This window comes from Hyperolius riggenbachi, chromosome 5 (assembly GCF_040937935.1).
Source record: "Hyperolius riggenbachi isolate aHypRig1 chromosome 5, aHypRig1.pri, whole genome shotgun sequence".
Classification (NCBI taxonomy): Eukaryota; Metazoa; Chordata; class Amphibia; order Anura; family Hyperoliidae; genus Hyperolius; species Hyperolius riggenbachi.
The window spans coordinates 20,836,409-20,908,497 of NC_090650.1; the positions used below are offsets into that span (position 1 = coordinate 20,836,409).

At 47.9% G+C, this 72,089-nt stretch overlaps 1 protein-coding gene across 1 annotated transcript; it reads right to left on the reverse strand.

Annotated features, from left to right (window-relative positions):
- Window positions 1–32,097: 32,097 nt before the first annotated feature.
- Window positions 32,098–52,868, reverse strand: ARF1 (ADP ribosylation factor 1). Its single transcript, XM_068235169.1, has 5 exons — window positions 52,712–52,868; window positions 43,084–43,270; window positions 42,893–43,003; window positions 36,771–36,895; window positions 32,098–35,082 (listed from the first exon to the last, which is right to left on the reverse strand). The coding sequence occupies exons 2-5, from the start codon at window positions 43,229–43,231 to the stop codon at window positions 34,921–34,923; spliced, it is 546 nt and encodes a 181-aa protein (XP_068091270.1). The 5' UTR covers window positions 43,232–43,270; window positions 52,712–52,868; the 3' UTR covers window positions 32,098–34,920.
- Window positions 52,869–72,089: the final 19,221 nt, after the last annotated feature.

Consider the following 72,089-nt stretch of genomic DNA (forward strand, 5'->3'; position numbering starts at 1 on the left):
GCCTCCAGGAGAATATGTTATGGGGTGCTATGCAGGCGCTTGATCTTTTCTAGGGGTAGCTTCGAACAAATCAGGGGCCGTGGCTAGTTTTACATAACTATGTACTAGAAAAGTTTTGCTCTCGTCTGATGTTATTTAGTAAAAATATTGCAGTGGTTCCTCTTTCCTATTTTGTAACAGCCATGATCTAATCATTTCCCAAATACAGTATGAAGACATCTGGCTTCCTTTCATTTGGCTGAGATAAATCAGTAATTTGTATCAACTAATTATTTAACTGAATGCATGTATTATTCTGGGTGTTCTTATTATGTATTTATAATAGCACTGCCATCTTCTGCAGCACATTACAGAGTACATAGTCATGTCACGGACTGTCCTCACAGGACCTCACACTCTAATCCTTCCATAGTCATAGTCTAATGTCCTACCATATTATTATTATGTATTTATATAGCACTGACATCTTCTGCAGCACATTACAGAGTACATAGTCATGTCACTGACTGTCCTCAGAGGAGCTCACACTCTAATCCTACCATAGTCATAGTCTAATGTCCTACCATATTATTATTATGTATTTATATAGCACTGACATCTTCTGCAGCACATTACAGAGTACATAGTCATGTCACTGACTGTCCTCAGAGGAGCTCACAATCTAATCCTACCATAGTCATAGTCTAATGTCCTACCATATTATTATTATGTATTTATATAGCACTGACATCTTCTGCAGCACATTACAGAGTACATAGTCATGTCACTGATTGTCCTCAGAGGAGCTCACACTCTAATCCCTACCATAGTCATAGTCTAATGTCCTACCATATTATTATTATGTATTTATATAGCACTGACATCTCCTGCAGCACTTTACAGAGTACATAGTCATGTCACTGACTGTCCTCAGAGCAGCTCACACTCTATTCCCTACCGTAGTCATAGCCTAATGTCCTACCATATTAATATTATGTATTTATATAGCACTGACATCTTCTGCAGCACTGTACAGAGTACATAGTCATGTCACTGACTGTCCTCAGAGGATCTCACAATCTAATCCTACCATAGTCATAGTCTAATGTCCTACCATATTATTATTATGTATTTATATAGCACTGAGATCTTCTGCAGCACATTACAGAGTACATAGTCATGTCACTGACTGTCCTCAGAGGATGTCACAATCTAATCCCTACCATAGTCATAGTCTAATGTCCTACCATATTATTATTATGTATTTATATAGCACTGACATCTTCTGTAGCGCTGTACAGATTACATAGTCATGTCACTGACTGTCCTCAGAGGAGCTCACAATGCAAAGGTGCGTACACACGCCATACCGCTGCAAACGACGGCTCCGTCAGACCCTTCCACTGAGCGGATCGTTCAGAAACAGCTTTATCAGTCTGCCGACAGCGCGTACACACACACTACTGTCGGCTGAACGTCCGCCCAGCGGGAGGGTATGACACGGACCCGTCGTTTGCAGCGGTATGGCGTGTGTACGCTCCTTTATTCCACCAAAGTCATAGCCTAATGTCCTCCCATATATTATGTATTTATATAACACAGACCTCTTCTGCAGCACTGTACGGTGTATGTAATCATGTAACTGACTATCCACAATGGAGCTCACAATCTAATCCTACCATAGTCATAGTCTAATGTTTGGAACAAAGTGGTGCTAATTTTTTCAGTCCTTGCCAGTTTTCATCCATTTTATGGATAGGCTGTTGCACTAGAGCAGAAAAACAAAAGTTTGCTTTCTTAAAACAGAAAGAATTTGCGATAATTCAGGTTGGAGTGAGCTTGAGATGTCTCCCAGAGCAACACTGCTGAATATATGCAAATTAACCATTGTACCCTTAGAAGCTAAACACACCTCCAGAACCTCTGGAATGCAATGATGTGTCAGCTTGTTAATTTGTACAGAGCCATAATAATCCAACATGCATACAGACTGTTTCGGATTGTTTGATCCTCATCAGTGCATGGCATGGATTAATTTGGCTCTATGCAGTAGGGCTTGTAACACAGAGAGGTACAGACTAACCAGCAAGTTCATGGTGACCTAGAACTCATTGGGGTGTGTAAGGGACTACAATGGTCCTAAAAGCCCCCTTACTAAGATGTTAAGAAAAACAAAAGTTTCCTTTCTTAAAACAGAAAGAATTTGCGATAATTCAGGTTGGAGTGAGCTTGAGATGTCTCCCAGTGCATCACTGCTGAATATATGCAAATTAACCTTTGTTTCCCTTAGAAGCTAAACACACCTCCAGAACCGCTGGAATGCAATGATGTGTCAGCTTGTTAATTTGTACAGATCCATAATAATCCAGCAGGGGTGTCAGACAAAAGGCCCCACAGGCCATATGCAGCCCTCCTTGTCATTTTATGCAGCCCTCCATTTGACATTAGAGGGGACAGAGTCGGGCCGGCGAGCAGCATGAAATCGATCAGGAATTGGCCTGCTGTGTATGGGCAGCCGGCAGATCTCTAATCAGATTCGATCAGAGATAGATTTGTCTCTTGGTAATATCTGTCCCTCACCACTAGATGTATGGCTACCTCAATAGTTTAAAAAAAAAATCAGAATCAATTTTTATTTGGCCAAATAGAAGTTTGCACACAAAGGAATGTGACTTGGCAATTGCTTAGCAGACTGATCTGTGTATTATATCACATGGCAATGCCAAGATGAGTCACTGATCTCTGACTTCAGTAACATCCAATGCTAATTATTCCAGCTTGCAGGGAAATGATGCCACTTAGAATAAAGGCCAGTAACATTTCACCGGAAGAGCATTTACCCCACTTGCCGACCAGGGCTTTCTGCACTGATCAGTGCTGCGTGGGCTCTCCAGCCCGCAGCACCGATCAGGAGTGCAGCAGGGCGATCAGACTTCCCCCCTTTTTTCCCCACTAGGGGGATGTCCTGCTGGGGGGGTCTGATCGCCGCCGGCTGCAGTTGCTTAGCGGGGGGGGGGTCTCTTCAAAGCCCCCCTCCGCAGCGTTCTCCGCCATCTCTCCCGCTCCCTCCCTCTCCCTCCCCGTGAGCTGCGCAGGACGGATTTCCTGCGCATTGAAGGATAGGCTTCAGCCTATCATATGCCGGCGATCCCCGGCCAATCAGAGGCCGGGGATCGCCGATCTGCAGAAGCGCCGTATGATGTAAACAGCTGGGATTTCTTCCCCGCCTGTTTACATTTTGCCGGCGAGCCGCGATCGGCGGCTCTCCGGCTGTTCACGGAGACACCCTCCGTGAACTGACATGGAAAGGCCGCTCGATCGAGCGGCCGTTTCCATGGTAACCCGCAGACGACCAGTTTACGCCAATCGGCGTTAGCTGGTCGTCAAGAGGTTAAAGACAAACCGTAACCAAGAATTGAACTTCAACCCAATCAGTAGCTGATACCCCCTTTCCCATAAGAAATCTTTTCCTTTTCACAAACGGATCATCAGGGGGCTCTGTATGGCTGATATTGTGGTGAAACCCCTCCCACGGTGTGATGTCAGGACCATCTGACATCACACTGTGGCAGCCTTGTTGCATTGTGGGAAACAACAGCTGCTTACAGCTGTTTCCAACTGCCAGAAAAGCAAGCAGCTTCTCCTTCCACTAACATCACCTGCCAGCAGTAAAAATGTCAGCATGTGGTAAATGTCAGAATATAAATCAGGGAGAGAAAGATTTTACAATAGGCAAACATTGACTTAATAATTTATATATTACTATTGTAAAAATGAAGCACTTTTTATCACATTATTTTCAATGGAGTTCCCCTTTAAATCTAAGCTGCCTACAATATATTTATTAGCTTATCGCCCATCTCTGCCCAGGAAGACCTATGAAGTCAGTACGCTCATATATAAAGTTAAAGGATACCCGAGGTGACATGTGACATGATGAGATAGACATGTGTATGTACAGTGCCAGGCACACAAATACCTATGCTGTGTTCCTTTTTTTCTTTCTCTGCCTGAAAGAGTTAATATCAGGTATGTAAGTGGCTGACTCAGTCCTGACTCAGACAGGAAGTGACTACAGTGTGACCCTCACTGATAAGAAATTACAACTCTTAGGGCCCGTGTCCACTGTCGCGGAAACGGGCGCGAATCCGCAGTTTCCCCGCAGGCAAATCGCGCGGGAAAACTCTGCCATAGGGGATAACGGCGCTGCCGGCCGAATCGCTTGCAGTAGCGATTCAGCCGGAACCCCCTACAGAATTTGCGGCGGAGGCTGCGATTCCCATAGCCATGCATGGCACGGCTCATGGGATTCGCCTGCGAGACGCACGCCGCACTAGTGGAAACGAGCCCTAAGACACTTTCCTAGCAGAAAATGGCTTCTGGGAGTAGGAAAGAGATAAAAAGGGTCAATAGTTCATGGATTTTAGCTCTGGCATACTTCAATGAATGTGTCATTGAGCAACAACAATAAAACAGCTAAAACTTAAAAAGATTTAATCATAAAATAAAACTGGAATATCTTAAGTCTATTTTTAGGAGAAGGAAGATAGATACAATCATTTGTTTCATTCGTTTATTTTCGCTTCGGGTGTCCTTTAAGCGACAAGCTCTGCTGCCATAGTTTAATGCCGCTAAAGGCCCTTACCCACCTTGCGATTCTTCAGACGGTTTTCCCAATGAACGGTCATTTATGCGATCATAGATTTTAGCTCTGGCATACTTGATGAATGTGATAATGAATGTGTCATTGAGCAAAAACAATAAAACAGTTAAAACTTAAAAAAGTAGATTTTAACATAAAATAAAACTGTGGAATATTTTAAGTCATTTTCAGGAGAAGGAAGATAGATACAATTGTTTATTTCATTTGTTTATTTTCGCCTTGAGTGTCCTTTAAGCTACTCATATACACATTGATTTCTGCCATCGGTATACAGCCAATTTGACCACTCTGATCGAATCGGCTAGAAATAAGTGCAGCAGGATCAATTGACAACTAGCCAAATTCGATCAATTTAGTCAATCGGTCAGGATGGAATTTCTAGGTTGATCGGCTGCTGTCGGCAGATCGATGACCCACAGTGTTGCATTGGATTGGATGGTGCAGCAATGCATTTCGATGGATTTTCAATAGATTTAATACTGAAATGTATTGGAAATCTGTTCCTAGTGTTTGGCACATATCAGATTGATTTCTGTCAGATTCAACCTGACAGGCATCTGATGGTCAAATCTGCTGGAAATCTACAAGTGTATGGGTACCTTTAGGATTTCCTGAAAGTCCAGCCCTCTTGATCTTCTATAATGATTAGATGCAGTCCATAAGATGCAAATTACAGCTTGCATGCAAATCATATGCAGAATGGAACCGGATCAATAAAATGAACTACCTGCCAATTCTGATTAAAATCCAAACTGCATGGGGGGCGTGACCAAGATGGCGGAGTGAACAGACGTGCCTCCCGAGTCTCCACTGTAGAATTCTGCTATACTATCCTGGATAGCTCTAACTACTCTTTCCACACGATATTCTGTTTGAGTGGGACCCAGGGGACACTCCTGTATGTCACCGGGGAAGCAAAAACAGGAGTCCGGAGACCCCGTGGCTATAACAGCAACCCCACGTGAGCGCCCGGCGCCTGCTAACAAGAAACGCAGCAAGGCAGTGCAAACTATGGCGGCGGAAGTCGAGGATGATCATCCCTCCTTCCTCGAGGTCCTGGCCAAGCTAGATGAAAAGCTCTCCGCCAAGATCGACCAGGTCCACTCGGATAAGGGACTGATACGGCAGGACCTGGTCCAGATCCGGGGTTGCCTGACGGAGGTGGAGGAGAGGGTGGAGGCCACGGAAAGTGCCACAGCCTCGAACACGGCAGATGTCCAATCTCTCCTGAAAAGAGTCCGCACACTGGAGACCAGAGCGCAGGACTCGGAGAACAGGTGCCGTCGCAACAACCTCCGGATCGTGGGGCTGCCAGAGGGCGCCGAAGGGGAGGACACCACGACCTTTACTGAGGCCTTACTCAGGAAACTGCACCCAGAGGCGGATTTCTCCCGGCAGTTTGTGGTCGAGCGTGCCCATCGCATACCAGCTAAACGGCCCCCACCTGGCGCAAGGCCGAGGCCTTTCATCTTTCGCCTCCTCAATTTTCGGGATCGGGACCTGGTTTTGAGAGAAGCTCGCCAGGGTTGGAGACCTCGAATTTGAAAGTGTGACCCTCCTTATCTTTCCAGACTTCATTGCCGAGACTCAACGTCTTCGCAAGTCTTTTGAAGCTGTCCTGAAAACTTTACGGGATAAAATACGCCACAATCTTTCCGGCAAAGCTGCGGGTGGAACATAGAGGGACCATCCACGTCTTCTCTACCTTAAAAGAGGCCGCTGACTGGGTGGAGACCTTACCAGGATAAGTACTGTTTTCATTTACCTACCTGTTATATGTTAATCTGCCTGGTTGAGGACTATGGCTAGGCGGGCCTGCATTCTTCGTTTTGGCCTGAGCTGCTGCTTTAGGATGCGGCTAAGAGATCTACATCCATCGAACTACAATAGTTCGATGGAACATTTCTTCACAAGCCTTTGTGACTTTTTACTTTTCCTGACACCTCTCTTTCCTTTTTTCCAAACAACACCTGCTGGTAGGCTCTGCCTACGTTCACCTTGTGGTGGTGTATTGGCCACCCGTTACTACACTCACTAGGCCCTGTCTCTAAAATGGCGGACATACCTCCGTATCACCCTGGGCTAGCCGGGGCTCGGATCCTGTACCGCGAAAGCTTAGGCAGCAGGGGTATCCAAGTTTTCTACCTGACTCGGTTGATGTACTCTGCCCCCTGTACTGGACTGGTGTCCCACAATTTTTTCACTAAGCATAGGTTAATTGCTTTGGGCTATCTGTTCATATAAATGTGCAGATTGATTACTACAGTGTTTGAGACAGAAGATCAAGATTTTTGTCATGCAACTGGTTGTATGGAGTTATGGGTATAAAGTATTCTCATAATATTTCCTTAAGTTTTATGTATCTCAATGCCTGTCTTTGGTGATTCTGCTGTGTCCCCCCCCCCCCCCCCCTCCTACTGTTGTGAATATTCACTTGTATTCACCTTGCTGCAAACATTCAAGTAATTATGTACGAATGAACTGTACTGGAGGACTGTATATTCTTACTTCTTTGATGCTGTCATGATCTACAATTTTTATTTTCTGTGTTTTTGTGTTATTGTTTATATGTTCTTTAACACAATAAAAAAGAATTTGAAAAAAAAAAAAAGTATTCTCATTGTTGGGGGGGAATACAGGGTGGGTGTTTAAGGGGTTACTTTGGTGCATCGTGTTGTTCAATTTTACTCTGCCACGGGGGTCCACCCCTTTCATGAACCTATCTCTTCGATTATATACTAATGGCTGACACCCAGCGGCTTTCTATTTTCACGTGTAACGTGCGAGGCCTTAACAATGAAATTAAGCGTTCTCTTATCTTCAATTATCTGAAACAGCACAAACCTCATGTGTGCCTGCTTCAGGAGACGCATCAGTTAAAAAGCCTTGGGTAACAGCACATTATCATGCAACCTACTCCTCGTATTCTAGGGGGGTTTGCATATTAATTAACATAGAGTGACCAGATTTTTGTAGGTCCAACCTGGGACAGGGAGGGTGGGTGCAGGGGGGGGGGGGGAAAGTGGGGAGGACTGAAGAGTGCACAGCGATGAAGATCGGGGGGGGGGGGAGCTGCGTCGCGTGCAGCACGCCGCGGCGAAAAATGGGCGTGACCATGACATTGTATGGGCGGAGCTAACGTAATGATGTAACACCGAGGCATAAGAAAGCAGTGTTTACGCCATAATGTGGACAAACGAGACTTTGCATCATGGGTGTGCAGAAACTGTGTGATGCTAATAGTATACCGTAACCACAAAGCAGCAAACATAGCCATCTATGACCATTAAATAATAAATGCAGTAACAGTTACCCCGGACACCAGAAGCTAAATGCAATGGGCAACATGTCAGCACAAAATAAACGCAATGCGGGCAACATGTCAGTACAAAATAAATGCAATGCGGGCAACATGTCAGTACAAAATAAACGCAATGCGGGCAACATGTCAGTACAAAATAAACGCAATGCGGGCAAACATTTCAGTACAAAATAAACGCAATGCGGGCAACCATGTCAGTACAAAATAAACGCAATGCGGGCAACATGTCAGTACAAAATAAACGCAATGTGGTCAAACATTTCACCAGAAAATTACTGCAATGCGGACAAACATTTCACCAGAAAATTACTGCAATGCGGGCAAACATTTCACCAGAAAAATAACGCAATGCGGGCAAACATTTCCCCAGAAAAGAAACGCAATGCGGGCAAACATTTCCCCAGAAAAGAAACGCAATGCGGGCAAACATTTCCCCAGAAAAGAAACGCAATGCGGGCAAACATTTCCCCAGAAAAGAAATGCAATGCGGGCAAACATTTCCCCAGAAAAGAAACGCAATGCGGGCAAACATTTCCCCAGAAAAGAAACGCAATGCGGGCAAACATTTCCTCAGAAAAGAAACGCAATGCGGGCAAACATTTCCCCAGAAAAGAAACAATGCGGGCAAACATTTCACCAGAAAAGAAACAATGCGGGCAAACATTTCACCAGAAAAGAAACGCAATGCGGGCAAACATTTCCCCAGAAAATAAACGCAATGCGGGCAAACATTTCACCAGAAAATTACTGCAATGCGGGCAAACATTTCACCAGAAAATTACTGCAATGCGGGCAAACATTTCACCAGAAAAATAACGCAATGCGGGCAAACATTTCTCCAGAAAAGAAACGCAATGCGGGCAAACATTTCCCCAGAAAAGAAACGCAATGCGGGCAAACATTTCCCCAGAAAAGAAACGCAATGCGGGCAAACATTTCCCCAGAAAAGAAACGCAATGCGGGCAAACATTTCCCCAGAAAAGAAACGCAATGCGGGCAAACATTTCCCCAGAAAAGAAACGCAATGCGGGCAAACATTTCCCCAGAAAAGAAACAATGCGGGCAAACATTTCACCAGAAAAGAAACAATGCGGGCAAACATTTCACCAGAAAAGAAACGCAATGCGGGCAAACATTTCCCCAGAAAAGAAACGTAATGCGGGCAAACATTTCCCCAGAAAAGAAACAATGCGGGCAAACATTTCACCTGGAAAAGAAAGCATTTACTCACCTTGCAGAAGTCTCCGGCCTCTGGCGCGCTGCTCCCGGGACCACCTTCCTCCTGAAGTCTCCTGCGCTGACAGCCTGGCAGAGCAGGGCTACGGCAAGATGGCGCCCGAAGCCCTGTACTGGAGACAAATAGTCTCCAGTACAGGGCTTCGGCAGCCATCTTGCCGTAGCCCTGCTCGCCTGCCGGTGTCGGAACAGACACCGGAAGAGGAGGCTGGAGTGGGGCTGCGGACAATGAACTGGCACGGCGTCTATAGACGCCGCTGCCAGTTCATAAGGATAGAGTGGCCAGAGTCCCGAGGCCGGGACGTCCCGCTGCTGAAAGCGGGACGTTTCCCGGGACCTCATGCAGCCTGGGACAGCGGACCCCGAATCCGGGACGCGTCCCGGGCAATCCGGGACGTCTGGTCACTCTAATTAACAGAAGTCTGGCATTTGAGACCCTTTCACTTAAAATTAACCCCCATGGCAGATTCGTACTCCTTCATGCAAACTTACAAAGGATAGAATATGTGATCGTGAGTGTGTATCTCCCCCCTCCTGCTGACTCCACTATCCTACACAATCTCATGCCATTAATAGCCCAATACCCGTCCGCTAGAGTAATTATAGCCGGGGATCTTAACCTCACCATGTCAGCGACCGACAGAATACCAGCGACGGGCAGATACTCACCAGAACTGCGTAACTGGGCAGATGCCTTTGCCCTCACAGACGTGTGGAGGTGGAAGCACCTATCGGCGCAAGGATTCACGTGTCATTCTTCCTCGCAAAACACTATGTCCAGGTTAGATCACTTCTTCATCTCACAGGACGTTCTCCGGGTGGTTGGGGACATTGATCGCCTCCCTTGGGCCATCTCCGATCACGCACCTGTAATGTTATCTCTTACCACGGGGAGTGCGAGGTCTCTGGCCGCCTGGAGGGTGTCTGCGTATTGGATCCAGGACGAGGAGGTAGGGGGGGAGATACACACTGAACTGCTCAACTACTGGAACACCAACAAAGGTACCTCTTCTAAAGATATGGTTTGGGATGCCTCAAAAGCCTATATTAGAGGGATTTACAGGTCAACGATTAAAAAAACCAGGGAGGGGAGGAAACTCTCACTCACCCAGGCTGAGGAATCCGCAAAATCTGAGGAGATGGCCTTTGGCCGCAGCCCCTCATCGGCTTCATTTAAGCGGTGGAGGTCTGCTCAGGTGAAGGTGAATCTGCTGGAGGTGGACCTCACTAAAAAATTTCTCCTTAGACAATCTCATCGCATTTTTGAGCAAGGTAATAAGTGCGGTAGCCTGCTGGCTTGGTTGGCTAAGGAACAGACGACCAAAGTCAGTATCCCTCTTATCATTGATGATGCGGGTGTTACTCGTAGTCTGCCCCCGGAGATCAACGCGGTCTTCTGTAATTATTATGTTAATCTATACACCTCCAGAGCCCATTACACTCTGCCTGAGCTACTAGAGTACCTTGGTGGGATCCCCCTCCCACAGCTGGAAGCGGAACAAAGGGAGCTCTTAGATGCTGAAATTTCAGAGGAAGAGATAGCCATGGCCATAGCCAGTATGCAATCGGGTAAAACACCCGGCCTAGATGGTATTCTCACTGAATATTACAAACTGTACAAAGAGGACCTTACCTCTACTCTGGCTCATTTATATAACTCTATGCAACTGGAGCGTCGGCTTCCAGAATCTATGAGAACTGCCCTTATAGTGGTAATCCCTAAGAAGGAAAAGGACCCAAGATACTGTGCCTCCTATCGACCAATCTCCCTCCTGAACGTTGATATCAAAATACTGTCTAAAATTTTGGCTAGGAGGTTGTCCCAGGTCGTTGAAACCTTGATACACCCAGACCAGACTGGCTTTATGCCTGGCAGAGGTACGGACATCAACCTGAGGCGACTCTTTACCAATCTTGCTACCACCCATGATAACTCGGGTTCTAGAGTCATAGCAACACTCGACGCTGAAAAAGCATTTGACTCGGTTGAATGGCCGTACCTCTGGGAGGTCCTCCAGCTGTATGGGATTGGGGACAAATTTATCGGTTGGGGGTTAAACTAATGTATCACTCCCCAGTTGCCAGAATTAAAACCAATGATGAGGTTTCGGATCCTTTTCCCCTTCGTAGAGGCATCCGCCAGGGCTGCCCTCTCTCCCCCCTCCTGTTTGCTCTAGCGATTGAGCCAGCAGCTATACAAATTAGGTCCTCTGACGATGTTACAGGACTTCGGGTAGGGGGATTGGTCGAAAAGGTGGCACTTTATGCTGACGACATGGTCCTTTTCTTGGGTGATCCAGGGCCATCTCTAAATGCAGCACTCCATATCCTTAACTCTTTTGGCATGTTCTCAGGTATTCGCATAAATTGGAATAAGTCCCTAATATACCCAATTGATAAACATATCACCCCTTCAGCCTCCCATTCCCAATTAAAATGAGTTCACAGTTTTAAATATCTGGGTATCGTGGTGGACGACTCTTTAGACAGCTTTATTACCCTAAATTTACAACCAGTTATTGATCACTACTCCCGAAAGGTCCAGATTTGGAGGGTCCTTCCGCTTTCAGTTGTGGGACGGGTGAATCTCTTCAAGATGCTGTTTCTCCCCAGGTTCACATACGTACTCAGACAGTCTCCTGTCTGGATTCCACATTCGGTGTTCAAAAAGATTGACTCTATTACGTCCAGTTTTATTTGGGGCGAGGCTGCTCCACGCCTTTCGCTTACCACTCCACAGCTTCCTGTGGATGGGGGGGGGGGGGGGTCTGGCGCTCCCAGACTTACGTAAATACTTCTTGGCCTCTATGCTTGTGTCCATACGTTGGTGGTTTCCCAGGACGCGCGGAACACAGCAGTTGTACTGGAGGCCGCTATTGCCGGCTCATTTGAGTCACTGTTGAACCTCCCTTTTAGGGGGATTAACAGGTACTCTTTTATCACGACTCCTATGAGGACTACCATTAAGGCCTTGGAGACTAGCAGAGCTGGCATGGGAAAACCTAACACTCTCTCCCCCTAAACTCCACTTTGGAGTAACCCCAAACTCCCGCACTTCATATCCATACCGGATCCCCAGATATGGGCCTCCAGGGGCATTAAACAGGTAGCCCAACTTGCTCCCTCCGGCACGCTGCTGCTTTCATTTTCCCAACTTAAAGATAGCTTTGGGTTACCGAATAGTATGCTGTTTCGTTATTTCCAAGTCCGCCGCGCCTGGCAGTGTCAATTCCCTGGCCACTGGACCTGGGAATCAGACCGTATAGAAGCACCGCTTATAAAACAACAGCTGGAGAGACCCCTCTCTGAGATCTATTCCAGACTGATCCCTCAAACCATTCCTAGATTAGATAAGGCCAGGTTAAAGTGGGAGGCAGATGTGGGTCCTTTATCAGATAACGAATGGGGAGATGTCCTGTCAAACATGGAGGGGGTTACAATTTCAGCTACTGATAAGTTTATGCACCTTAAACTAATATATAGGACGTACCGCACACCGATACAGCTGTGTACCCTTTTTCCGGACAGGTCAGATATTTGCCCTAAATGTCAGAGGGAGGCGGGGACCTTCTTTCACATGATCTGGTCTTGTGATATCCTTCAAACTTTCTGGAATATGATAGCTAAAACACTTACCAAGGTTATGGGGGAGAGAATTGTATTGGACCCTAAAGCTGGCCATACACTGGCCCGATTCGCCGCCGTTGCGACAGCAGATTCGATCACTGGGATTGAATCTGCTGCCAATCGTTCGCGCTACACGCCGAATTTCGATCCTTTTCGTCCGATCCCGTCGATCGCTCCGTGCGGAAAATTAGCGTCGATCGCCCGCGGGTAGGGAGCACGTCGCTAGCGGCGTTCGAGTACCCGACGACCGACGCAATAGAGCCGCATACATTACCTGCTCCGCCGGCACGACTACCCCCGGTCACCGCTGCTCCGTGTCCGCGCTGGTCTCCGGCATGCTTCAGTTCCTCCTGCCTGGCAGGAAGTTTAAACAGTAGAGGGCGCTCTACTGTTTAACCACTTGATGACCCACCCTTTACCCCCCCTTAAGGACCAGCGTGGTTATTAGTGATCTGTGCTGGGTGGGCTCTACAGCCCCCAGCACAGATCAGGGTGCAGGCAGAGAGATCAGATTGCCCCCCTTTTTCCCCCCTATGGGGATGATGTGCAGGGGGGGTCTGATCTCTGCTGCCTGCGTGTGGCTGGCGGGGGGGGGCACCTCAAAGCCCCCCTCCGCGGCGAAATTCCCCCCTCCCTCTCCTACCTGTCCCCTACCCGGTGATCCGGGCTGCACAGGACGCTATCCGTCCTGTGCAGCCAGTGACAGGACGTCCCCTGTCACATGGCGGCGATCCCCGGCCGCTGATTGGCCGGGGATCACCGATCTGCCTTACGGCGCTGCTGCGCAGCAGCGCCGTACAAATGTAAACAAAGCGGATTATTTCCGCTTGTGTTTACATTTAGCCTGCGAGCCGCCATCGGCGGCCCGCAGGCTATTCATGGAGCCCCCCGCCGTGATTTGACAGGAAGCAGCCGCTCGCGCGAGCGGCTGCTTCCTGATTAATCAGCCTGCAGTACAGCTGCCACTTTGCCGACGCACGGTATAAGCGTGCGGTCGGCAAGTGGTTAAACTTCCTGCCGGGCAGGAAGAAGTAAAGCATGCCGGGGCCGGAGACCAGAGCGGAGACGGAGCAGCGGTGACCTGGGGACTGGAGTCGCACCGGCGGAGCAGGTAATGTATGCGGGCATGCGAGCGGGGGGAGCGGTGGCAGCACCACCACCACAGATTGTGAACGGTTTCAGGCTGAAATCGGTTCACAATCTGTTTGCGGTAAAGGTAGCCATACGATCCCTCTCTGATCAGATTCGATCAGAGAGGGATCTATCTGTTGGTCGAATCTGATGGCAAATCGACCAGTGTATGGCTGCCTTAAAGCTCTTCTGTTGGGTCTTTATGATGATGCTACTCTTTCTAGTCACCAGACCACCCTAGTCAAGATCCTATGTTTATATGCCCGCAGGGCGCTATTTTATAAATGGATGTCGGATCAACCCCCCTCGAAAAGCTCCTGGATTACAAGAATAAATAAAGTCATGACGTGGTACAAGCTAACGTACTCTAACAGGAAATGCCCACAGAAATTTGAAAGAATATGGTTGCAGTGGCCTGAATATATCACATCACACTCACCCTCTTCCGGTTCCTAATTATGTACACCTATCCACAATTACAGTGGCTCCTCACCGCTTGTCCTTCTGGGTTTATCCATCTGTTGGGTCTATGCCTTTTGTAATCTGTTGAGATGCATTGTTATGCTTTTCCATATACCTAGAATGGCCGCTCAATCTACTTCTATCTCTACAAGTGGAGGGGTGGCTCCTTGCGTTATCCCGCTTTTGAGCCTTTTTGACGACACGATGCACCCAGGGTGGTGGGGGGCAATCGCGGCTCGCAGGCTAAATGTAAACACAAGCGGAAATAATCCGCTTTGTTTACATTTTTACAACGCTGCTACAGTAGCAGTGTTGTAGTAGATCAGCGATCCCCGGCCAATCAGCGGCCGGGGATCGCTGTCACATGACAGCGGGGAGCCTGTTAGAGGCTGCACAGGACAGATCCGCTCCTGTGCAGCCTCTGATCTCTCGGGGAAGGGAGGGAGGAGAAGGAGGGGGGGGGGGGAATCCTGCGGTGGAGGGGGCTTTGAGGTGATCCCTCCCCCCCGCCACCCACAGCATGCAGGAGCGATCAGACCCCCCCAGCACATCATCCCCCTAGTGGGGAAAAAAGGGGGTGGTCTGGTCGCTCTGCCTGTCATTTGAATTGTGCTGGGGGCTGTAGAGCCCACCCAGCACAGATCTGAAAAAGCAGCGCTGGTCCTTAAGGGGGGGGTAAAGGCTAGGTCCTCAAGTGGTTAAAAAAAAATCCAAACTGCATACAATTTGAAACCAACCCAGAGAGTACCGTATATTCCAGCGTATAAGACGACTCCCAACTTTTCCAGTTAAAATATACATTTTCGGATATACTCGCTGTGTAAGACTACCCCTCTTGACTCTTGGACATTTGTATACTGTACTGTACTGTGTGTACTGGTGCTATACTGTATAAACATGCTGGTGTTGACTGTATGTGGTACCCAGTATACAACAACCAACCAATCACGGCAAGCGATTTACCTTACCGGCGATTGGAAGGTTGTTGTATATGTTACGGCCAGAACCCGAAGTGTGGCCACTTCTAGTTCTGGCCGGCCACTTCGGGTTCTGGCCGGCAGATGTGCGAAGTGGCCGCAGCGCAGCGGCCAATGTTAGGAATGGAATGTTTCCTTTGATTATTAATGTAGTTTTCCGGCCATCTCTGGCCAAATGTAGCAAAACAGTTAGTTCATTGAATTAAATGAAGCTGGCGGCAATGTAGAAGGATGAAGCCGCCCGGCTTCTGCTCCGCCTCCTCTCCTCCGCCCCTGCCTCTCTCTCTTCTCCCCGATACTGGCAGCGGGGGACATGTGTGTCCCCTCCAGAGTCGTTCGTCACGGCAGGCAATCCTGTCGTTCGTCCCTGCAGAGCGGGTGCCGGCAGAAGCAATGTCTGCAGCCTCCCCGCTCTGCTTCCCTGCCACCACGAACGACTCTCGGGGACACGCGTGTCCCCGCCGGCTGCCCGAAGAAGAGAGAGAGAGAGAGAGGCGGGGGCGGAGGAGAGGAGGCGGAGCCGCCAGCTTCATTTAATTAAATGAACTAACTGTTTTGCTACATTTGCGGCCAGAGACGGCCGGAAAACTACATTAATAATCAAAGGAAACATTCAATTTCTAACATTGGCCGCTGCGCTGCGGCCACTTCGCACATTGGCCGGCCAGAACCCGAAGTGGCCGGCCAAAACTAGAAGTGGCCACACTTCGGGTTCTGGCCGTAACATATATAAAGAAAAATATGTCATGTCAAGCACCTTTCATCATTTACCCCTGCGATTGAGGGACACTAGGACTTCATGCATGCTTGCTTTGCCCCATTAACTGCTGATACAACAAAGTGATATTTACCCCTGCGATTGAGGGACACTAGGACTGCATGCATGCTTGCTTTGCCCTACTAACTGCTGATACAACGAAGTGATATGTTTTGTCTGAATGACACAGATGTCTTACAAACACCATACTCCATCTGTTGTTGTTTCATCCGGTCATTTGCTTTGCATCAAGTGCTCTCCGGACTAACCAATTCTGTTGCTGGCCACTAGAATCCATGCTGTTGCAGACAACCTTCTGGTGCTTTTTCTGGGCCCCTTTTGATTTTTTTGAGGACTGCAGCCTCATTAAGTTCCTGAAAGCAATTGTCGTGGTTATTTGAGCTACCTGTTCTTATATATTTCTATTATGATGTTTTGTATGTTTCTACAGATGTTTTTCTAACTAATAAAAGTTTTTTTAATCTTTTCATGCACCCAAGAGCCAACTCTCTTTTTTCTGCTAGTAAACATATATAAAGCCTGCTGGAATGGGTCAGTTATCCGTGTCTCCAAGCCTATCAGAGCGTTATCGCAGACACGCCTCTTTCACCAGTCTGGCCTGCCCTTGTGTACTATTACCATAACTCCTTCTCTGCCTACCCTTCTTGCTACTTTCATACAGTCACCGCATACGGTGAGGATGCAGCTGCAGACGTTTTTGAGCTCCGCCCACCATATGCAGCAACAACAAATTCTCCAGTCCAGCTCGGAAGTTTCAGCACCCTATAAGACGACCCCCGACTTTTGAGAAGATTTTCCTGGGTTAAAAAGTAGTCTTATGCGCCAGAATATACAGTAATTAGAATATTATCAACCATATTCAGTGATCATTCACGAGATTGGGAACTTTGGTTCTCACGTGAATGAGACATTAGAATTTTGAGACATATTGAATACATTAGACCGCCCACAACAAACCTCCAGTGTGAAAACCCTAAGTAGCCTAAATAAAATGCTGTATATAACCATCTTGTAGGAGGGTAGAAACACAATAGGCAGAAACGCTAGCGTTAAAAGCATATAATGCAAGTCAATGGACCACATTTCAAAAACTTGTATTGCAGAATGCACACATGCGTTTTTTTAAACGCTGGTCTTACTGCATATTTTTCCAAAACACCCATAATGAAAGTCATTGGTGACGCAGAGGTATTGCATTTTAGTGCATTTAAGCTTTTTTTTTTTTAAAGTGAATGTTTACCATTTAAAAAATAAAAAAGTCAGATACTCACCTAAGGAGAGGGAAGGCTCGGTCCTAATGAGCCTTCCCTCTCCTCTCCCGGTGCCCGGTCCCGCGCAGGATCCCCCGTGGCAGTATTCGACCAGTTCGGTCAAATACTGCCACTTCCGCATGCCGAAGGGAGCTTTCAGAAGCCTTCGGGAGCACTCGGACTTCGGAAGACGGGCCGCTCCATACTACGCATGCGTGAGCGCCCTCTATGACGCACTCGCGCGTACGTAGTATGGAGCGGGCCGTCTTCGGGAACCCGAGTGCTCCCGAAGACCTCCGAAGTCCCTGCGGCGGCAGACGCGAAAGGGGGAGCCAGCGCAGCACCGAGGGCACCGGGAGAGGAGAGGGAAGGCTCATTAGGACCGAGCCGTCCCTCTCCTTAGGTGAGTATTCGACTTTTTTATTTTTAATGTGGTACCCATTGACTTTAAAGAGACTCTGAAGCGAGAATAAATCTCGCTTCAGAGCTCATAGTTAGCAGGGGCATGTGTGCCCCTGCTAAAACGCCGCTATCCCGCGGCTAAACGGGGGTCCCTTCACCCCCAACCCACCCCCCGCAAAAGTGTGTCGTGAAAAGGTCGCTGGCTGTCTCTTCCTGGAGGCAGGGCTAACGGTGAAGGAAGACTGAGAGGGGCGGGGGAGAGGCGGAGATACGCGCTGACAGACGCGCGTGGGGCAGGGCTGAGGCGGTTAGCCCTGCCCCAACCAGGAAGCGCTCCCCCGCTGTATGGAGGGGATTTGGGGGATCAGGGACCCCCGTTAAGCCGCGGGATAGCGCCGGTTTAGCAGAGGCACACATGCCCCTGCTATTTATGAGGTCTGAAGCGAGATTTATTCTCGCTTCAGACTCTCTTTAAGTAGGATGATGTATTTTTGCTTAAAAAAAAAAAAACACACAAAAAAAACCCTCATACAATGCGATTTATATACGCGAACCACAAGAAAACACGTGCGGAACAAATACACAAAAGCAAACGCATATGCATCAAAACGCTACCTTTCCCTATGCCTATGTCATCACACAGATGGGTAGATGCCCCGCCCACTCTACCCCATAGGACGTTGAAATTTATAAATGATCTGCATAGCCCTGCCCCCCCAGTCTTTTGTCCTTGGAAACTCACCTCAGCGACGACGGTCTGCAAGCTAGCTATTTTTTAGCTACATCTTTTTGATTAACATTTTTATACCTCTCCCTATCTGCTGTAGTCAGCATTTCTGCCGGTGGCCTCGGCCGGCAGTCCCCCGACAGGCTATAATATAGCTGGGGTAGAGCCTGTAATTTGCTGGTTTAACAGGCTGGGCCAGTATGCTATCAGGCTAAAAGTCTGTGTATCAGTGCCCAAAAAGGAAACTGTCCGCTATGTATAGATGCTAAGTAGCGTCTCATGGTGGCCGTGGAATCTTTCTCACCTGTTTTCTCTGTCTCCTCCGTTATGCGCTCCAGTGGCCGGCGGCTGCGCTCCAGCGGGACTTCCGCATGACGCACTTCCGCCGGAAGTGACGTTGCGGAGCTCGACGGCCGGTGATTGGCCACAACACGGAATTCTGTGTTGGAGGCGGACCTGGGTTATTTAAACCTGCCGCTCAGCGCGCTATGCGCTGGCGGCGTGGATGGTCGGCGTTCTCCGCATCTGCATCCTCCAACCACCGGCACAGGGTACGGAGAGCCTCACTATGGCGGCCCCGGTCGATACCAATACTCAGCAAATGGCAGGTACATACTAATGCTGGATTATCCGCACCAACCAACATTGTTGTTGAAATCATTTTGTTGTATATCTCTACACTCTGTTTTTTTTCTTTCTCTCTCTTCCTCTCATCCGGACTGGATCCTTTTTCATTCTTTTCAGCTGCATTAGCTGGACCCTCTGATTCCACGGCAAATGTAGCAAACCAGCCCCGGGCTAAAAGGTAAGGGGAGGTCAAACAGGTAGGTTCTAGCCCACAACACTGAGTGCTGGACTAAACACAATTTTTTCTTTTTCTTTGTTAGTCCGAAGAAACAGCATAAAAAGAAGAAATCACGATCTAGGTCAAGACGAAGTCCTCAGTATTACTATTACAGAGAAAGAAGTCGTTCGCCTCACAGGCGAAGATCGAGTTCGCCAAGTAGAAGAAGAAAGGGCTGTTGGGCCTGCCACAGGGATGTAATGCCTGGCAAGACGGTGTGTGAGCGATGTTTATCAGAGATGTCCTCGGAGCCTTAACAATCGCTAGTAGACGTATCAGAACTAATTAAAGTAGCGGTCCAAGATTCCATGAGGGAATATATTGCATCCCTACCCTCTCAACCGCCCACCTCAGCGGAAACCCAGCCACAACCAATCCCTGGAGAAGGGAACCTGAATACTGCAGGATTTGACTTTACACTAGTGGAACCTTACGTATGCGCTGTGAGGGAAGCCATACAGTGGGAAGACGACGACTCAGAAAATGGATTGGCAAACACTAGGAAACAGAAAGAGTACTACACACACCTAAAGAAAAAAGTTACACCATTCCCCTTTATGCAGGAAATTTCTGAAATTATTGATGAAGAGTGGGAGAAGATTGAGAAAAAGCCCCCCTTACAGAACCGCATCTCCAAGCTATACCCTATGAAGGAAGACAAGTCGATACGATTAGATAATCCCCCAGTAGTAGATGCCTCGGTGATTAGACTGGCAAAACCGACTACTCTGCCCAGAGAGAACGCAGCCTCATTTAGGGACGCCCTCGACAGAAGAATAGACACAGAGTTAAAGAAAATTTATACAACCTCAGGAGGGGCGACTAAGCCTGCGGTAGCCCTCACGTCTATCGCTAAAGCTATCAAAGTATGGACTCTGAACGTAGAAGAGGCTGTACGTAATGACGCAGAAAAGGAATCAATAATTTCGTCACTGGATGACTTAAAACTTACTTCCGATTTTATAGGGGAAGCGGCGGTGGATATAATTAGAAGCACATCCAGATCGATGGTATACTCGGTGGTGGCCAAACGTGCTCTCTGGTTGAGAGCATGGTCGGCAGATCCTTCCTCCCGCGCCGACTGGTGTAAGATACCATACGATGGAAGATTACTATTTGGAGCAGAAATGGACTCGGCTATACAACGAGTCACGGGAGGCAGATCGGGATTGATTCCTCAAGATAGGAAGAACAAGAAACCTACTTTTCAACAGAATAATTTCCAACAGGCCAAGTATAAGACAAGACAAGACAAATAACATTTATATTGCGCTTTTCTCCTTGCGGACTCAAAGCGCCAGAGCAGAGCAGCAGCCACTAGGGCGCGCTCTATTGGCAGTAGCAGTGTAAGGGAGACTTGCCAAAGGTCTCCTACTGAATTAGTGCTGGCTTACTGAACAGGCAGAGCCGAGATTCGAACCCTGGTCTCCTGTGTCAGAGGCAGAGCCCTTAACCATTACACCATCAGCCAACTGCATGTATAGAAACCCGCGTTCATACCGACCAGGTCGAGAATATCGACGCAACTGGCAGAGTTCGCAAACGACTTTCCAAAGGTCGACTAAGCAGAAGACCACACCTTCGGGCCAGGGACAACAAAAATCCTTTTGAGGGTGTCTCCGCCCAGATTTGCCCAGTAGGAGGGAGATTATGCCAGTTTGGACAAATTTGGGCGGACAACATTACCAATCCTTGGGTGTTGAGGACAATCAACCAAGGTCACAAATGGAAATTTGTGGGAAGACCACCAGGAAACTACTTTATCCCTACACGTATCCCAGTATCACAGGAAAAGAAATTGGTGCTAACTCAATACATCGAGTCCCTTATACTCAAGAAAGCGATAACACCTGTTCCAACTGCGCTAAGAGGAGAGGGCTTTTACTCCCCACTATTTCTTGTCCGGAAAAAATCGGGCGACTGGCGACCAGTTCTGGACCTAAGGAGATTAAACAAACGAATACGACTAAAAAAATTCAAGATGGAAACGCTACAGTCAATTACAAGATCAATCATGATCTCAGATTGGATGATATGCGTAGACTTGGAAGACGCCTATTTACACGTCCCCATACATCAGAACTTCCAGAAATTCTTAAGATTCGCTGTAGGACCGCTCCACTACCAATTTACATGCCTCCCATTCGGGATATGTACCGCCCCACGAACTTTCACCAAAATTCTTCTGGCACTAGTAGCAGTTCTGAGACTGAAGGGGCTTCGTCTTTTTCAGTACCTAGACGACTTGCTACTCCTGGCCCAAGATCGAAAAATACTGTTACGACACAAACAGATCTTGTTGGACACCCTTCAGCACTTTGGTTGGAAACTAAATTTAGGAAAGAGTCAACTGCAGCCGACTCAGGAAATGATTTTTCTTGGAGCACTAATCAAGACACAAGAAAACAGAATAATGCTACCAGAAGAAAAGAGATTGACACTAATATCGAAAGTCCAACGAGTACTGAACGAGCGACAATTGACAGCGAGAGATTGTCTGAGCATTATTGGCTACCTGACATCAACTATACCGATGATCAGATGGGCACAGTGGAACATCCGACCCTTCCAGTGGGGTTTTCTCAAACAGTGGGACAAGAAACGTATGGAACAGACAATTCAGATCACGACCCCTATGAAACAGGGACTGAGATGGTGGAATGTCCAGAGCAACCTGACGAGAGGTCATATGATACAACCTGGCTCTTACGCCATAATTACTACCGATGCCAGTCTGAAGGGTTGGGGGGCGCACTGTCTAACACAGTCAGCCCAGGGGGTGTGGCCTCACACTCCTGCCAACATCCTAGAGTTACGGGCAGCACTTCACGGATTGCAGAGTTTTCGAAATTTAATACACAACAGGCCTGTATTAATGAAAATGGACAATCGAACAGCAGTCTCCTATGTAAAGCGGCAGGGGGGTACGAAAAGCAGGAACCTGCTCTTACAGACGGAAGAGATCTTCCACTTTGCGGAGCACAATGTATGGGACTTGAAATCGGTGTATATCCCGGGTCACCAGAACACGAAGGCCGATTACCTAAGTCGCCATCATATAGACAACGGCGAGTGGACACTCTGCCAGGAGGTATATCGATGGATTTGCAGCCAATTCCAGTTCCCCCAAGTAGATCTAATGGCGACAGCAGTCAATTCGAAATGTGCCAAATTCATGACCAGATATCCTTGCAAAGAGGCGATAGCAACAGATGCCATAACAGCAAATTGGAATTTCGACATTGGCTATGTCTACCCACCAACAACAATGATACCATAACTATTAACACGTCTATTGAGGGAGAGAGTTACGCTCATAGCGATCCTGCCTTTTTGGCCGAATCGGCCTTGGTTCCCCCTGTTATGGGACTTGAAGTTGAAATATCCTCTTCCTCTCCCCAACAGACCAGACCTTCTCCAGCAGGGAGAGGTACACCATCTGGATCCGCAGAGACTCAACCTCATGGCTCGGGTATTGAGGGGAAGAGGCTACAGTCACTAGGCTGCTCTGATACGGTAATACAAACCTTATTACAAGCCAGAAAACCAACGACTAACGCAACCTATAACCGAGTGTGGAATAGATTTGTAGAGTTTGCGGACAGTGAAAGATTCGACCCTTTGTTTCCTCTACCGAATCAAATACTAGCCTTCCTTCAGAAGGGTCTGGACAAGGGACTTGCCTTCCACACCATTAAGGGACACGTCTCTGCCTGCAATCTCTGCACTGACAGGATCTCCTTGGGGTAGTCACCCGCTAATAAAACAGTTTATGAAGGGGATTCTAAAGATTAAACCGCCAAGGAAGAACTTACCGTATTTCCTAAATGGGATCTCCCATTAGTTCTACAGGCACTTACGAAGGAACCATTCTTTCCCCTTCAGGACTGCACACTCTGGAATCCAACATTGAGAGCAGTATTCCTGGTGGCAGTAACATCTGCCAGAAGAGTGTCTGAAATCCAGGCGTTAGGTCATGAAGAGCCATACCTCACCTTTCTTCTGGATCGCGTAGTCCTGAGACCAATTCAGAGATTCATTCCAAAGGTGGCAAGTTCATACCATCTAAACCAGGACTGGATTCTCCCGGTTTTTCTTCAACAGGACTCGGACAACGTGCACCCTCTGGACATTGCAGAATCTCTAAAGATGTATCTTCAGGTCACAAAGGACTTCAGGAAGTCTGACACACTATGGGTGATCCCAACAGGCTACAGAAAGGGACAGCCCGCATCTGTCAGAACAGTGGCCTCATGGATTGTAAAGACAATCCAGACTGCCTACAGACTGACTGGACTTGATCCGCCGGAACAGATCGTCGCACACTCCACCCGTAGTGTGTCGACATCATGGGCGGCAATGAACAGAGTCTCAGCCGAAAAGATCTGTCAGGCAGCTAACTGGTCAAAGATTGACACATTTATCAAACATTATAGATTAGACATGGCTGCTCAGTCCTCAACAGTGTTTGGCAGATCAGTACTAAATGCTACTACTGTACAAATGAATAATTAAAATTGTGTGTGTCAGCATACTTTCGTTCCCTCCCTTCATTTCCTAGTTAACTCCCATCTGTGTGATGACATAGGCATAGGGAAAGCGGAAAATTGTTACTTACCTATCCGTAATTTTCCTTTCCCTGTGCCTTCATGTCATCACACAGCCCCCTCCCTTCTTGTTATCTTCGGTGGTTCCTAGGCTGACGAGACTGGGGGGGCAGGGCTATGCAGATCATTTATAAATTTCAACGTCCTATGGGGTAGAGTGGGCGGGGCATCTACCCATCTGTGCGATGACATGAAGGCACAGGGAAAGGAAAATTACGGATAGGTAAGTAACAATTTTCCGCTTTCCTGCACTGCCTAGTGTGTTCCTACCCCTAAAGGACAACTGAAGTGAAAAGAATATGGAGGCTGCATCTCTGCAGATCTATTTGGCTGCAGTAGTGTCTGAATAACACCAGAAACGAGCATGCAGCTAATCTTGTCAGATCTGACAATAATGTCAGGAACACCTGATCTGCTGCATGCTTGTTCAGGGGCTATGGCTAATAGTATTAGAGGCAGAGGATCAGCAGGACAGCCAGGCAACTGGTATTGCTTAAAAGGAAATTAATATGTCGGCCTCCATAGCCCTTTTGCTACAGTTGTCCTTTAAGTGGTTAGAGTCAACATGGCTCAGACTAGGGGCCCACGTGCAGCAGCGTTCAGATATTCGGAAATCATTAGCAATTTCCAAAGCGCAAAAGTGTTTTTTTGCCGCAATTCCAGAGCAATCCCCTCATTGGCCTGAATGCAATCACTCCAGATCAATTGCAATGCACCACGATCGCAGCGCTGCTGCAGGCTCTCTCCCACGGCCTTTCAGGATCAAAGAGCTTTTGTAGATTCCTAGAAAGCACAAATGCTACCGAAAGCTCTCTAGTTGGCCCATAGGGGTCGTATGAAGGCTGCCATATTGTTTTGCTTTTCAAGTGTAACTGTCAGGCATAAAATCAATTTATTTATAATCTGGTAAAGAAGTAATGATGCTCACCAGGCAATCCAAAAAATAAAAATCACTCTTAGGGCCCATTTTCACTAGCGTGGAAACCGGGCCGAATCCGCAGAGTTTCCCCGCAGGCAAATTGCTCGGGGAAACTGCCATAGGAAATAATGGCGCCGCCGGCCGAAATGCTTGCCCTAGCGATTCGGCCGGCATTGCCCACAGTTTTCGCACGGGAGGCTGCGCGTCCCATAGCCATCTGGGATTCGTCTGCGTACCTGCAGACCCGGAAGTGCCCCGTGCGTCTCCCAGCTGCGCATGGTGGCTAGTGGAAACGGGCCCTTACTTTTCTTCTCCAGAAAACATCATTCCCCAGTTTCCCTGGCTCGTATTTGGTACATCTGCCACACAAAGGAAGTTGCAAGGCATGCTGGGTTTTCTTTTTTACTTTCCCCTCAGACATAACTAATGCAGCCTGATTGACTGAAGCCTCTTTCCCTCCTGGTTTCCCCTCCCACACCTCTGTTCCTCTCTGATTGGCCAGTATTTCCCATGCTGAGACAATGCACTTTCTACTGCAGAGCTGGGTGGGAGTGTCTGAAGACTGGAAGTAGGGCAGGCAATGCCTACACAATCAGTCAGGAGGAGAGTAAGGGAGGAAATGTCAGGATTGGCTTCAAGATACACTGTCAAAATTTTACTATTAAAGAAAAAAAAATCACTAAAATCAAAATGTGGGCAGTGCAATACATACTGTATGGTACAGTGGTTTGCAAAAAGATTCGGCCCCCTTGACGGTTTCCACATTTTGTCATATTACTGCCACAAACATGAATCAATTTTTTTGGAATTCCACGTGGTAGACCAATACAAAGTGGTGTACATGTGAGAAGTGGAATGAAAAAAAAAAATCACACAATTCCAAACATTTAAAAAAAACAAAAAAACTGCAAAGTGGGGTGTGCATAATTATTCAGCCCCCTGAGTCAATACTTTGTGGAACCACGTTTTGCTGCAATTACAGCTACCAGTCTTTTAGGGTATGTCTCTACCAGCTTTGCACATCTAGAGACTGAAATCCTTGCCCATTCTTCTCTGCAAAACAGCTCCAGCTCAGTCAGATTAGATGGACAGCAGTTTTCAGATCTTGCCAGATTCTCGATTGGATTTAGATCTGGACTTTGACTGAGCCATTCTAACACATGTATATGTTTTGTTTTAAACCATTCCATTGTTGCCCTGGCTTTATGGTTAGGGTCATTGTCCTGCTGGAAGGTAAACCTCCGCCCCAGTCTCAAGTCTTTTGCAGACTCCAAGAGGTTTTCTTCCAAGATTGCCCTGTATTTGGCTCCATCCATCTTCCCATCAACTCTGACCAGCTTCCCTGTCCCTGCTGAAGAGATGCACCCCCAGAGCATGATACTGCCACCACCATATTTGACAGTGGGGATGGTGTGTTCAGAGTGATGTGCAGTGTTAGTTTTCTGCCACACATAGCTTTTTGCATATTGGTCTCATTTGACCAGAGCACCTACTTCCACAGGTTTGTTCTGTGTCCCCCCACATGGCTTGTGGCAAACAGGACTCCCTATGCTTTTCTGTTAACAATGGCTTTCTTCTTGCCACTCTTCCATAAAGGCCAATTTTGTACAGTGCATGACTAATAGTTGTCCTATGGACAGATTCCCCCACCTGAGCTGTAGATCTCTGCAGCTCATCCAGAGTCACCATGGGCCTCGACTGCATTTCTGATCAGCGCTCTCCTTGTTCGGCCTGTGAGTTTAGGTTAATGGCCTTGTCTTGGTAGGTTTACAGTTGTGCCATACTCCTTCCATTTCTGAATGATCGCTTGAACAGTGCTCCATGGGATGTTCAAGGCTTTGGAAATCTTGTTGTAGCCCAAGCCTGCTTTAAATTTATCGATAACTTTATCCCTGACCTGTCTTGTGTGTTCTTTGGACTTCATGGCGTTGTTGCTCCCAATATTCTCTTAAAATCCTCTGAGGCTGTGACAGAACAGCTGTATTTGTACTGACATTAGATTACACACAGGTGCACTCTATTTAGTCATTAGCACTCATCAGGCAATGTCTATGGGCAACTGACTGCACTCAGACCAAAGGGGGCTAAATAATTACACACCCCACTTTTCATTTATCTGTAAAAAAAATAAAAAATGTTTGAATACATGTATGATTTTCGTTCCACTTCTCACATGTACACCACTTTGTATTGGTCTTTCACGTGGAATTCCAATAAAATTAATTCATGTTTGTGGCAGTAATGTGACAAAATGCGGAAAACTTCAAGGAGGGCCAAATACTTTTGCAAACCACTGTAAGTAGAGCAAATATCTGCTTGTTCCACAAAGAGGTCAGCGCTCACAGTTTACCCCAATGGGCCCCCCCCCTGTCACCTGTTCGCCTCCTCTTAAAAGTAAAAAATATATGCCACAAGAGGTAGCGCTCACGGTGTTCAGTTGGTTAAGGTTGACTCACCCTCAAGGGAGAAAACACATCTTAACCACCTTAGCGGTATGGACGAGCTCAGCTCGTCCATTACCGCCAGAGGGTGCCGCTCAGGCCCTGCTGGGCCGATTTTGATCAAATAAAGAGCAGCACACGCAGCCGGCACTTTGCCAGCCGCGTGTGCTGCCCGATCGCCGCCGCTCTGCGGCGATCCGCCGCGAGCAGCGGCGAAAGAGGGTCCCCCCAGCCGCCTGAGCCCTGCGCAGCCGGAACAAATAGTTCCGGCCAGCGCTAAGGGCTGGATCGGAGGCGGCAGACGTCAGGACGTCGGCTGACGTCCATGACGTCACTCCACTCGTCGCCATGGCGACGTAGTAAACAAAACACGGAAGGCCGCTCATTGCGGCCTTCCGTGTTACATGTGGCCGCCGGAGGCGATCAGAAGAACGCCTCCGGAGCGCCATCTAGTGGGCTTTCATGCAGCCAACTTTCAGTTGGCTGCATGAAATAGTTTTGTTTTAATTTAAAAAAAACCCTCATGCAGCTGCCCTGGCGATCTTAATAGAACGCCAGGGTGGTTAAAAAACCTTTAACTAGAAATGCCAATAGGTGCAAAAGACCAAGTGCAAGAGGCCAGACTCAGTACTGTGGAAACTACTACATACATTTACCATCCGGTGCAATCCCTGGTAAAATTGTTTCTAGACCATAACATAGATTGACTTATATTAACCTAGTCAGTTTAAAGTCCAAGTTCAAGAGACCTAAAATCTATCTAGCATAAAATACATGATATTCCTAACTAATATCAGCATATAAGGCATAGGAACAGTTTCTTCACATCAATTTCCCAAAATGCAGCATCCAATGTACTTCTATCGATTTCAGACAGGTCACCTCCACCAGCACCCTTTGTGTGCCACTCACCCCTGTCCTAGACCAACCAATGGTCTATATGAGCCTTGGGACCGTTCCCGGGTCGTCCCCCACCACTCCAGCAAGTATAGTCTCCACACGCCACCAGTAATAGAGGATAATCTTCATATGATGAATACCTCAGCAAGAAAAAACCTCCATAGCGTAATACTGTTAAAAACTATTGATTTATAAAAAGCAATTGCACTCACATGAGCTCGGATAAAATCAGCGTTTGAGTAATTTGATTACACGGGCTCTCTCCCGTTTGGTGGCCAGGCTGGCAGGCTCCTGTCAGTGTTCCCCCTTCGTTTCCGCCGCGCGCACGGAATACACACTGGGATGCCACACACGCCTCCTCGCCTCTGCTCACCCTCGCAAAGATTCCCACTTCCGCATCAGGCTCCGCCCGATCGATTTCGTCACTCAGTGACTCATCAGGGGCATCCGTGGCGGAAACGAAGGGGGAACACTGACAGGAGCCTGCCAGCCTGGCCACCAAACGGGGGAGAGCCCGTGTAATCAAATTACTCAAACGCTGATTTTATCCAAGCTCATGTGAGTGCAATTGCTTTTTATAAATAAATAGTTTTTAACAGTATTACGCTATGGAGGTTTTTTCTTGCTGAGGTATTCATCATATGAAGATTATCCTCTATTACTGGTGGCGTGTGGAGACTATACTTGCTGGAGTGGTGGGGGACGACCCGGGAACGGTCCCAAGGCTCATATAGACCATTGGTTGGTCTAGGACAGGGGTGAGTGGCACACAAAGGGTGCTGGGGGAGGTGACCTGTCTGAAATCGATAGAAGTACATTGGATGCTGCATTTTGGGAAATTGATGTGAAGAAACTGTTCCTATGCCTTATATGCTGATATTAGTTAGGAATATCATGTATTTTATGCTAGATAGATTTTAGGTCTCTTGAACTTGGACTTTAAACTGACTAGGTTAATATAAGTCAATCTATGTTATGGTCTAGAAACAATTTTACCAGGGATTGCACCGGATGGTAAATGTATGTAGTAGTTTCCACAGTACTGAGTCTGGCCTCTTGCACTTGGTCTTTTGCACCTATTGGCATTTCTAGTTAAAGGTTTTTTAAGATGTGTTTTCTCCCTTGAGGGTGAGTCAACCTTAGCCAACTGAACACCGTGAGCGCTACCTCTTGTGGCATATAAATATCTGCTTGTGTTTTCTTTTTGAGATGGTATGCAGACTAGTGATGGGAAAGCAGACGCAAATAACTTCAAGGCAGGTAGAGAAATGCAGAAAAGTCGGCACTGCTGGTACTTCGTACATTTATTCTTCACAAGTGGCAAACATCATATGGATACATGCATGAAAAAAAGTATTGGACATACCATATTGTTGGAGGCTGTGACAGGCTTGTAGGGAGTGTGAGGGGCGGCCCCAATAGGCGGAAATACACCGCACGGAAAGGTATATGACCCGGCCAGCCCATCCGCATTTTACAGCCTCCGTAGAAGCGCATTGCCAGCGCGAAACGGCCGTAAGGCTACTCTGTGCCCTGCACCCACCACCTGTCACAGCCTCCAACAATATGGTATGTCCAATACTTTTTTTCATGCATGTATCCATATGATGTTTGCCACTTGTGAAGAATAAATGTACGAAGTACCAGCAGTGCCGACTTTTCTGCATTTCTCTACCTGCCTTCAATTGATTCTATCCACAAGCCAGAGCACGCTGTCTCCGTGTTTAGAGGCTGAAGCTCCTGCCGAAGATCCCTCCTATATGCCTAGTGTACTGTAGTGCCGACCCTTTCCTCCTCTTCCTCCCTCCCCTCAAGCAAATAACTTCAAATTGATGCAAAGTTATATAATTTTTTTCATACAGCTTGAAAATGTACCAATCAAATCCCGCTGTGGTTAAATTCGATTGGTTCATTTTCAAGCTGCATAAAAATTTGCACCAACTCAAAGTTATTTGCATCTACTTGACCATCACAAATGTAGACAGCTCCTCTTTAAATACCCCTGAAGACCAACATTACCTGGAGTGTCCACATACTGCTCGTTACCATCCACATTCCCAGTAATATGCATCAGGATCCTCCAATCGAATACTAAACTGGGTACAAGGACACCAGAGGACAATGAGCAACACACCCACTCAGGAGGAGGTCATCTAGCTTGGCATGGGGCAAGGTTTATCCAATATTCAGAAGGTACTTTAAAGGACAACTGAAGCAAAAAGTATAAGGAGGCTGCCATATTCATTTACTATACCAGCTGCCTGGCTGCAGTAGTGTGAACACCACCAGAAACCCACATGCAGCTATTCTTGTCGGATTTGTCAAACACCTGATCTGCACATAATGTGCACACTAACACCAGCCTTTGTTGCCCCATGTGCCTCCAAGACCCCCCCCTGCACGCCGCTATACCCTCCCCGCAGTGCTGGCAACACACAGCATGTCACCAGCACAATGTTTACCTCTCGCCTGTCTATTAGCACCACTCCCCCGTATCGGCGCTACCTGCCCGCGTCCGTTCCATCCCGCTGATTGGAGGGAAGGAACACGGGCGGGTAGCGCCGATGCGGAGGAGCAGCGCTAACAGACAGGCAGAGGTATACATTGTGCTGGCGACGCGCTGTGTGTCGCCAGCACTGCAGGGGGTATAGCGGCGCGCAGGGGGGGGGGTCTTGGAGGCACACCATGGGGCAACAGAGGCTGGTGTTAGTGTGCACAACCAGCCTCTGTGCCCCACTAGCATAAGTAAATCCCACCTCGTGTTCTCTTTAAAAGGAAACATGGCAGCCTCCATATACCTCAGTACAGTTCTCCTTTAATATGCCTGCTTCCATGAAAGCAGGAAGTAGATACTGTAGATTTGTATCAGCTGTAACAAAGAAATGTTTCTCTTTAAAAGGTTAGTAAGCTATCGTTTAGGGCAGAGAGGAAGTTCTGAGTTCAGGTACATTTTAAAAAGGAAAAAAAAATATGGCAGCCATCCCTCTTGATTCAGTTGTCTTTTAAACAATACCAGTTGCCTGGCAGTCCTACTGATCTCTTTGGCTGCAGTAGTGATTGAATCGCGCACCCAAACCAAGCACGTAGCTAGTCTTGTCAAGACTTCAGTCAAAGCACCTGATCTGCATGCCTGTTCAGGGTCCATAGCTTAAAGAGGAGCTGTTAGGTATAGGGTCTCAGAGAAAAAAAAAAACACATATATCAGTAGCTAAACATTGGCTGTACTTACATTACATATGCATGTCACTGTCCACGTTTGGATTTCACAGAATTTTTATATAGTATTTGCAGAGATTGATGCTCCTGACAGCTCATGGCAGGTTCCATGTTTGTCTGTCTCCTATGAAGCCAATTGTGATGTAATATCCGCCCTTACCTTGCTTCCTCATGATTCGACTCACAAAAAAAAGGTCCTTCCCGGTCTACTGATACTAAACAAACTGAGGCCAATCTAAAAATCTCCTTTTTACCTTCTGAGTCTCTAAAGCAGACTTGAACTCAGAACTTCCTCTAACAGATAAACAGTATAATAACTTAATAACCTTTAGAGAAAAATATTTGTTACAGCTGATACAAAGTTGACACTGCAGATTTATTGCAGTATGTGTCTGCCTCCATGAAAGCAAGAAGTAAACATCCTGTGATTACAAGTTAGCTGCTCTGCTGTGGCAGTAAGCTGACAGATCAAATTACAGTGGTGATTAGTCACAGAAGCCTCAGCAATTCAGATCCAAAGGTCATACATGCAGAGCTGGGAGCCACACACCCCTTTTCCCTGGTTACCATAAACACAAATGCACAAGACAAGTCACTGAAGGAAGGAGTCGGCAGGTGAAATAGATGGAAGTTTATTCTAATAGCTTTAATTACAGTGCTTGTTTGTCCAAATGAAAACAAGTTTACAAAAACAGTCGATTACGATTGGTTTACTGAAAGCGATAAGATTCCACATCACTAAATGAACTGGCTCCACCCAGCTCCAGCGTTTCAGTGTTGATCAGAGATAATAGCAATAAAATAATAAAAAAAAAAAAAAGTTTGTTATCAATGGCAAATCAGAATCTTGCAGCATGAGGCACGCCACACAGGGAATGATTCCATACAGGATTGGGGGGGTGGGGGTGGGGCGGGGAATGAGGAGGAGTCTGCGTTCTGCTATGGAATGACTGCACTGGGCGGGGTTCCTAGGCCTGAGGGGAGAGCTGTGTGTGGGTCAGAGCTGTAAAAACAGGTCAGGTTCGCAGTGAGGGATTCTGGGAGGGCCTCAATCACAAAATTGTCAGGGTTCTTGGCCACACTTAAAGCAACTTGGGGCTCAGCCTGTTTCCCGCTGCCCACAACCCGATCAGAGGACCGTTACTGCCAGGTGACATGCTCTCTCTGGGTTGTGCACAACAGGAAGGGGATGGGCCAGAAGTCAGGACCTTGTGGGACCCCAGGGATGCAATTGGAAAATGCAAGTACGGAGGTACTCGCTAAGAGCCTTGTGGTACATGCGAGGTCCGTTTCAAGCAGCTCATGTACCCCCACAAAATTGCATCAAATGATCAATAGCAGATGATTTTAGAGATGCTGGTGATTAGAACTTACCACTAATCAAGTGCCAGGCATGCAATGCGGGGGCCCAATGCTGCCCTCTACAGGTCTGGCATTAGAAGCACCACGATCCAAGGACATAAAATTCAAAAAGCATCCATTTCTATCAACTGGACGACTAGGACTGTAAAACACGCTGTTTCGGGGGTGGTTACGGGTACAGGACTTGCTGAAGAACGTCCAAATCAGCTAACATGCTGTTCATTAAACCTTTCCATGTACACATTGGTATTTAGTTGAAGCAGCAACACTGTGGCCTGTAAAATACGGCCGATATCCTAAAACCGATGCCACCTTACTACATATGTGCAGCTCAGACCAGCGAGCGGGAGCGGTGCTTACGGCAAACATCCATTCATGTACAAAAAGGCCTATACATGCGTACACAGCGACCTGATATCCACACTCTCCCATCAAGGGACACTGTCCTTGGTACACCAGCCCAGTCCACGTTTGCACCAGGACCTTCCTATACAATCGTGATCAATACGTTCATCACTAAAGTGTCAGCAAGACTGCCTATAACGAGGACACCCCAATAATAATGCAAATTGTATGCAACTTGGGACAATCACACACATTTTCTGACAAAGGCGCCGATAGAAAACGCTGGACATTTTTGAGCAACCGCAATTTGCTTTAACAATTAAATCACGTAAAAGTGCTGCATGCGTTTACTGCAAATCGCCGGTGATCACTGCCATATACTTTTAATTGCACTAGCGCTTTTCAAAGCACTAGTGATCGATGTGGATTCGTGAATCTGCAGAAAAACAACCGCAGATCACCCCAGTGTGAATGGGCCTCAATTGTCACGATTTCAAGCAGCAGCTGAACCAGATAAAACAAAAATACACTCGTCGATCAGCCTTAACGGTAAGGTGTACAGCTGGCCTAATTCTAAAGTCCATTTAACCGATAAGAAGCAGCTACCGGCTATACTAGGCAGGCGCCAATCGAAGGATTTTCGCCAGTTTAAGAACGGATGATGGAGAGTGAACGCTTCTCAACGCCGCCGCAATCTCTTCATTCTCCTAACAGTACGACATCTTGTATCAGTCTGACCTGCAGAATCCTAGCTACCCTGACAGGGGGGAAAAAAAAAAAAAAAAAAAAAATTCTAAAAAAACGTATTTTGCATTTTTCAGTGTGATGTAACATAACGGCCCACTTTACATATGCTCTTTGCTGTTTGTAATATCGTACAATAGTTTATCTACAATGTCATTCGAGCACGAACGGAAAGAAACAAAAAAAAAAAAAAAAAAAAAAAAAAAAAAAAAAAAAAAAAGGGGGAGGAGGACCTGTATTTTATTTAACCATGCAAAGAAAGTTTGGTGTTTAACCCTCTGAAGAATAACAATTCAAGCTTCCAAATACTACATCTCTCCCTAACCACGCCTTCAAAACGTAAAGTCTCATAATACATTTTTTTCTTCTCTCCTGAGACTATCATAAGTGATTATTCTGGGTGACGGTTTACTTATTATCCCTGTACAAGGGAGGAGCATCTAGAAGCATTCGGCTAAGCTGCAATGGCTGCTCGCTAGAGAAATACTAATGCACAACTGTCAGCTCATGAGGTAAACCGGCAAATACGTTTTTTTTCTCCCGTGAAAAAAAAAACCCAAACATGCGTAAATTGAAGAGTCCGCGGCCGGGAACGCACCATTTCAGAATAAGAGCTTAACCCCCTCCCGGTACTGGATGGTGGACTGATACGTTAAAAATATAGAGTAATATTGCATAGGAGTACCAGAAACTGCCTCATCAAGAAAAAAAAAACCAACAAAGAAAACAGACTATTTACATTAAATAAGTCACCTGACTGCTCTGGGGCTCTTCAATGCCTCACATGCAGCATGGTGCAAGATATACAGCGGGAAAAAGAAGAAAAACAAAAACAAAAAACTTTATCAGTACTGGTTCCAGCACTCAAGACCGCAAAAGTAGACCAGTTTGCCACGTTACAGAGAAGCGAATAGGAGGGCATGAAGAGGAAATGGGGCGGGGTCAAAAAAGAAAACAAAAAAACAAAAAGAAAAATGATGTTTTGTTTTTATTTCTGGTTTCGAAGCTGATTGGACAGCCAGTCCAGTCCTTCATAGAGACCATCCCCACTAGTGGCACAGGTGGCCTGTATGTACCAGTTTCTATGGCGGAGGGAGTGCAGTCCTAGCTTGTCTGTGATTTCAGCTGCATTCATGGCGTTTGGCAGATCCTGGAAGAGAAAACAGGAGGACAGTGAGTTCCTAGTAACAAGAGCATTAAAGGGAAAATAAACTTGAGATAATGACATTAGGAGACGATAGATACGCAAATCACAGTGAGGGAGGTAAAAGCTGGTGTATTTTTATTGAAGAAATCACATACAGTAACACGGAAAAAGCCACAGGCACAACTGACGCGTGCCACCCGCTTTTTCAAGAGATGTTCCTTAGGAGCTCCCCCTGAATCTCTTGAAAAAGCGGCTTGTGACATTGGGCATCAGTTTTTCATCCGTTCTGCACCGCCACCCGCTCTGTATACCAGTCACATTCATGTTCCGTCACCTCTTCAGTCCTGTGCACGAGGGAAAGGCCGGTATACAGATCCGAGCCCCAGCAGAAGCTCGGAGGCGCCCTACTGAATTGCAACAAACCAATGAGAATCGCCTTATACCAGGGAGGATGCTCATTGGTCTACTGCAATCCAATGGGAGCCTGATGCTTCGACAGAGCTTGGCTCTGTACAACGATCTTCTGCAGAGCTGGGAGAGCAGCAGCGGAGGAGGAGGACCTGAACAGGACAGTGAAAATAAATTAAAAAAAATGGTGAAACACTGGGCTGTGGAGTCGGTACAAAAATCATCAGACTCCTCAGTTTATCAAACCACTGACTGACTCCGGGTACCCAAATTTGCTCCGACTCCACAGCCCTGGTGGAACACTTGGCAAGCAGCCTAGAGGACACTGTCCCTCATAGGCTTTCATTGGCATCGGCCTAGTCCAGGCGACTCTGAAAGGTCATGCAGGGCCCATACTTGCAATCTGCTCGCAGGAACGGATTCTATTTATTTGAATTGGATCCAGATGCATTCGTACTGAACCATTCAGCTCAGATAAAGGCGGAAGGTTTTTATGTCAATGTGCCTCAGAACAAGCACGGATCTCACTGCCACGTCTGCAAAAGCAAACAAACCCGAACAGCGCACTTGGCCCAGCACAATCTATTCACAGCCGTTCCAGCTTGTGTACCTGCAATCAGGGATGAGCGCCAGATGAAATCCACATGAGTTTCATCCCGATAATTTGTGCAGCTTAGCGGGTGGGGCTAAACTTACCCAGCAGCCGTCTTCTTTAATCTGTCCCCCGCCGTGTCACGTGACTACAATGCTTCCGCCTTCAACCCAGAAAGAGGAAGCTGTGGTAGTCACGTGACTGAATTGTAACGCGGCATGAGATGGGTTAAAGAAGACTGCTTCTGGGTAAGTTTATACCCCCCCCCCCCACCCACCCAGTAAGCTGCACTAATTATCTGGACGAAATCCGAATGAAACTCATTCAGATTTCATCCAAAGCTCATTCTTGCCTGCCATGAGGTGGACTTTACACATTCAGCCCCCCCTCCCCAACACAGGCACTGTATCTCCTCCGAGGACTAGCCAGCGCTGTACCCTGCCTCCCAAGGACACCCAACCACTGTACCCCTCCCCCCCAGGACATGCAATCGCTGTATCTCCCGAGGACTAGCTGGCGATGAACCCCCCTCAGGACACACAAGCACTTTGTCCCGAGGAGTAGCCAGCGCTGTAACCCCCCCCCCCACAACAAACATGCTCTGTATCCCCCCCCTCCCCCAAGGACTAGCCTGCGCTTTTTACCCCCCCCCCCCACCAGCACTGTATGCTTGAGGAACGGATCCACTCACCTGTTTGTTAGCAAACACCAACAACACAGCATCCCTGAGCTCGTCCTCAGCCAGCATCCTCATCAGCTCTTCCCGCGCCTCATTCACTCGTTCCCGATCGTTGCTGTCCACCACAAAGATTAAACCTGCGCAACAAACGCGTACAATAGAGTTCATGGTCACATCAGGAGAGGGGAAATAAAAATTAATACAAATTCTGAAATGCCGGTTAAACAATTGAAGTCACTGCAGGTTTGATTGGTCTTCATTGGTCTGTAATAAATATGCTTACATATACAGCGTCACTGGTCTAATGTTTTTTTTTTTTTTTACAATCCTTATCAAAGATTAGGCAGTATTTGAGTGACGCTGAGTTTCCCGCGCACGCCTCACTTGTAAAGATCTGCAAGAACATGTATTAGGAATGTGAAATATGGCCTTCAGTGCATCCATGAGATCAGATCTGACATTTCCTTCTTGTGACCTCACAGCAGCAACTGTAGGTTTTGGTGGAGATGCCTTACCAATCGGGTTTCCAACATGTAGAAGTTGCACTAGCCAAAACTTTAGCAACCACAGAGCACATCAGTTACGTGTATTGCAGGGTTTGAGGGGGGCAAAGAGACAGAAACGGTCCCATCAAGTTTAAAGAGACACTGTAAAAAAAAAACAAAAAAAAAAACACTCCCCTGGGGGGGTACTCACCTCGGGCGGGGGAAGCTTCCGGATCCTAATGAGGCTTCCCCCGTCCTCCTCGGTCCCATGGCGGTCTCGCTGCAGCCCTCCGAACAGCGACCCGACAGCCTGTTCAATATTTACCTTTCCAGGCTCCAGTGGGGGCGCCGTTGTGGCTCTTCTGACGGAGATAGGTGGAAATAGCCGATCTCCGTCGGGTCCGCTATACTGCACAGGAGCAGGAGACTTGCACCTGCGCAGTAGAGCGGCCTGACGGAGATCGGCTATTTCCACCTATCTCCGTGGGAAGAGCGGATACTGCGCCTGCGCTGGAGCCAGGGAGGTAAATATTTACATCGCCGCCGCTCCGGGAGTATTTTAGCCGCCGCAGGACAGAGGAGGACAGGGGAAGCCTCAATAGGATCCGGAGACTTCCCTCACCCCAGGCGAGTACCTCCCAGGGGAGGTTTATCGTTACAGACTTTAAAGAGACTCTGTATTGTTAAAAATCGCACAAAAGTAAACATACCAGTGCGTTAGGGGACATCTCCTATTACCCTCTGTCACAATTTCGCCGCTCCCCGCCGCATTAAAAGTGGTTAAAAACAGTTTTAAAAAGTTTGTTTATAAACAAACAAAATGGCCACCAAAACAGGAAGTAGGCTGATGTACAGCATGTCCACACATAGAAAATACATCCATACTCAAGCAGGCTGTATACAGCCTTCCTTTTGAATCTCAAGAGATCATTTGTGTGTTTCTTTCCCCCCTGAGGGGGGAGTGCATAGCAGAACCACAACACTGAAAAACTTGGCAGCCTTCCAGACACAGGCTGACAAGTCTGACAAGGGAAAGATACATGGATTTATTACAGAGACTGTGATAGTACAAAGTGCTGCAGTAAGCCAGAACACATTAGAATAGCTTTTGGAACTTGTAGGATGATAAAAAACAGGATGCAATTTTTGTTACGGAGTCTCTTTAATGCTGGGAATACACGGTTCATTTCTGCCGTGCGTTTCTCCTCTCGATCACTTTTGCCGTTCGATTCTGCAGTAGATTCTCTTCCGCTTGTTTTTCTTATCTTTTTCCATTCACTTCTATCAGAAATCGAGCGGCAAAAGAATCGAAATGGAGATCGGACATGTCGGAAATTAGCCATCGAACCATCTTATCAGCTCAAAAACGAACCGTGTATTCCCAGTATTAGGCTGGGTTCAAACTACACTGGATGCATGACTGAGTTCACAGTGGATCCAGAGCCGATTAAGCATACAGTGTCCCTTTTCCGCTACTAACCGCTGTGCATCTTTTCTGCTGACGCCGTTAGTGTCCCACACCTCTGCTGCCACTGTTACTCAATTCCACTGCACAGGACACATATGCTTCTATATAGAACAGAGTCCTGGCAGAAGCAGTATCCCATTGTATTGCAATGAGAATCCTGCCTAGCAACACAGGAGTCTAATGGTGTGTACACACTTGAAAGGATTAATGAAAGATCTAATGCTGAGTACACACGTTGCGATTTCCAGCGCGATCCACGGGATAGATTCGATTTCCAACATGTTCGATCGGGTTTCGATGGATAGAGCCGTCGATTTTGCATATTAAGTATGCAAAATCGACGGCTGTATCCATCGAAACCCAATTGAACATGTTGGAAATAATCAAATCGATCGAACCAATCCCGCAGGAAATAGCAACTTGTGTACCCAGCATTAGACCAATTTTACCCCCTTCCATGTAGTATGAGAGCCATACCTACACAGTCTATTCTATGGAGCTGCACTCCCCATCAGACAGAAATCTTTGCAAGATGCTGCACACAAAGATGCTGTAGACATTCAACAGATCAGTATCTGCAAAAGATCTGTTCCTGCAAAATGCATTCATAGTCTATGAGATCTGCAGATCTCATACACACCTTGTTTAACAGACATTCATCTGCAGATCCATCCTGGTGGATCTGATCTGCAGATGAATGTCTGTTAAACAAGGTGTGTATGAGGATCTGCAGATATAGACTATGAATGCATTTTGCAGGAACAGATCTTTTGCAGATACTGATCTGTTGTGTCTGTACAGCATCTGTGTGTGCAGCATCTTGCAAAGATTTCTGTCTGATGGGGAGTTCAGCTCCATAGAATAGACTGTGTAGGTATGGCTCTCATACTACATGGAAGGGGGTAACATTGGTCTGTGATCTTTCATTAACCATTCAAGTGTGTACACACCATTACTGGTCCTCCACTCAGTGAACCAATGAGAATCCTCCCTGTTGCTAGGCAGTATAATCTTTTTGTAAATCAAGGGGACCAGGCTTCTGCGAGGACTCTGATCTATACACCAGCCAGTGTTCCCTGCAGTGGAGCTGAGCTATGATGACAGCAGCAGCCGTGGAAGACCCGAGATCATCGGACACAGGTGAGTATAGCAGGAAGGTACGCGACGACAAGCGGCTTGCATTGATTCCATCTGTCACCCGCATACTCTGCGATCCAGAAAAAAATGGTGTAGGTTCCAAATTAACGTTCTGTTTACCACAACATATCAAAAACGAATCTTCTGCAGACTGCAGTGTAAACGGACTCTATAAATAACCTATGACCCGCGAGCATGACCCTTTCTCTGATGCAGAAACTCTTTTTCCTGTTAGTGCCAATGGAGCCTTATTTGCTGTACTCCCTACCTATGCTGCAAAGCACCACCGTCTACATTAGACATGAAACGCCGCAGGACAAGAAAAGGAGGCAAACCCTCCCCAATAGGGGGCAGTAATAGCATGCGGGGTTGTAAACCCTTCCTATACTAAAACATTTTATTCCCTAGAGCCAGATTTAAACCAGAGTCTATGCACTGGAACACAGCTGATATGGGGTTCCTGTGGATATTATTAAAGGAATTGTCAAGGGAGAAAAAAAAAAAAAAAGGAGTTTTTACTTACCTGGGGCTTCTACCAGCCCCATGCAGCCATCCTGTGCCCTCGCAGTCACTCACTGCTGCTCCAGTCCCCCACCACCAGCTAGTGCTGCTTCTACCAGCCCCATGCAGCCATCCTGTGCCCTCGCAGTCACTCACTGCTGCTCCAGTCCCCCGCCACCAGCTAGTTCTGCTTCTACCAGCCCCCTGCAGCCATCCTGTGCCCTCGTAGTCACTCACTGCTGCTCCAGTCCCCCGCCACCAGCTAGTTCTGCTTCTACCAGCCCCCTGCAGCCATCCTGTGCCCTCGCAGTCACTCACTGCTCCTCCAGTCCCCCACCACCAGCTAGTGCTGCTTCTACCAGCCCCATGCAGCCATCCTGTGCCCTTGCAGTCACTCACTGCTGCTCCAGTCCCCCGCCACCAGCTAGTTCTACTTCTACCAGCCCCCTGCAGCCACCCTGTGCCCTCGCAGTCACTCACTGCTGCTCCAGTCCCCCGCCACCAGCTAGTGCTGCTTCTACCAGCCCCATGCAGCCATCCTGTGCCCTCGCAGCCACTCACTGCTGCTCCAGTCCCCCGCCACCAGCTAGTGCTGCTTCTACCAGCCCCATGCAGCCATCCTGTGCCCTCGCAGTCACTCACTGCTGCTCCAGTCCCTCACCACCAGCTAGTGCTGCTTCTACCAGCCCCATGCAGCCATCCTGTGCCCTCGTAGTCACTCACTGCTGCTCCAGTCCCCCACCACCAGCTAGTGCTGCTTCTACCAGCCCCCTGCAGCCATCCTGTGCCCTCGTAGTCACTCACTGCTGCTCCAGTCCCCCGCCACCAGCTAGTGCTGCTTCTAACAGCCCCCTGCAGCCATCCTGTGCCCTCGTAGTCACTCACTGCTGCTCCAGTCCCCCGCCACCAGCTAGTGCTGCTTCTACCAGCCCCATGCAGCCATCCTGTGCCCTCGCAGTCACTCACTGCTGCTCCAGTCCCCCGCTAGTTTCGTTTTTGACGACCTCAGGGTTGGTGGGCCGCATTACCAGGGCTGTGGAGTCAGAGTTGGAGTCGGGGCAATTTTGAGTCGTTGATTTCATAAACTGAGGAGTCGGTAGTTGGCTGATTTTTGTACAAAATCCACAGCACTGTTAAGTATTAGACTAAGGAGTCGGAGCCATTTTGCAGGGCTGTGGAGTCGGAGTAGTTTTGGGTACCTGGAGTCGGAAGTTTCATAAACTGAGGAGGAGTCGGAAGATTTTTGTACCGACTCCACAGCCCTGCGCATTACGTCCATTTTTACGCATTCCCGCTGGTGCAGGAACATTAACACAAATTGTTTAGGGCTCTTTCACATCAGAGCTTGCGTTGGAGAACGCTCAAAGCATACGTTTTGTTGTATGCGTTTTAATGCGTTTTGCACTGCAGTGCACTGCAGTGAGTGTGCGTTTTAATCCGTTTTCAATGCGTTACAGGACATAGGAAAACGCAGGTAATTTTTTTTTCTTTTAGTTTTCAACTTTCTACATTGTTCCTCTGTTGCATTCTGGGACTGATTGCCTGCGTTAACGGATTAAAAACGTGCATAGTGTGCGTTTTACATTGACTAACATTGTAACGCATAAAGCTAGCGTTGGCCGAAAAACTGCGCCTGGGTGCAGTGTAACGCAACGCACAAAAAGGCTGCGTTATATGTGAAAGCTAAAATGAAAGTCTATGGAATCAATGGCTAGTAACTACCACCTCCTCCTGCCCAGACTGAGCTCCCATAAGCCCTTGCTACATACTCAGAGTGCCTAGGCACTCTGGAGAAGCTGTGGGCGAGGCTTGTTTAGTTTATAGGGAAATAGAGTATTAAAACAAAAAAAGTATTTGGCTTGAAGAATGCCCTATAAACTATATGAAAGGAACACAATGAGTAAAAATTTATCTCAGATCCACTTTAATTAGAAATCAAAAATAGTCCTTCCTATGAGTACAGACAAGAACAAAAACATCCATCAGGCCCTAGGCAATGTAAGTGTGGGTGCATGTAAGAGTGATGTGCAGGTACTCTGCAGGAGAATGAGTGGATTCTTCCTCTATTACACATTCTTCATGCACAGTCTGAACCAGGTTTACAGGTGCGATAAATGTGCACAATATTCTCAGTGGGTTTACCACAGCTCTGCAGGGAGTGCATATGTAGAGCATAGCACTACTGTGTAACTTAATTTACAGTCACCAACTCCAAATTTAACATATCTAATTGATTTCATGAGCAAAGGAAGTTCATAAATAAGCATCTATTATCGCACTGCGATGAGTTTCAGGACGGCATGCTGCAGATTCTTGCAGCACGCACCAGAATCCTGTGCATGACACAGCTAAGAGTTTCTGGTGTGTATTTGCATCACTATAAATGCCAGTGGAAACCGGCCCTTATTGGTTGAGCTACAAAAGACGCCATGGTGCAGCTTACAAACTCACCTCTGAGGGAGGACAGCATTATCTCTGCTCATAAACAATTATAACAGTTTACAGACCTGCAGGCGCAATGTAAACTCTTTGGTGCCGCTTACCTTGTGTGTTCTGGAAGTAGTGACGCCACAGGGGCCGGATCTTATCCTGACCACCCACGTCCCACACCGTGAAACTGATGTTCTTATATTCTACTGTCTCAACATTAAAACCTGCGGAGGACAAACACTGGCGTTATAAACAGGCACAGCACTGAGGAAGCAGCATATGCGCAGCTAGGTGGCGCTCTCACCTATTGTGGGGATAGTTGTCACGATTTCTCCTAGCTTCAGCTTGTATAGAATAGTGGTTTTACCCGCAGCGTCCAGCCCCACCATCAGGATACGCATCTCCTTCTTGCCAAATAGGCCCTTGAAGAGGTTGGCGAACATATTCCCCATGATGGAAATGTGGAAGTGTCAGGAATGGCAAAGGAAAACCTAGGGAAGGGAAAAAAGGATTGGCTGTAAGTCATGTGACTTCCTGTGTCAGAGGAAGTAGATTTTGAACGTGAACCTAGCCTAACAGTGTAATGGTTTGCCACTCAAATACAGCTGTCCCCAATTTGGTCTGCGAAAGGCTCACACGGCAATGGTTGCGGACAATTTCTATATCTTGTTCACCATTTGATGATTTCAGGATTTCTGAGACGCAGCTCTGTTCATCGAAAAAGGAGAACCTTTAAAAGCACAACTGAAGCGAAAGGAATATGGAGGCTGCCATATTGGTTTCCTTTTAAGCAATAACAGTTGCCTGGCAGCCCTGTTTATCTATTTGGCTGCAGTAGTGTCTGAACCACACCAGAAAGCTAATCTGGTCATCTGACAATGTCAGAAACACCTGATCTGCTGCATGCTTGTTCAGGGTCTATGGCTAAAAATATTAAAGGCACTGGATCAGCAGGACAGCTAGGCAACTGGTATTGCTTAAAGCAGTAGGATCAGCCATACTATTCCAGGGGGGAAAAAAAAAAAACACATATATAAGTAGATAAATACTTGATCTACTTACATAACATGTATTGTACTGTCCACATTTTGATTTCAGTGAATGTTATGTAGTAAATGACTAAAATTCTGTTCCTGGTGGGGGCCATGTCTTTTGCCCACAGTAAAGGCTAACTCGTGATGTCATTTCTGCCCTTTACTTTTTTTTCTTGTCTCCTCCAATCCCTGAGTCACCTCAGCCTTGCTTGTAAACATAAGTGATTAGGGGATTAGGTTTCAGATAAGCAGCTGGCAGGGAAATAAAGGGAAGAGGAGGAATAGATTATAGATAAAAAGAACCCCCAGCATGCAATTCTTTGGCACCGACTACTAAAGAGCCAGTGCTCCTAAGGTATATGATAACTCCAAATCATAACAGCAGAAAACGTTTTGAAAGTTTTGAATGCAGGATTAGCATCTTTATCACTTAATACACTCAGACCTGTTGCTGTTAAAATTTGATTTTTATGGTGAAGATACCGCTTTAAAAGAAAACAAATATGGCAGCCTCCATATAAATCACCTCGGGTTCACTTTAAAGGGGTTTTAAAGAACTGAAGGGAGAGGGATATGCAGGTTGCAATAGTTCTCTCTTTTTAAACAATCCCAGTTGCCTGGCAGCCGTGTTGATCTCTTTGGCTGCAATAGTGTCTGAATCACACACACACTTGTGAGATTGTCAGAAACATCCCATCTGCATGCAAGTTCAGGGTCTATGGCTAAATGTAATACGCTGGGAATACACGGTTCATTTGAGCCATTTAGATGACTCGATAGATCATTTCCGACATGTCCGATCTCCCCGCTCGATCTTTTCGCTGCTCGATTTCTGATAGAAGTGAATGGAAAAAAAAAAATAAGAAAAACGAGTGGAAGATGAGAGAATCTACTGCAGAATCTATGGAACGGGAGAATCGAGCAGCAAAAACAAGCAGTGTATGCCCAGCATTAGAGGCAGAGGATCAGCAGGACTGCCAGGCAATTTGCATTATTTAATAACACAAGTGTCTGTTAGATGCCCGACGATCACAACACGCAGTTGACCTCATCCGGACAGCTTGCCCACCAATCTTCTGCAATCTGTCAGTTCTGCCTATAGCATATTTGTAGGAAATACCTCTGCATGTCTCTGGGTAATGCATCATCTGAGTGACCCAGTTACTTATTCACAGCGGTGTATAATGGACAGCAGTCCCAGCACTGGCCGTGGACCATACACAATGCTGACAGCTCCCTCTAATGAGCAGGGACAGGAAAGAGCGCCCTTTGTTCAAACTCTGAACTCCAGGACAAGTTACAGGCAACTCAGGATCAGAGAGTGAGCCGGAGACCCTCTCACTGCAAAGCTCAGAGACAAACAGGACATTGTGAGCACCAGTGTCAGCAATTCACAGAAATCAGGCCAGCTGTATTCATCTTCATGCTGAAACATGTCCCAATCCTGATAGGCAGAGGGGGAGGGGACGCTTATAGGACTGAAGCACCAACCAGTACACAGGAAATCCTGGAGTAAAGAGCACCTCCCTGTCCTATCACATCCACCTCTACCTGCTCACCTGTCTCAATAGCGCTATGAGGAAATACACAGCCTACTACTAAGTGACCCCTGCTGGAGGGAAATAAAGGCTAAAATAAAAGGCTTTTAGGTTTAGAGAAGGGGGGGGGGGGGGGGGAATCATCAAGGACTGTCAGGATTTTAGGGCAGTCTGTGCTCCCATATTGAGAGACTGATGCAGATCTGTGGCTAATTTGTATTGCTTGTAAATAGTACAACAACTGGAGCACCTGGCGCTCAAACTTAGTACCACAATACAAATCTTGCAAGAGAGTCTCTTCTCAAACCAACATGGACAACGACCATAAAGTTCTTTCCATATGGAAACAATTGCCAGTTCCTTAGTGTATCTGAGTGGCACGGTACCTCTCTGGAGTATGATGGTAATATACCCCAGTTGTAGAAGCCCCTCCTGGCCACAATCCGATCAGTCCCAGGGTTTGGGGAAATCCCTCGGATGCAGCGCGGATCAAGGCTCGCGCGGGGACAGTAAGTGCGCCTTACGGACAGTTCCTTGGTTTATTGCATGTAAAAATGGTTTATTGCATGTAATACATGATACACATTTTTTACATGCAATAAACCAAGAAACTGTCCGTAAGTGTATTCATTTGCGCAGTTAGCCAACTTTGGGCGCAGTCTGCACAATTAGGTTGTCCCCTCTGTGTTTCCGTACTCAGGAAATAGCTGACACTAGCCTGGGTAGCAATTGGAACGCAGCGGAGGACGTCATATCCGACGGACATAGAGGAAGACGCACTTACTGTCCCCGCGCGAGCCTTGATCCGCGCTGCATCCGAGGGATTTCCCCAAACCCTGGGACTGATCGGATTGTGGCCAGGAGGGGCTTCTACAACTGGGGTATATTACCATCATACTCCAGAGAGGTACCGTGCCACTCAGATACACTAAGGAACTGCCAATTGTTTCCATATGGAAAGAACTTTATGGTCGTTGTCCATGTTCGTTTGAGAAGAGACTCTCTTGCAAGATTTGTATTGTGGTACTAAGTTTGAGCGCCGGGTGCTCCAGTTGTTGTACCATTTATCCACTTTAGGGGCTTGAGGACTGGCCCTGAGTACACCTGTGCTGCTCGTTTGTTTGCCAGTGCGCTATTGCCTTTTGTGTCTCCAATTTGTATTGCTTCCCTGCAGGCAGGTAAAACGTTGCCTGTTTGGGCAATGGCTTGCCGGCGATTCCGGATGGCATGCCGCCATTTCCCGCAGCAAACTCCTGAATCCCTATTCGGGTGCCATGTCCAAATCATGGGTTAGTGGATGAGGGACGGAGAGGAATTCTTAAGACCGTTATGCTTGTAGAGTTTTAAAGAGGAGCTGTCAGCAACACTATCTCAGAAAAAAACAAAACAAAGAAAGTATTTCTCTTTTTAACTGTGGCTATTTTGAAGCCAATTCTGATGTCATTTCCTCCCTTACTCTCCTCTGCCTGATTTGCCCGCCCTCCACTATGGAAAGTGCATTGTCTCAGCATGAGAAATACTGGCCAATCAGAGAGGAAAAGAGGTGTGGGAGGAGAAAACAGGAGGGAAGGAGGCTTCAGCTAATCAGGCTACATTAGTTACCGCATTTTTTTGGACTATAAGACGCTCCTGACCATAAGACGCATACTAGACCTGGTGAAGGGACATCTTGTGGATTATGCCCCCTTTGTACCTCATGCCCCCTTGTACCTCTTGTGTCCCCCTGTCACCCCTGTGTCCACTTCTCTCGTGTCCTCCTCTATGCCCCCTTGTGTCCTCCATTTGTATCACTGTGTCCTCCTCTGCAGGGGCACAGTACAGGGAGTACCCGACATTGCGGCAGGTCGGCGGTTTGTATTGGCAGGCATACACAAGTCAGGAACTCCCTGCATTTGGACAATAACATGCAGTGACTCTTCCCCCCCCCCCCCCCAACTTTTGGGTGAGAAAAATTGAGTCTTATAGTCCAAAAAAATACAGCAAGTCTGAGGGGAAAGAAGAGAAGCAAAAAAAAAAATACAAAAGAAGGACAACCCAGCATGCCCTGCAACTTCCTTTGTGTGTACCAAATAAGAGTCAAGCAAACTGGCTTTCACCCCCCTAGTGACAAGGTATTTTTACAATTCAGCACACTGCAGCTATAAGTGTGCTGCACAACCATACAACTTAGCAACTAAATGAGTCTGCCCACCAACAGAGCTTTCTGTTGGTGGGCTATGATCGCTGCTGCAGTCTTTTTCCCCCCATAAAGCAGCATTAATAATTGAGCAATAATAGGGGTGACATTAGTCTTTATATAGCAGAACCAACATCTTCCGCAGCGCTGTACAGAGTATATTGTCAAAGTGTACAAGGCTCAACAGGAATAAACTAACTTACACTAACTAGCGTCAATGTCACTAGGTGGATATTCAGAACAATGCCACGTGGCTAGGAGGTCACACTCCCTGTCCAAGCAGTTGATGTTAGATCCAGCAACTAATAAATCATGAAGTTGATGGTGTCACGACCATCAAGCGCACTCATCTGCCAGCACTGTGGAGTCCGTACAAAAATCCCCCGACTACAACTCCTACTGTTCAATTTATCATTCCTCCGACTCCTCTAATTTCCATATAACAATCTTGTCGGTCAATTGAAAGTATGTAACATAAAAGGCATTTCATCCCTGCCAAAGCTTAGGAGTCAGGCCCAGGCCAGAAATCTATAGCTTAGAGCGGTAACCCCGAGCTGGATCCATGAAAGGTGTGTAATGCGCAGGGCTGCCACAGATCTATCTAGCAGTATGATTTTTAGGCTACTTGCAGACCAAGACGTTGCATTAGGTGCCACGTTAAAGGGAAGGTTCAGGGAGGGTGGCTAAAAAATAAAAATCAATTTCCACTTACCTGGGGCTTCCTCCAGCCTGTGGCAGGCAGGAGGTGCCCTCGCCGCCGCTCCGCAGGCTCCCGGTGGCCGACCTGACCTGGCCAGGCCGGTTGCCAGGTCGGGCTCTTCTGCGCTCCAAGGCCCGGCACTTCTGCGTCCCACGCCGGCGCGCTGATGTCATCGTCATACTGCGCAGTACAGCCAGGCGGACGTCCGATGACGTCACCGCGCCGGCGTGGGACGCAGAAGTGCCGGGCCTTGGAACGCAGAAGAGCCCGACCTGGCCAGGTCCGGTCGGCCACCGGGAGCGGCGGCGAGGGCACCTCCTGCCTGCCACGGGCTGGAGGAAGCCCCAGGTAAGTGGAAATTGATTTTTATTTTTTAGCCACCCTCCCTGAACCTTCCCTTTAAGGTCGCATAACGTGCACCCAACGCATCGTATGGTGCTGCAAGAGAGGACGGTAGAGTGAGCCGTGTTAGGCGGCTCTATCCCTATAAGGTTTCCCAAAGTGGCGCTGATTGGCCGGCGGGACCACGTGATACGGAGCGAGACACTCCGCATCACGTGGTCCCGCCGGCCAATCAGCGGCCGCCAGTGCAGTGAATATTAAGTAGCCATGTGCGCGGCTACTGTAGCTGGCTCTCCCCGCCCCCCACTGCGAATGTGCAAACAGTCCAACACGGCTATAGCCGCTCTAAGGCCGTAGCATGCTGCACTTTCCCGACAACGTGCAGCGTTACATGTAACGCAACGTGGGCTGTGTGAACAGCCCACTTGTGTTACATTGCTGTGCGTTGGGGGAGCGTTACAGGCGCACTAATGTGCGCCTGTAACGTCCCTGTGTGGAAGCAGCCTTAGGGTCTAAAAGCTTGATAAAAACTGCACTGCTTTTAGCCAACATCTGGAAATAAATTATACCACCAAGGAGGTTAAAAGGACACCTGAACTGGGATGGATATGGAGGCTGCCATATTTGCACATTGCCTTGCTGTCCTAGTTCATGAACTACAGACTCCTATGGAAATTTGCAGTCTATTCTTAAGATACCCGAGGTGACCTGTGACACGATGAGATAGACATGGGTATGTACAGTGCTCAGCACACAAATAGCTATGCTGTGTTCCTTTTTTCTTTCTCTGCCTGAAAGAGTTAAATATCAGGTATTTGAGTGGCTGACTCAGACAAGTGACTACAGTGTGACCCTCACTGATAAGAAATTCCAACTACAAAACCCTTTCCTAGCAGAAAATGGCTTGAGAGCAGGAATGAGATAAAAAGTGTCAATAGTTCATAGATTTTAGCTCTGGCATACTTCAATGAATGTGTCATTGAGCAAAAACAAAATATTTAAAACTTAAATTTAAACTAAATAAAACTGGAATATCAAAAAGTCATTTTTAGGAGAAGTAATATAGATACAATTGTTTATTTCATTTGTTTATTTTCTCCTTGGGTGTCCTTTAACCACCCTGGCGTTCTATTAAGATCGCCAGGGCGGCTGCATGAGGGTTTTTTTTAAATAAAAAAAAAACTATTTCATGCAGCCAACTGAAAGTTGGCTGCATGAAAGCCCACTAGATGGCGCTACGGAGGCGTTCTTCTGATCGCCTCCGGCGGCCAAAACTAACACGGAAGGCCGCAATGAGCAGCCTTCCGTGTTTGGCTTCTCCTGTCGCCATGGCGACGAGCGGAGTGACGTCATGGACGTCAGCCGGCGTCTTGACGTCAGCCGCCTCCGATCCAGCCCTTAGCGCTGGCCGGAACTATTTGTTCCGGCTGCGCAGGGCTCAGGTGGCTGGGGGGACCCTCTTTCGCCGCTGCTCGCGGCGGATCGCCGCAGAGCGGCGGCGATCGGGCAGCACACGCGGCTGGCAAAGTGCCGGCTGCGTGTGCTGCTCTTTATTTCATGAAAATCGGCCCAGCAGGGCCTGAGCGGCACCCTCTGGCGGTAATGGACGAGCTGAGCTCGTCCATACAGCTAAGGTGGTTAAATACCTGAAAATATTTAAGTGGACCTGAAAACAGGATTGAGTCTGACGAAGGCTGCACAGCCGAAGGCTTGCTTACTCTTATTCTTTGAAGTTGGCCAATTAAATTGTATCATTCTGATTCAAACTTCTTGCTTTTACTTATGGCTAACATGGTGCAATACTCTACTTCTCTTAAAGGGACTCCGAGCACCTCTCTTGGGCATGCCTTTAAGTCAGACGACTTCCAACAGTCGTGCTATGACCCCTCTGGAAGAGCCTCTTGCAATGGCCATGCGTGTCACTTCCTCCTCCTGCTTCATTCAGTGATGCACTTCTCTAACAGAGAATACAGCGGTGACCCAAAAGTTATAAAATAGCCAAGATGGCAGCCGCAATTTTTAGATTGAAATCGAACAAACACTATTTGGTGTAGAACGGCAATTCAGGCATCAAATGAAAGAGGAGATCACAAGGTATGCATCTTTAAGTACTGGTCCGGGTCTTAAAGGCATACCCATGAGAGGCGCTCGGAGTCCCTTTAATTCATGTACCCTGGTCTTTAAATGCATCTCTTGCCCTCTCCTCTAAACTTTCTTCAGGTTCCTCCCACCCATTCCCACAATTTCCTGCTTCTTATCCATCTGCTTCCCCCACTGTGATCTCTGACCTCCATTTAGCCCAGTGTTCTCCCCAGAATTTTTTTCCAGCCGGGTGGCATGAAATAGTAGCCGGGTGGCATGAAAAAGTAGCCGGGTGGGGCAAGTTGAAAATGCAGGGCAACTGTGCTTATAGCATAGGAGGAGGTGAGAAGGTGAGCCGATGACAGCCGGGTGGTCACCAAATCTAGCCGGGTGGAGCACCCGGCTAAAAGAGCCTGGGGAGAACACTGTAGCCACTTCTCTACTTCATGTGCCAGAACTGGTACCCACCTCCCAAAAATCTCCAAAAGATAATCTACAGCAGGAACCAATCTCTGTGCAGAATACTAAACCATGCATGCCAACCACTCCACACCTAACCAGTACAACACACCCAGCTTATCCCCAAGTCACCTCTGTGACAGTTCCAGCATGGCAATCACCCTACCTATGTGACACAGTAACATCAAGGGACAAGTCTCAGGCGCGCCTCCCCAGCCACCCCTCTGTGGGCAAGACCTGGCCCCCCTTAGGCTCACCTCTGTGGGGCAGTCCCAGCCCCCCCCCCCCATGCTGACCCCCCTGTGGACCTACCCCAGGCTCCCCTAACAGGATCAGTCCCAGCCCCCCCACGCTGACCTCTCTGTGGATCTGCCCCAGACTCTCATCTCAGTGGACCAGTCCCAGGCTCCCCCCATGCTGACCCCTCTGTGGACTAACCCCAGGCTCCCCTCAGTGGACCAGTCCCAGGCTCCCCCCATGCTGACCCCTTTGTGGACAAACCCCAGGCTCCCCTCATCTCAGTGGATCAGTCCCAGGCTCCCCCCATGCTGCCCCTCTGTGGACCTACCCCAGGCTCCCCTCATGCTGCCCCTCTGTGGACGTACCCCAGGCTCCCCTCATCTCAGTGGACCAGTCCCAGGCTCCCCCCATGCTGCCCCTCTGTGGACCTACACCAGGCTCCCCTCATGCTGCCCCTCTGTGGACCTACCCCACGCTCCCCTCAACTCAGTGGACCAGTCCCAGGCTCCCCCCATGCTGCCCCTCTGTGGACCAACCCCAGACTCCCCTCATCTCAGTGGACCAGTCCCAGGCTCCCCCTATGCTGACCCCTCTGTGGACAAACCCCAGGCTCCCCTCATCTCAGTGGACCAGTCCCAGGTTCCATCCATGCTGCCCCTCTGTGGACCTACCCCAGGCTCCCCTCATGCTGCCCCTCTCTGGACCTACCCCAGGCTCCCCTCATGCTGCCCCTCTCTGGACCTACCCCAGGCTCCCCTCATGCTGCCCCTCTCTGGACCTACCCCAGGCTCCCCTCATCTCAGTGGACCAGTCCCAGGCTCCCCCCATGCTGCCCCTCTCTGGACCTACCCCAGGCTCCCCTTATCTCAGTGGACCAGTCCCAGGCTCCCATCATGCTGCCCCTCTGTGGACCTACCCCAGGCTCCCCTCATCTCAGTGGACCAGTCCCAGGCTCCCCCCATGCTCACCCCTCTGTGGACCAACCCCAGGCTCCCCTCAACTCAGTGGACCAGTCCCAGGCTACCCCCATGCTGCCCCTCTGTGGACCAACCCCAGACTCATCTCAGTGGACCAGTCCCAGGCTCCCCCCCATACTGACCCCTCTGTGGACCTACCCCAGACTCCCCTCAGAGAATCAGTCCCAGCCTCCCTCCCCCCAAGCTCCCCTCTGTGGACCTGCCACAGCCTCCCTCTCCTGTGAGGATGACACACCGGCCCTCCCCAATCCGCCTCTCTCCTCCGGCACAGTCCCGGCCTCCCCCCGGCGCTGCTGCGTGGTACAGTCCCGGCCTCCCGGCCTCCCGGCCTCCCCCCCCCTGACCCGCAGCTCCAGCACAGCCGCGGCCTCCCCTCCAGCTCACCTGTGTGGGACAGTCCGTGCCGGTCGCCTTGGCGCTACGAGGCGTTGGTTTCTCCGGCACAAGATGGCGGATCGCGGCGGCCACGTCACTGGCACAGAGAGCGCGCTGCGTAATGAGCGTGCGTCACTGACATGGCGGCTGGACGCAGGGCGGAGCTCCAGGACTGACGTGGGCGGGGTCATGCAGTGACTGACAGAAAGGGCGGGGCTCGGCGCGAATGACGAGGACGCAGCGGGAATGATCACATAAGCTGAATCGAGAGGAGGTGGGGTTATAGCTGGATGAAGGCGGAGCAAGAGGGCGGGGCTTGGCTGTTGATTGATTGGAACAGGTAAATGAAGGGGCGGAACCTCAGGATGTTGAGGGGTGGGGCTATGTGGCAGCAAGTGGTGCGGGGCGGGACCTTAGGATGATCGAGGAGGCGGGGCTACAGCGTAGTGAGGAAGTGGGGCACGTAGAATTCCGAAGAGCAAATACAGGAAGGAAGTGGAGAAAGTAGTACAGATGGTAATAGAGGGGCGTGGCTACAGAGTGAACAACGAGAGGCTGGGAGTGGAGGACAGAAGGCGGGGCTGCAGAGGGAATGGGAACTTGTCAGGGGCGGGGTTACGCAGTGATGATTGGCAAGGGTGGGGATGCGCGGTGATGGCTGGCAGGCAAGAGGCGGGGTTGCGCGGCGATGCTTGGCAGGGGGCGGGGTTACTGGTCACTCCCGGAAGAGGAAATAGCGGTTGCTTGGTTTCTTGTCTCAGGGCCTTGCTGTTACCATGGGCAACCAGAAGCTTTTTGAGCCCAGGCTGCTGTCCTTGTGTACTACAAATACTGCCATTATTACAATTTAAGTCCAGCGCACATCTCTTGTTTGCAATACAAATTAGTCCCAAATCAGATGTCCTTAATCATAGCTTCAATCTTCTCCGATTCCACCACCAGAAATCACCAATATAAAACGCACTCACCAGATACAAGGCTGCAGCGGTTAGCCTTGCCCCAACCAGGAAGCGCTCCCCCGCTGCACCAAGGGGATTTGGGGGTGAAGGGACAGCGGCGTTTTAGCAGGGGCACACATGCCCCTGCTAACTATGAGGTCTGAAGCGAGATTTATTCTCGCTTCAGACTCTCTTTAATGCCGATTTTTGTTCCAGGGTATCTGTTGGGGGCCCCCAGGTTTATTTTGCCCTGGGGCCCCATTGTTGCTAAAACCGGCCCTGCCATAGGCGCTAATGAAAATATCGGCCATTAGGTGCCCTAAGACAGAAATTTAGGTGCACAATAATGATTGTTATCAAAATTACATTATAGTTTTTGAATTTTTTTGAATCGTTTTGAAAATAAGAACCAGTGACATAGCAATAGGGGTTGCAGAGGTGTCGACTGCACCAGGGCCCTGGGGCCAGAGGGTCCCTGTTGGGCCCTACCTACCTCAACCGCAGTATTAGCGCTTTATTGGTCCTGTGCTGGTAATCACTTTTATAGATGCTTTGAATGATAATAATCATTAACAAACTGTTCCCCATCCCCTTCTGGAACCTCTGACACTGGTTGTCCTTGGCAGGTTTTGGTGCACTGTATCAATTGTTATTTACAGAGTGCATAGGGGGGTCCCAATGTAAAACTTGCACCGGGGCCCACAGCTTCTTAGCTACACCACTGATAAGAACATTATAGTTTTTTAATGTTTTATATTTACATGTTATTGGTTTTAGGTGTCAGGATGGGAGGTTTTAGGGTTAGGCGCCAGGAAGGGAGGTTTTAGGGTTAGGCGTCAGGAAGCGAGGGTTCTGTGTGAGAGTAGGGTTAGGTTAAGTTGTAGTAAAATATTGTTTACTGATATTTTATTGCAATAATTTACACTTTAAAGCAGATCCAAGATGAAAAAGTAACTATAACAAGTAACTTGTCCATATATCTTATCAAAAGTTTAGATAGTTTACACAGAAAATCTAGCTGCAAACAGCTTCAAAAGTTTATGATTATTTATTGCTGTGATACAATGAGGGCAGCCATGTTCTGTTTGTCACACTACACTGAGACAAGCTGATAGCATCTCCAGCCCTCAGCCTGTGAAAAATGTTTACTCCCCCCTCCTTCCCTCTGCCTCTGAAATCTATGGCTAATAACCTCCTCTTCCTCCTGCCCAGACTGAGCTCCCATATCCACTTGCTACAGTGCCAAGGCTCTCTGAAAAGCTGTGGGCGAGGCGTTTTTAGTTTATAGGGAATTAAGGCCCATACACACGTCGGACCCGTTGTTTGGATGTCCCGTTGTTCCCGACGGAATGTACACACGCCCGATTTGACGTCCGGACGACTGAATGACGGGTCGTTTAAAAAAATCCGACGTGTGTATGGGCCTTTAGGGTATTAAAACAAATCAAAAAAGTATTTGGCTTGAGGAATGCCCTATAAACTATATGAAAGGAACACAATTATACAATGAGTAAAAGTTTATCTCAGATCCACTTTAAAAACAGATAATATTGGTAGATATTAACAATAATTTTATTATTGAAAACGTAGTCCATTTTCCTCACGCCCTCTTTTCATGCACGCCTCATCATGGGCACTTCCTGCTCGTGGCAATTTGGTCGCAATCACTAATTTGCAAGAAATAGGGGACACAGCAAGAAACGCTGCCAGCACCATCAACTGAATAGATAGTAAAGTTGAGTGAGCAGAGACAGCAGCCGAGGAGAGTGCCATGGCTGAAGCCCAGCGGGCGAGGGGCCTGGTATGTCATTTTATCCTATTGTCACCCACTGGGTCCTTTATTGCTTACAATTTAGTGGACACTAATTGCCACAAGCCAGGGAACTGCAGGGGGTCTATGAGGCTGGGAACACACTAGGCAGAAACGCTAGCGTTGCAGAAAACGCTGGCGTTTTTGCTGCTAATGAAAGTCTATGGGCCGAATGTAAAACGCATATTTGTGCATTTTACGTTGTGCGTTTCTGAAAACCCACAGCTTGCTGCATAGTTTTCAAAAAAGCACATAACGTATCTCAATGGAGACGCAGAGGAATGCGTTTTTAATGCGTTTTTTTTTTTAATGTTACTGTATTTTATTCAATCGAATAGGTAAGTTAATAAATTAAGAAAACGCAAACAGCAAATGCACCAAAAATGCTTGAGAAACGCACCCTCGAAACACAAACAAAAACACAGCAAAAAAAACAAACAAAACAGTGCAGAAAAAAGCTTATTGTGCTCCCAGCCTTGGGTTTTTCTGCTGGGTCACCTCAGCAAGACTACTGCCTTTGCTCTTATTATCATTACTTTTTATTTATATAACTCCCAACATCTTCCTTAGTGCTGTACATAGTACAAAAGAGACAATAATGAGGAGCATAGATACATGAGCAGTTCAATACGCTGTACAATAAAGACATCCAGTGACACAAGCACTCTCCTCTTCATTCGTTTAAGGGACTCCAACGTCTTGTCACCATATGTACTTTTGCACACCAGATGTGTCTGTCACTTTCAGCTTTTGCACAGGCATGGTCATAGCTTCACATATGCTGTTTATCCAACTTAGCCTCTGCCGTCCTTTTCTTCTTTTGACCTCAAATGTTCCATTCGTCAAGGAAGTACAAATACATACAATTGATCCGTGCCCTTGCGAGCTTTCAATTTAGGGGGTAGTGGGGTGGAGCTAGGGGTTAGCGAATCCAGCAGTGAGGCTTAAAGAGAACCTGAGGTGGATCTTCGGGGGGCAGATGGGACACTGAGGCATGTCCTCTACTTAATGACATGGTTCTGTGTCCCCCAACCGCCGCTCTCTGCCCCCCACCGCTGCATTATAGCCAGCCGAGTTCAGCGACAAGATTTGTTGCTAACTCGGAGGTAAACACAGGGAAAGGGATTCTTTGTTTAAGGGGTGTTCCTGCAGGGGTTCCTGAGCTGCAGCTCTCTCTCCCTGGCCGCGCCCCCTGCCACTCCCCTGCCTCCCTGCACGCTATGAGAGACACACAGTCTCTCAGTGCATTGCAGCCTACAGGAGAGGCGGGGAGCGGCGTTTTTTGCGGCTACCTGATCCCCTCAGCCCCGCGGATCAGGTAGCCTACTTTTTTTCCTTTTTTTTGAGCCCACCTCGGGCTGTCTTTAAAGAGACACTGAAGCGAAAAAAAAATTATGATATTATGATTTGTATGTGTAGTACAGCTAAGAAATAAAACATTAAGATCAGATACATCAGTCTAATTGTTTCCAGTACAGGCAGAGTTAAGAAACTCCAGTTGTTATCTCTATGCAAAAAAGCCATTAAGCTCTACGACTTTGAAAGTCGTGGAGAGGGCTGTTTTCTGACTTTTATTATCTCAACTGTTTGTGAACTATTTACTATTTCTCTGCCAGAGGAGAGGTCATTATTTCACAGATGCTCTGAAAGAATCATTTTGAATGCTGAGTGGTGTGTAATCTGCACATATTATAGAATGATGCAATGTTAGAAAAAACACTATATACCTGAAAATATGAGAATATTTTCTTTGCTGCTAATCTTCTAGTAATTATTCATAGTACACAACCAATTCACTATATCATATTTTTTTTTTCGCTTCAGTGTCTCTTTAAGGGCCCTTTTCCACTAGCGCGATTGCGTTTGCTCAATCGCAAAAGCGCAAATCACTAGCGATTTTAAAATCTCTAGGGTTTGCTAAATAACATGGGAATCGCGATAGGTTATTTCCACTACCGCGATTCGATTTTTACACAAACGCGATCGCCGGGGAAAAAAAAGGATTTTGCTGAATCGCAATCGCTAGCGTTTATCGCTAACGCTAGCGATTGCAAGTGGAAAAGGGCCCTCGTTAGCGCTAAACGCTAGCGTTTGCGATTCAGAAAAATCCTTTTTTTTCCTGGTGATAGCGTTTGCGATATTGCTATGCATTGCAGGGCATAGCAAAATCGCGGCAATAATCTGCCGCGCGATTGCGTTTGTGTAAAGATCGAATCGCGTTAGTGGAAATAACCTACTGAGATTCCTATGTTATTTAGCAAACCCTAGCGATTTTAAAATCGCTAGTGAATTGCGCTTTTGTGATTCAGCAAACGCAATCGCGCTAGTGGAAAAGGGTCCTACAGTACACCTGAACTGAGAGGGATATGGCAGCTGCCATATTCATTACTTTTTAAAGGGATACTTAAGCCAATGGTAAAAAAATCAGTTTTACTCACCTGGGGCTTCTACCAGCCCCCTGCAGCCGTCCTGTGCCCTCGCAGTCACTCACGGACCCTCCTTTCCCCCGCCGCCAGCTAGTTTCGTTTTCGCTGACAGGCTCACTGCGCCTGTGCAGGCCTGGCCGTGCGTCTCCTTCTATGCTTTCCAGTCCGCAATAGCATCCTGCGTACGCGTGGCCAGGCCTTTCGACGAAATGAAACTAGCTGGCAGCGGGGGGCAGGAGGATCGGTGAGTGACTGCGAGGGCATGGGGTGGCTGCAGGGGGCTGGTAGAAGCCCCAGGTGAGTAAAGCAGATTTTTTACCAGTGGCCTAAGTATGGAAAAAGAAAAAGATTTTATACCCACTCGGGGCTTCCTCCAGCCCTATGAGCGCCGATATGCCCCTTGCCGTCCTCCTGAGTGCCTCCATTTGCCTGGTATCGGTCCCAGTAATCTGGCCCAGTCGCATGCGGAGAAGAGCCGACTGGTCCGACCGACGCAGATTACTGGGGCTGATTGCGGCCGAAGGGTGGCACGCGGGAGGACAGCGAGGGATGCATGGAGTGCTCATGGGGCTGGAGGAAGCCCCGCGTAAGTGTAAAATCTTTGTCTTTCGCCATCACAGGTACACTTTAAACATCAGATTGGGTGTACAGGAATCTATAAAAGGAGCTGAAAGCTTCATTTCTTCGGCCGGAGATCTGCAGACACTCAACGTAACCTCCCAGGTCTTCCCCGCGCATCTTTCCTAAATCAGCCCCTTTGTTTCAAGCAGTTCCCACCAATCGCGGTTCTGTTTTGTCCATTTACCTCCATAAATAACAATTAGACTGGAATGCGGTTTGTAGAAGAGACATGAAATTACAAATCTCCTCTATCATCAGAGTGTAATTAGCTGGAACGAGGACTAATCAATAGGAACAGGAATGCTATTTTATCAGCCTCAGTTAGTGAGACCCCCCCCCCCCCCCCCCCCCCGGTCCCCTGTCAATCATACGCTCTGTGATCCTGCAAGAATGATAACGACCGGTCGCTGGAATAAGGCAAAACCCAGGCATGACTTCTTCGTTATATTATTAGTGATGAGCACAAATTTCGCAAATACATAATTTTGCATCAAAATTTGCAATTGCGATGCAAAACTAATGCAATATTTCATGAAAAATGGTGATTAATTTTGTCTGTAATTGTAATCATTTGTAATTTCGCGCAGATTTTCGCATAACTTTGTGACGAATTTAGCGGTGAAGAGAGAAGCCCCCGTACTTGCTAAATCAAAAAAATAATTTTTCAAAAAGACCTTATAGTTTTTGAGAAAATTGATTTTAAAGAGAACCTGAGGTGGGATTATATTATGCTAGTGGGGCACAGAGGCTGGTTGTGCACACTAACACCAGCCTCTGTTGTCCCATGGTGTGCCTCCATGTCCCCCCTGCCCGTCGCTATACCCCCGCATTGCTGGCGACAATGTTTACCTAAGCGTTGTCTGTCAGCGCCGCTCCCCCGCCTCCTCCTTATCGGCGCTACCCGCCTGTGTCTCTTCCCTCCCGCTGATTGGAGGGAAGTGACGCGGCAAGTAGCGCCGATACGGATGAGGCGGGGGAGCGGCGCTGACAGACAGCGCTTAGATAAACATTGTGCTGGCGACACGCTGCGTGTCGCCAGCACTGCGGGGGGTATAGCGGCGCGCAGGGGGGTCTTTGAGGCACACCATGGGGCAACAGAGGTTGGTGTTAGTGTGCACAACCAGCCTCTGTGCCCCACTAGCATAATATAATCCCACCTCAGGTTCTCTTTAAAAATGCAAAGGAAAAATGGGTTTTAAACTGTCATTTTTAATGGTTTGAAAACCATTTGTCTTTGCATTATTTATTTACCAATTTTCCATTCTTGAAAATTATTGTTTCACATTAATTTTGAACATTATAAGGTTAGGAAGTGGGTTTTTTTTCAATAGATTCCAAATGGGGCATAACTAGAAATCACGGGTCCCCCTGCAAAAATTTGGATGGGCGCATGAGGGGAGAGCATGGCCACCTACATCGGCAGGGAGCCACTCCACCCCCTCACCTCGGGCTCTCCCCTCAGCACTCCCCCTCCAGCATTAATAGGTGACAGCAGCGGCGGGCAGGAACCCAGGTGTATCTCCATGTGTTCCACGGCGGAGATCCGCACGCTACTTACTGATAAACAGGAAGTAACATCAGACGCTTAGAGAGCGGAACCTGTGGCGGATTCCACTGGATTCCATGCTGCAAATCTCCCAATTCCTGTTGGACCCCCCCCCCCCCCCAGGTCTCCTCCATGGGGCACCCCCAGACCAGTGGAGTGTTGCAACAGGGCTCACACTCACTGTCTGCTGGGCAGGGGCATAACTAGAGGGGGACAGCCCCTGAGACCGCAGGAGGGCCCAGAGCTGTGCCCCTTCCCCAACTACTAACCTTCCCTTCCTCCGATACAGAGGACTATACTTCAGATCAGGTGTTTTGTGGCTACACTTGTTATGGGTGTAAAGATCATGATGGCCACTCTTGTTGTATGACCCTTGTGAGCAGAGGCGTAACTAGAAGACACCGAGCCCCCCTGCAATAATTTGGATGTCCCCCCCCGGTGCCCGCTCAGGGCCGTTTTGGGGGGCAGGAGGGGTCGCAGCATGAGGGGAGAGCATTGGACATTGGCGGGGAGCGGGGACAGTCCCCCCCCTCCCTTTCCTCGGGCTCTCCTCTTGGCGCTTCCTCTCCAGCATCTATCACTGGCGGCAGCAGCAACACACACCTCCATCCACCACGGAGGTCTCCGATCCCTAAGAGCCTCACGCTACTTCCTGTTTAAACGGGAAGTAGCATCAGACACTTAGAGAGCAGAACCTCTGGAGGTGGAAGGAGGTGTGTGTTGCTGCCGCCCCTGCTGCTAGAGATAAATGCTGGAGGGGGAGCACTGAAAGGAGAGCCTGAGGTGAGAGGGGACTCACCGGATGTCCAATGCTCTCCCCTCCAATACTCTGCCCCTCAAAATGGCCCTGAACCCCCCCTTATCCCGCAGCTGCATGGCTTGCAGCCCCTATTGTTGCGCCCCTGCTTGTGAGATGGGCCCCAAGGCAGTGAAGGGCACAAAGGGGAGGCATGGGCAGGGGTGTGACCATTGGGAAAGGGCATCAAAGTTTTGCTGGGGGACCCCATGAATTTTAGTTACACCACTGCCACTGGGATGTTCCTCTCTCTATTGCCACTGGGGAGCCTGTGTCCTGTGACCCTACAGCATGTACATGGTTATGTGTAATGATCTGCTCAGCTGCCTGTACACGCAGGCAGCTTTTTGACCATTGTTTAGGTTTGCATGCTGCAGGACTCTGGAAAGGAGAGCTTCTGTCAGTTTTGCAGCTTGTGCTTGCTGAGGAATTTGCATATGTTGTCATGCAAATTGCCTGGCCACATTCATTGGAGGTGTGTACTATAAGTACTATGTGTTTCCCACAATGCTTGGCTGGTCACAAGGATTCCTTCCTGTGAAACACTCCTGGAGGAGTGTCAGCCTTACTCTCTGTTTGAAGTTCAGCTTAGAGTAATTTCTGAAACTGCGCTAGGCAGGTTCCCCTAGTGCAGTTTAGTGCAGTTAGGATTGCTTATCTGTTTTGTTTGTTCTGTTGCAATTGTCCTGTCCCAGTGGTGGTCGACAGGAAATCGTTCTGATCTCTGTTCTTGGAGTATAGCTGGTGCAGTGGTTGCTACCAGCTATCTCTTCTGATCTGTCTCACTTGGATCGCACTAGCATCTTGCGCTAGCGCTGTGGATCCTTCTGTTCTGTCTCCTTGGATCGCGCTAGCCACTTTCCGCTAGTGCTGTGGATCCTTCTGTTCTGCCTTCCTGGATCGCACTAGCATCCTGCGCTAGTGCTGTGGATCCTTCTGTTCTGCTACTCTGTCTGCCTGGATCGCACTCGCCTAGCGCTAGTGCTGTGGATCCTTCTGTTCTGCTACTCTGTACCTGGATCGCACTAGCATCCTGCGCTAGTACTGTGGATCCTTCTGTTCTGTCTTCCCGGATCCTGCTAGCCACTTTCGCTAGTGCTGTGGATCCTATCTCTCGCTTGTCCCCGTTTTTGTGTGTCTGTCTTGTCTGCTACGAACGCTTTCTGGAGGCTCGGTGAGGTAACCGTTGAGCAAGCGCTCGCGTCCTCTGTTGCATGTTTGTCTGTCGATGGTTAGTTAGGCGTGCTTGTCTCTATTGTGCTTATCACGTGGAGACCGCGCATGAACGCGTGCACTGTTGTGAATGAGTGCGTTGTTCGCGTTCAGTTAGCGTTTGTTATTTTGCGTATCTCCTCATTGTATGATTTGCTGTGCCTTTGCTATCCTCGTATTCTGTTCTGATCTGCCTTGTGTCACTTTTGGCAATCGCCTTTCTTGCGGTTGCGTTTCTGTTTCGTATTTGCTGTTGTGTGTGCGCTGTCGCGGGGTGGCGACTAGATTGGCGCACACACATACAACCTGTCCCTTTGCTCATTCTCATTCGCAATCGCTTCTCTTGCGATTGCGTTCTGCGCTTCGCACAATTCCTGTCTGGCATTTGTGGAGGTACAGAGGATTGGTTCCTCTGCACTCCTCAGCGCCATCTGCCGACAGGAATTTCCCTCTACGGGTGCGTAGCACCTTTTGCTGGGATCCTGCAATTATACGCTTGTGGAGGATTTCCGCCGTATCAGCGCACGCGTTGTGCGCTGATCACGGAGAAAGTTCCAGAATCGTTACATTATGTAACATACGTGATCATGTGGTCATGAGTTACAGGCGCCCGGCAGCAATAGAGAGCACACAGAAGGAGCGCCCCAGCAGACAGGTGAGTGTGAGCTCTGCTGCCAACACCCTGCGTGGCCAAAGGGAAGAACATTAGATAGGGAAGACCTGTGGGCCGGGCAGGAGGAGTCTCCACATATTTTTGTTAGCTTTCATGCTGAAATCTATGGAAACGGTGTGTATACAGTGTGTGGCAGTAATAGATCCCTCCCTGTTTAGAGTTTGATCAGAGAGGGATCTATCAGGCAGTGTGTGGCCACCTTTAGTAGCTTTGATGTTGGTGGTGTTTCAGAAGAATGGGAATGAGGACAGTGAGGCATTATATGCGTTGTGACCACCAGAGGCAGTGCCACGCTATTAATGAACAGAGCAGAGCCTACCTCATTTCTTCATCTTATTGTAACAAGCACTGCTGTATCCATGGACTGCTTGATGCCCTCTGCTGTCTGTCGTAATATCAAGAGTGTCTCCATCAAAATGTATATTTCCATTTCTAATGCTAGGCATAGACGGTTCGTTTATGCGCCGGTATCGAGCCAGCAGCTCGATCCCGGTGCGTCTCCGCGCGTGTGCGCAAATCGATCCCCGCTCATCCCCGCGGGCACTTTCTTATCAGCGTTTCGTTTCTACCATTGTCCGCCCGCGGGGATCAAGCGTGGTATCGACCCGCTGCGGTGATCGGACAGGTTGAATATTATCAATCGAGCCATCAGCGGCTCGATTGATAATATAAAACGAACCGTCTATGCCCAGCATTAGAGATGATCAGAAAGAGCAAATTCCGTTCCGCCGGAATTTGCGGATTCCGCCAGCGCTGAATTCCGTCGCTATAAAAATTCCGCCGTATTTTTGTAAAATTCCGCGGAATTCCGGCGGAAATATTTAAATAATCGCAAATGGAACCTTATTTATACTAAATGGTAGCCCATAGACCCTATTGACTGTTCCCTTAGTCCAGGGGTTCTCAAACTGGGTGCCGCGGCACCCTGGTGTGCCTCGAGCACTTGCCAGGGGTGCCTCGGCATGCATCCCAATCCTTTTGGGGGTGCTGCTGAATAAGGGTCAGAACAGCATTTCGGTAGTTATTTTTGCCGAGGGGTGCCTTGAACCAAAATTTCAAAGCCATCAAGGGTGCCCTCACTCGAAAAACTTTGAGAACCACTGCCTTAGTCCTTTTTCTCCGCCCTCCTCCGTCTTCCAGGGAATTGTAGGATTTCAAAAGCCATCTTACATACCTTGGCCGGGAATCGAACCCAGGTCTAGTGCTTGGTAGGCAGCTCTCTTCACCACTATACCACCACCAATTCCCTAAGCAAGCTCATTTTTCTCTTGGATATATCACAATGGCACATGCTAGGCTGGCTTCAGCATGTAGCATTGTAGTGTGTTGTGTTGGTGGTATAATGGTTAGGATAGCAGCCTACCAAGCACTAGACCTGGGTTTGATTCCCGGCCAATGTATGTAATTTGGCTTTTGAAATCCTACAATTCCCTAAGCAAGCTCATTTTTCTCTTGGATATATCATAATGGTACATGCTAGGCTGGCTTCTGCATGTAGTGTTGGTGGTGGTATAGTGGTGAAGAGAGCTGCCTACCAAGCACTAGACCTGGGTTCGATTCCCGGCCAAGGTATGTAAGCTGTTTTTTGAAAACCTACAATTTCCTGGAAGATGAGAAAGGAGAAGGGGAGTCTGTCGAGTAGAAATTCATCTTATTAGGCAGAAATCAGTTCAGTGAGAAAAAAATTTGAATTCCGTAAAATTCAGCGGAATTTCCGCCATAGTGATATAGCAATTCCGTTCCGTCATAATTCCGCGGAATCCAGCGACCATCCCTACCCAGCATAAGAGGCTACAATATACGAAACATCAGGCTGTGCTCTAGGCCAGTGTTTCTCAACACCATTTTGGTATGTACCCATTTTGAATGTTTGTACTCGCCAAGTACATTTTCATACAGTAAAGATTTTTTCAAGTGCTTCTTAAAGAGAACCTGAACTGAAAATAAAAAGTCAAAATAAACATAAACACGTCATACTTACCTCCCATGTAGTCTGTTCATCAATCTTTCTCCTCTCCGGCGTCCCATTTGTCCAGTGTGATCAATGGAATTCTCTCTCCTCCATTTTGAAAATGGCCATTACACAATAACAGCTTCCTGGTCAGCACACTGTTACACTGTAATTTCTTGAGCCATAGGGAAACATGGACATTACCTTGCACATTCAGTTGTAACTGACAGCTGCTGATATATAACTGACAGCAACTGGTATATTTCAGTTCTGACAAAATCTTGTCAGAACTGGAAGGGATCACTGTAAGAAGAAAATGGTGAGCTTCTGAGAGGAACTGACGGTGAGGTTAGTATGTAATATTCATTTGCAGCTACGTCATGTGTTTATTTTAAATAATTTTACACAGTACAGGTTCCCTTTAAAGGACAACTGTAATGAGAGGGATATGGAGGTTGCCAGATTTCTTTCCTTTTAAACAATATCAGTTGCCTGGCTGTCCTGCTGATACTCTGCCTCTAATAAGTTTAGCCACACAGACCCTGAACAAGCATGCAGCAGATCAGGTGTTTGATATTATTACAAGCTACAGGGGGTGATAGAAGCTCCAGGAATGTGTCGGATTTTGTCTTTTGAGCCCCTCCACAGAACACCTTTAACCACTTCCGGATTCCGGGTGGTTTGGCTGATCTGTGCTGCGGGGGCTCTCCAGCCCACAGCACAGATCAGAAATCAGGCAGGGCGATCATACTTCCCCCCTTTTTTCCCCACTAGGGGGATGTCCTGCTGGGGGGGTCTGATCGCCGCCGCGGTGCTGTGCCTAGCGGGGGCTCCTCAAAGCCCCCCTCCGCAGCACTAGTCCACCCTCTGCCTCCTTTCCTCCCTCTCCCGTCCCCTGTGTGTGGCGCAGGACGGAAATCCGTCCTGCGCCGCCTCAGATAGGCTTCAGCCTATCAGATGCCGGCGATCCCGGCCAATCAGAGGCCGAGGATCGCCGATCTCCTCTACGGCGCTGCAGCGTGTATATAAACAGCGGGGAAAATCTTCCCCGCCTGTTTACATTTACCCTGCGAGCAGTTTCCATGGAAACCGCTTCAGGATTCAGGGGCGTACTTATGCGTACGCAGAATCCTGAAGTGGTTAAGCGCAAGCCTTTATTACCCTATTTCCTCCTATTTCCATGGCCTGCTGTCCGGCAGAGGTTTCAAGCAGATAAGGAGTACTAATTATTTTATGGCACACATTAGCACAGAGAAAACTAAAAGCTTTTCAGCAGGGGTTGTGTGTAGATTGCACAATGTTCTGCAAAGAGTTTACAGAAGTCACAGATGCTTTCTTCACACCTTCCCTGTGGATAAATAATGGGCAGCTAGAAGGGGAGGAGTGAACATGGCAGCTCCTATAGCTATTAGAAACCAGGAAAATAAAAATTGTTATTGCAGTGACTTGGCTACAAGCGGTGCTGCTTCCTTCGGTCGGCTCCAGCTCTGCCTTAATGCCGATCGGCTCACGGGAGCAGAAAACAGGTGAAGTGAGCCGAGGTGAGATACTCCGCTCCCTGTACGCAATACTTAGCCTAATTATTTCCCCAAAATACCTGCGTGATGTGAAACAGGAATGCGAGCCGTGTTGTGACAGGACAGAAGATGTTAGTTTAGAATAAACTATGGCAGCTGCCGGCGATGGAACATTAAGGCGCTACTCCGGAGCAAAGAAGGAATACAAACACACAGGGCAGCTTTGTCATTCCTGTCCCCTGAGTTAAACATATAGTCTCAGGAACCAATCAGGCTGAATCTGGGATCCGGGGGAGGGCGAGAGGTTACACTCGCTCAAGGATATTGTTGATAAGACATGTGTGGCCCAGACCGGCAGGTGCCATGGAGGGATGCTTCCAATACACTCACCAGACCATCAAAACACTAAAACTATACCACATAGACACAAAGTAATAACAACACGTGGTTGGCTGCAGGAGTGATGGCAACGGAGAGAGAAGACCAGAGATTATTGTTGCTACTAGGGATGAGCAAACAACATTTTAAAGTTCAGTTTTACGGCCAATAAGCCCCAATCTCGCTTAGTGCTCTCTGAAATGAACGGCTAAACTGCACGTTAAATGAGCCATTTACAGGGGTTAAAGAGGAACTCCAGTGAAAATAAAGTAATGAACAAGTGCATAATTTTTACAACAATTATGTACAAATGATTTAGTCAGTGTTTTCCCATTGTAAAATGTTTCCTCTCCCTTATTTACATTCTGACATTTATCACATGGTGACATTTATACTGCTGGCAGGTGATGTCAGTGGAAGGAGACGCTGCTTGCTTTTTTGGCAGTTGGACCCAGCTGTAAACAGCTGTTATTTCCCACAATGCAATGAGGTTCACAAACAGGAAACTGTCAGGACCATGGTCCTGACATCACATTGTGGGAGGGGTTTTACCACAATATCAGCCATACAGAGCCCCCTGGTGATCCGTTTGTGAAAAGGAAAAGATTTCTCATGGGAAAGGGGGTATCAGCTACTGATTGGGATGAAGTTCAATTCTTGGTCACAGTTTCTCTTTAAGTAAAATAATTCAACTTAATGAGAGCGTTTGCGACCACAAGCATGTCAGCGCATGACACGTGGTGTGGCTATTGCCCAGTAAAACAGTGCAGCATGTAGCACCCAGGGCTGGCTTTTGCCCCCTTAGACAGTGGCATAACTAAGGAGCTATTGGCCCCTGTGCAAGTTTTACATTGCCCCCCTCCCCCCAGCACTCTATACATCTATATATATAAAATCGGATGTGTGTGTGTGTGTATGTGTGTGTGTGTGTGTGTGTGTGTGTGTGCGTGTGCGTGCGTGTGTGTGCGCGTGCGTGTGTGCGTGTGCGTGTGTGTGTGTGTACAGTGTGTGTGTGTATAGTGTGTGTGTGGTGTGTGTGTGTGTGTGTGTGTGTATGTGGGTGTGTGTGTGTATAGTGTGTGTGTGTATAGTGTGTGTGTGCGTGTGTGTGGTGTGTGTGTGTGTGTGTATAGTGTGTGTGTGTGTGTGTGTGTGTATAGTGTGTGTGTGTATAGTGTGTGTGTGGTGTGTGTGTGTGTGTGTGTGTTTGTGCGTGTGTGTGTGTGTGTGTGCGTGTGTGTGTGTGTGTATAGTGTGTGTGTGTGTGGGTGTGTGTGTGTATAGTGTGTGTGTGCGTGTGTGTGGTGTGTGCGTGTGTGTGTTTGTGTATAGTGTGTGTGTGTGTGGGTGTGTGTGTGTATAGTGTGTGTGTGTGTGTGTGTGTGCGTGTGTGTGGTGTGTGTGTGTGTATGTGCCGCGATCACGCGAAAACGCCTTGACCGATTTGAACAAAACTTGGTACGCAGATCCCTTACTACCTGGGATGATATGTTCTGGGGGTCTCGCGGCCCCCCTGCACACCTGGGCGGAGCTACAAACAGCAAATCAGATTTCACCCATTCAAGTCAATGGAAAAAATGTAAAAGGCTGCCATTCTTACAGTAATCAAACCAGAGTCCCCACACTTTGCACAGTTGGTCACTTGGTGACCAAGGTTACGAATCCAGGAAAAGTGGGAGGAGCATAACACAGCCAATCAAATTTCAGCCATTCATTTTAAATGGGAAAATGTAAACTGCAGCCATTCTTAGACTGTTAATCGCAGGGTTCTCAAACTTGCCACACTTGGTCACTGGGTGAATGCGATTAAGAGTCAAGAAAATGGGTGGAGCCTACAACAGCCAATCAAAATTCACCTATTGATTTTCAAGGGAAATATTTAAACTGCTGCTATTCTTACACTTTTAATGGCAGAGGCTTCAAACTTGCTACAGTCGGTCATTGGGTGACTGGGGTCCAAGTTCACTAAAGGGGCGGGGCCACATACAGCCAATCAGATTTGTTAGATTGATTTCAGCCATTCTGTTATTGGCAGGGTTCTCAAACATGACACAGTTGGCCACTGGGTAACTGTGACTAATATTCAGAAAAGTGGGTGGAGCCTACAGCAGCCAATCAAAATTCACCTTTTGATTTTCAAGGGGAATATTTACTTTGCTGCCATTCATGCACTCTTAATTGCAGAGGCCCAACATCTGCTACAGTCAGTCACTGGGAGACTGAAGTTTAAATTCTGAAGGGAGCGGGCCAAATACAGCCAATCAGATTTGTTTAATTTCAATGGTAAAATGCAACTTATTGATGCCAAAGACCCCAAAGCTCATAAACTTGGTCATTAAGTGACTGTATGCCAAAATTAGAAAAAGTGGGCAGTGCCAAAAACAACTAACTTTTTTCATGGGGAAATGTAAACTGCAGCTTTTCTTACACTGTTAATGGCAGGGTTCTCAAACTTCACACAGTTGGTCACTGGGTGACTGGGATTAATATTCGGAAAAGTCGGTGGAGCCTACAAGAGCCAATTAAAATTCACCTATTGATTTTCAAGGGGAATATTGAAACTGCAGCCATTCTCACACTGTTAATGGCAGAGGCCTCAAACCTGCTACAGTCGGTCGTTAAGTGTTTGGGGTTCAAATTCAGTAAAGGGGCGGAGCCAAAAACAGCCAGATTTCTTTGCTGAATAAACTGCTTCCATTAGCACAATTTTGATGCCAGGAACCCAAAAGCTCACAAACTTAGTCATTGAGTAGTGACTGTGTGTCAAGGTTACAAAAAGTGGGTGGAGTTAAAAACAGATTTTTCTGGGAAATTGTAAACTGCAGCCCTTCTTCACTGTTAATGGCAGGGTTCTCAAACTTAGCATAGCTGGTTACTGGGTGACTGGGATTAATATTCAGAAAAGTGGGTGGAGCCTAAAATGCCAATCAAAAATCACATGTCACTTTTCAAGGAGAATATTAAAATTGCTGCCATTCTTGCACTGTTAATGGCACAAGCCTCAAACCTGGTACAGTTGGTCATTGGGTCACTGAGGTTCAAATTCAGAAAAGGGGACAGAGCCACAAACAGTGAATCAGATTTGTTTAATTTTTATGGGAAAATACAAATTATTGATGCCAAGGACCCCAAAACTCACAAACTTGGGCATTGAGTAGTGACTTTGTGTCCAGGTTACAAAAAGTGGGCAGAGCCAAAAACACATTTCACTGGGAAAGTGTAAGCTGCAGCCCTTCTTACACTGTTTATTTCAGGGTTCCCAATCTTTGCCCAGATGGTCACTGAGTGACTGAGATATTCAGGGAAGTGGGTGGAGCCTATAATAGCCAATCAAAATTCACCTGTTGATTTTCAAGTGGAATATTTAAATTGCTGCCATTTTTACACTGTTAATAGCAGATGCCTCAAACCTGCTACAGTTGGTCATTGGGTGACTGGGGTTCAAATGCTGGAGAGGGGTGGAGCCACAAACAGCCTATCTGATTTGTTTAATTTCTAAGGGAATATACAAATTATTGATGCCAAGGACTCCAAAGCTCGCAAACTTGGTCATTGAGTGTTTGTGTGTTAGGGTTAGAAAGTGGGCGGAGCCAACACCAGTCAAATACATACACGGGCAATGCCGGGTCTTCAGTGGTTGGAGACAAATACAAATTTCACTGGGAAAATGTAAACTGCAGCCATTCTTACACTCAGGGCCGGATTTACAGCTCAGGAGCCTATAGGCACATAAGCTCTGGCGCCCTAAACTCCGCCCCTTAACACAGACCACACCCTCTAATGGCACGCCCCCTTTTCTTATGTAATAAAACCACACAATGTAATTAGATATCCAGATAGGCAGGTGGGAGAGCCCAGCAGGTAGGTATAGAGGGCACAGAAAGAAGTCAGTGGGGGTAGGTAGGTGGGAAAATACAGTAGGTAGGTATAGACAGCAGAGAGAACTCAGTGGGGATAGTTAGGTGCAGGTGCGTAACTAGAAATCACTGGGCTCCCCTGCGAAAATTTGGATGCCCCCCCCCCCACCAAAAGGTGCCAAATAATCGTAATGGGGCAGCGTTTCACTATAAAATTATTGTAATGGGGCAGCTTTTCACCATAAAATAATCATAATGCAGCAATGTTTCACCATAAAATAATCAATCATAATGTGTGCAGAATGTCACCATAATCGTAATGCCGAAATGTATCACCAGAAAATAATTGCAATGAGGGCAGCATTTCACCAGAAAATAATTACAATGTGGGCAGCATTTCACCAGAAAATAATTACAATGTGGGCAGCATTTCACCAGAAAATAATCGCAAGGACTACGGGAAGATGGCACCCTAAGCCCAGTACTGGAGACACAAATAGTCTTCAGTGCAGGGCTTCGGACGCCATCTTCCCGTAGCCCTGCTCTGCTTCCTGGAAGAGTCCCGCAGGCTGAGGTAAGCTGCGGGTAGCTGGGAAAAAACTGGTGCAGCGTCTAATAGACACCACGGCCAGTTCAACACTTTAGGGGTCCCTCAAACTGGCGGCAGTGCTCCCCCTGCAAATGGCGCTTTTGCTGCTGGTAAAGAGAGCACATGCAGAGAGCAGTCAGTGGAAGGGTTAAAGCAGACCTGAACACAGAACTTCCGCTCTGCTCTAAAAGATACACAACAGCCTCAGGGCTGTGAAGTTGGAGTCAGTCGAGGAGTCGGAGCAATTTTGGGTACCTGGAGACAGTCAGAGGTTGTATAAACTGAGGAGTCGGAAGATTTTTGTACTAAATCCACAGTCCTGAATAGCATAATAACCTTTAAAGGTCCGTCACAGCTGATACAAATCCTGCAATAAATCTGCATTGTGTCTACTTCCTTCTTTCATGGCAGCAGACATAGGCTTAAAGAGAACCCGAGGTGGGATGTAATTATGCTAGTGGGGCACAGAGGCTGGTTGTGCACACTAACACCAGCCTCTGTTGCCCTATGGTGTGCCTCCAGGCCCCCCCTGCGCGCCGCTATACCCCCGCAGTGCTGGCGACACACAGCGTGTCGCCAGCTCAATGTTTACCTATGCGCTGTCTGTCAGCGCCGCTCCCCCACCTCCTCTGTATCGGCGCTACCCGCCCGCGTCCCTTCCCTCCAATCAGCGGGAGGGAAGGGATGCGGGCGGGTAGCGCCGATACAGAGGAGGCGGGGGAGCGGCGCTGATAGACAGCGCATAGGTAAACATTGAGCTGGCGACACGCTGTGTGTCGCCAGCACTGCGGGGGTATAGCGGCGCGCAGGGGGGGCCTGGAGGCACACCATAGGGCAACAGAGGCTGGTGTTAGTGTGCACAACCAGCCTCTGTGCCCCACTAGCATAATTACATCCCACCTCGGGTTCTCTTTAACATCCTGTGCTTTCAAATGAGCTTAAAGGAGTCATCAAACAGATAATGCTACCCCCAGTACTACTTACCCAGGGCTTCCTCCAGCCCCTCACAGCTGCTATGTCCGTCGCCGCAGCTCCGCACTTCGCCGCAGGCTCCAGGTCCATGACGGTGCCTT

Coding starts and splice junctions, on each gene's coding strand:
- ARF1 (XM_068235169.1), bottom strand. CDS start 43,231: ATGGGGAATATGTTCGCCAACCTCTTCAAGGGCCTATTTGGCAAGAAG. Junction 43,004..43,083: donor GACAACTATCCCCACAATAG/GTGAGAGCGCCA, acceptor TGTCCTCCGCAG/GTTTTAATGTTGAGACAGTA. Junction 35,083..36,770: donor TGGTGTTTGCTAACAAACAG/GTGAGTGGATCC, acceptor TTTCTCTTCCAG/GATCTGCCAAACGCCATGAA.